Source organism: Mixophyes fleayi, unplaced genomic scaffold (genome assembly GCF_038048845.1).
Source record: "Mixophyes fleayi isolate aMixFle1 unplaced genomic scaffold, aMixFle1.hap1 Scaffold_156, whole genome shotgun sequence".
In the NCBI taxonomy this organism is placed as follows: domain Eukaryota; kingdom Metazoa; phylum Chordata; class Amphibia; order Anura; family Limnodynastidae; genus Mixophyes; species Mixophyes fleayi.
Window position 1 is genome coordinate 1 of NW_027445974.1, and position 67,500 is coordinate 67,500.

At 41.6% G+C, this 67,500-nt stretch overlaps 1 long non-coding RNA gene across 1 annotated transcript; it reads left to right on the forward strand.

The window, feature by feature from the left end:
- The first annotated feature begins 30,546 nt into the window (after window positions 1–30,546).
- Window positions 30,547–32,266, forward strand: LOC142115238 (uncharacterized). Its single transcript, XR_012682108.1, has 3 exons — window positions 30,547–30,958; window positions 31,380–31,652; window positions 32,164–32,266. It is a non-coding gene; the product is annotated as an uncharacterized LOC142115238 (long non-coding RNA).
- The last annotated feature ends 35,234 nt before the right edge of the window (window positions 32,267–67,500 follow it).

Sequence of the window (67,500 nt, forward strand, 5' to 3'; positions counted from 1 at the left end):
CAGTCCAGATACTATTTTTGGGTGTAATTCAGACCTGTTGAAGGTTTTCTATATATTATATTGTGGTGGCCAGTGGCCAGTCCTCTACGCAGTCCAGATACTATTTTTGGGTGTAATTCAGACCTTTTGAAGGTTTTCTATATATTTTATTGTGGTGTCCAGTGCCCACTACTCTACGCAGTCCAGATTCTACTTTTGGGTGTAATTCAGACCTGTTGAAGGTTTTCTATATATTTTATTGTGGTGCCCAGTGCCCACTACTCTACGCAGTCCATATACTATTTTTGGGTGTAATTCAGACCTGTTGAAGGTTTTCTATATATTATATTGTGGTGGCCAGTGGCCAGTCCTCTACGCAGTCCAGATACTATTTTTGGGTGTAATTCAGACCTGTTGAAGGTTTTCTATATATTTTTTATTGTAATGCCCAGTGCCCACTACTCTACGCAGTCCAGATACTATTTTTGGGTGTAATTCAGACCTGTTGAAGGTTTTCTATATATTTTTTATTGTGGTGCCCAGTGCCCACTACTCTACGCAGTCCAGATACTATTTTTGGGTGTAATTCAGACCTGTTGAAGGTTTTCTATTTATTTTTTATTGTGGTGCCCAGTGCCCACTACTCTACGCAGTCCAGATATTATTTTTGGGTGTAATTCAGACCTGTTGAACGTTTTCTATATATTTTTTTATTGTGGTGCCCAGTGCCTACTACTCTACGCAGTCCAGATACTATTTTTGGGTGTAATGCAGACCTTTTGAAGGTTTTCTATATATTTTATTGTGGTGCCCAGTACCCACTACTCTAAGCAGTCCAGATACTATTTTTGGGTGTAATGCAGACCTGTTGAAGGTTTTCTATATATTTTATTGTGGTGCCCAGTGCCCACTACTCTACGCAGTCCAGATACTACTTTTGGGTGTAATTCAGACCTGTTGAAGGTTTTCTATATATTTTATTGTGGTGCCCAGTGCCCACTACTCTAAGCAGTCCAGATACTATTTTTGGGTGTAATGCAGACCTGTTGAAGGTTTTCTATATATTTTATTGTGGTGCCCAGTGCCCACTACTCTACGCAGTCCAGATACTACTTTTGGGTGTAATTCAGACCTGTTGAAGGTTTTCTATATATTTTATTGTGGTGCCCAGTGCCCACTACTCTACGCAGTCCAGATACTATTTTTGGGTGTAATTCAGACCTGTTGAAGGTTTTCTATATATTATATTGTGGTGGCCAGTGGCCAGTCCTCTACGCAGTCCAGATACTATTTTTGGGTGTAATTCAGACCTGTTGAAGGTTTTCTATATATTTTTTATTGTGGTGCCCAGTGCCCACTACTCTACGCAGTCCAGATATTATTTTTGGGTGTAATTCAGACCTGTTGAACGTTTTCTATATATTTTTTTATTGTGGTGCCCAGTGCCCACTACTCTACGCAGTCCAGATACTATTTTTGGGTGTAATGTAGACCTTTTGAAGGTTTTCTATATATTTTATTGTGGTGTCCAGTGCCCACTACTCTACGCAGTCCAGATTCTACTTTTGGGTGTAATTCAGACCTGTTGAAGGTTTTCTATATATTATATTGTGGTGCCAATTGCCCACTACTCTACGCAGTCCAGATACTATTTTTGGGTGTAATTCAGACCTGTTGAAGGTTTTCTATATATTATATTGTGGTGGCCAGTGGCCAGTCCTCTACGCAGTCCAGATACTATTTTTGGGTGTAATTCAGACCTGTTGAAGGTTTTCTATATATTATATTGTGGTGGCCAGTGGCCAGTCCTCTACGCAGTCCAGATACTATTTTTGGGTGTAATTCAGACCTGTTGAAGGTTTTCTATATATTTTTTATTGTGGTGCCCAGTGCCCACTACTCTACGCAGTCCAGATACTATTTTTGGGTGTAATGCAGACCTGTTGAAGGTTTTCTATATATTTTATTGTGGTGCCCAGTGCCCACTACTCTACGCAGTCCAGATACTACTTTTGGGTGTAATTCAGACCTGTTGAAGGCTTTCTATATATTTTATTGTGGTGCCCAGTGCCCACTACTCTACGCAGTCCAGATACTATTTTTGGGTGTAATTCAGACCTGTTGAAGGTTTTCTATATATTATATTGTGGTGGCCAGTGGCCAGACCTCTACGCAGTCCAGATACTATTTTTGGGTGTAATTCAGACCTGTTGAAGGTTTTCTATATATTTTTTATTGTGGTGCCCAGTGCCCACTACTCTACGAAGTCCAGATACTATTTTTGGGTGTAATTCAGACCTGTTGAAGGTTTTCTATATATTTTTTATTGTGGTGCCCAGTGCCCACTACTCCACGCAGTCCAGATACTATTTTTGGGTGTAATGTAGACCTTTTGAAGGTTTTCTAAAAATGTTATTGTGGTGCCCAGTGCCCACTACTCTACGCAGTCCAGATACTACTTTTGGGTGTAATTCAGACCTGTTGAAGGTTTTCTATATATTTTTTATTGTGGTGCCCAGTGTCCACTACTCTACGCAGTCCAGATACTATTTTTGGGTGTAATGCAGACCTGTTGAAGGTTTTCTATATATTTTATTGTGGTGCCCAGTGCCCACTACTCTACGCAGTCCAGATACTATTTTTGGGTGTAATTCAGACCTGTTGAAGGTTTTCTATATATTATATTGTGGTGCCAATTGCCCACTACTCTACGCAGTCCAGATACTATTTTTGGGTGTAATTCAGACCTGTTGAAGGTTTTCTATATATTATATTGTGGTGGCCAGTGGCCAGTCCTCTACGCTGTCCAGATACTATTTTTGGGTGTAATTCAGACCTGTTGAAGGTTTTCTATTTATTTTTTATTGTGGTGCCCAGTGCCCACTACTCTACGCAGTCCAGATATTATTTTTGGGTGTAATTCAGACCTGTTGAACGTTTTCTATATATTTTTTTATTGTGGTGCCCAGTGCCTACTACTCTACGCAGTCCAGATACTATTTTTGGGTGTAATGCAGACCTTTTGAAGGTTTTCTATATATTTTATTGTGGTGCCCAGTGCCCACTACTCTAAGCAGTCTAGATACTATTTTTGGGTGTAATGCAGACCTGTTGAAGGTTTTCTATATATTTTATTGTGGTGCCCAGTGCCCACTACTCTACGCAGTCCAGATACTACTTTTGGGTGTAATTCAGACCTGTTGAAGGTTTTCTATATATTTTATTGTGGTGCCCAGTGCCCACTACTCTACGCAGTCCAGATACTATTTTTGGGTGTAATTCAGACCTGTTGAAGGTTTTCTATATATTATATTGTGGTGGCCAGTGGCCAGTCCTCTACGCAGTCCAGATACTATTTTTGGGTGTAATTCAGACCTGTTGAAGGTTTTCTATATATTTTTTATTGTGGTGCCCAGTGCCCACTACTCTACGCAGTCCAGATATTATTTTTGGGTGTAATTCAGACCTGTTGAACGTTTTCTATATATTTTTTTATTGTGGTGCCCAGTGCCCACTACTCTACGCAGTCCAGATACTATTTTTGGGTGTAATGCAGACCTTTTGAAGGTTTTCTATATATTTTATTGTGGTGTCCAGTGCCCACTACTCTACGCAGTCCAGATTCTACTTTTGGGTGTAATTCAGACCTGTTGAAAGTTTTCTATATATTTTATTGTGGTGCCCAGTGCCCACTACTCTACGCAGTCCAGATACTATTTTTGGGTGTAATTCAGACCTGTTGAAGGTTTTCTATATATTATATTGTGGTGGCCAGTGGCCAGTCCTCTACGCAGTCCAGATACTATTTTTGGGTGTAATTCAGACCTGTTGAAGGTTTTCTATATATTTTTTATTGTAATGCCCAGTGCCCACTACTCTACGCAGTCCAGATACTATTTTTGGGTGTAATTCAGACCTGTTGAAGGTTTTCTATATATTTTTTATTGTGGTGCCCAGTGCCCACTACTCTACGCAGTCCAGATACTATTTTTGGGTGTAATTCAGACCTGTTGAAGGTTTTCTATTTATTTTTTATTGTGGTGCCCAGTGCCCACTACTCTACGCAGTCCAGATATTATTTTTGGGTGTAATTCAGACCTGTTGAACGTTTTCTATATATTTTTTTATTGTGGTGCCCAGTGCCTACTACTCTACGCAGTCCAGATACTATTTTTGGGTGTAATGCAGACCTTTTGAAGGTTTTCTATATATTTTATTGTGGTGCCCAGTACCCACTACTCTAAGCAGTCCAGATACTATTTTTGGGTGTAATGCAGACCTGTTGAAGGTTTTCTATATATTTTATTGTGGTGCCCAGTGCCCACTACTCTACGCAGTCCAGATACTACTTTTGGGTGTAATTCAGACCTGTTGAAGGTTTTCTATATATTTTATTGTGGTGCCCAGTACCCACTACTCTAAGCAGTCCAGATACTATTTTTGGGTGTAATGCAGACCTGTTGAAGGTTTTCTATATATTTTATTGTGGTGCCCAGTGCCCACTACTCTACGCAGTCCAGATACTATTTTTGGGTGTAATTCAGACCTGTTGAAGGTTTTCTATATATTATATTGTGGTGGCCAGTGGCCAGTCCTCTACGCAGTCCAGATACTATTTTTGGGTGTAATTCAGACCTGTTGAAGGTTTTCTATATATTTTTTATTGTGGTGCCCAGTGCCCACTACTCTACGCAGTCCAGATATTATTTTTGGGTGTAATTCAGACCTGTTGAACGTTTTCTATATATTTTTTTATTGTGGTGCCCAGTGCCCACTACTCTACGCAGTCCAGATACTATTTTTGGGTGTAATGCAGACCTTTTGAAGGTTTTCTATATATTTTATTGTGGTGTCCAGTGCCCACTACTCTACGCAGTCCAGATACTATTTTTGGGTGTAATTCAGACCTGTTGAAGGTTTTCTATATATTATATTGTGGTGCCAATTGCCCACTACTCTACGCAGTCCAGATACTATTTTTGGGTGTAATTCAGACCTGTTGAAGGTTTTCTATATATTATATTGTGGTGGCCAGTGGCCAGTCCTCTACGCAGTCCAGATACTATTTTTGGGTGTAATTCAGACCTGTTGAAGGTTTTCTATATATTATATTGTGGTGGCCAGTGGCCAGTCCTCTACGCAGTCCAGATACTATTTTTGGGTGTAATTCAGACCTGTTGAAGGTTTTCTATATATTATATTGTGGTGCCAATTGCCCACTACTCTACGCAGTCCAGATACTATTTTTGGGTGTAATTCAGACCTGTTGAAGGTTTTCTATATATTATATTGTGGTGGCCAGTGGCCAGTCCTCTACGCAGTCCAGATACTATTTTTGGGTGTAATTCAGACTTGTTGAAGGTTTTCTATATATTTTTTATTGTGGTGCCCAGTGCCCACTATTCTACGCAGTCCAGATACTATTTTTGGGTGTAATGCAGACCCGTTGAAGGTTTTCTATATATTTTATTGTGGTGCCCAGTGCCCACTACTCTACGCAGTCCAGATACTATTTTTGGGTGTAATTCAGACCTGTTGAAGGTTTTCTATATATTATATTGTGGTGGCCAGTGGCCAGTCCTCTACGCAGTCCAGATACTATTTTTGGGTGTAATTCAGACCTGTTGAAGGTTTTCTATTTATTTTTTATTGTGGTGCCCAGTGCCCACTACTCTACGCAGTCCAGATATTATTTTTGGGTGTAATTCAGACCTGTTGAACGTTTTCTATATATTTTTTTATTGTGGTGCCCAGTGCCTACTACTCTACGCAGTCCAGATACTATTAATGGGTGTAATGCAGACCTTTTGAAGGTTTTCTATATATTTTATTGTGGTGCCCAGTGCCCACTACTCTAAGCAGTCTAGATACTATTTTTGGGTGTAATGCAGACCTGTTGAAGGTTTTCTATATATTTTATTGTGGTGCCCAGTGCCCACTACTCTACGCAGTCCAGATACTACTTTTGGGTGTAATTCAGGCCTGTTGAAGGTTTTCTATATATTTTATTGTGGTGCCCAGTGCCCACTACTCTACGCAGTCCAGATACTATTTTTGGGTGTAATTCAGACCTGTTGAAGGTTTTCTATATATTATATTGTGGTGGCCAGTGGCCAGTCCTCTACGCAGTCCAGATACTATTTTTGGGTGTAATTCAGACCTGTTGAAGGTTTTCTATATATTTTTTATTGTGGTGCCCAGTGCCCACTACTCTACGCAGTCCAGATATTATTTTTGGGTGTAATTCAGACCTGTTGAACGTTTTCTATATATTTTTTTATTGTGGTGCCCAGTGCCCACTACTCTACGCAGTCCAGATACTATTTTTGGGTGTAATGCAGACCTTTTGAAGGTTTTCTATATATTTTATTGTGGTGTCCAGTGCCCACTACTCTACGCAGTCCAGATTCTACTTTTGGGTGTAATTCAGACCTGTTGAAGGTTTTCTATATATTTTATTGTGGTGCCCAGTGCCCACTACTCTACGCAGTCCAGATACTATTTTTGGGTGTAATTCAGACCTGTTGAAGGTTTTCTATATATTATATTGTGGTGGCCAGTGGCCAGTCCTCTACGCAGTCCAGATACTATTTTTGGGTGTAATTCAGACCTGTTGAAGGTTTTCTATATATTTTTTATTGTAATGCCCAGTGCCCACTACTCTACGCAGTCCAGATACTATTTTTGGGTGTAATTCAGACCTGTTGAAGGTTTTCTATATATTTTTTATTGTGGTGCCCAGTGCCCACTACTCTACGCAGTCCAGATACTATTTTTGGGTGTAATTCAGACCTGTTGAAGGTTTTCTATTTATTTTTTATTGTGGTGCCCAGTGCCCACTACTCTACGCAGTCCAGATATTATTTTTGGGTGTAATTCAGACCTGTTGAACGTTTTCTATATATTTTTTTATTGTGGTGCCCAGTGCCTACTACTCTACGCAGTCCAGATACTATTTTTGGGTGTAATGCAGACCTTTTGAAGGTTTTCTATATATTTTATTGTGGTGCCCAGTACCCACTACTCTAAGCAGTCCAGATACTATTTTTGGGTGTAATGCAGACCTGTTGAAGGTTTTCTATATATTTTATTGTGGTGCCCAGTGCCCACTACTCTACGCAGTCCAGATACTACTTTTGGGTGTAATTCAGACCTGTTGAAGGTTTTCTATATATTTTATTGTGGTGCCCAGTACCCACTACTCTAAGAGTCCAGATACTATTTTTGGGTGTAATGCAGACCTGTTGAAGGTTTTCTATATATTTTATTGTGGTGCCCAGTGCCCACTACTCTACGCAGTCCAGATACTACTTTTGGGTGTAATTCAGACCTGTTGAAGGTTTTCTATATATTTTATTGTGGTGCCCAGTGCCCACTACTCTACGCAGTCCAGATACTATTTTTGGGTGTAATTCAGACCTGTTGAAGGTTTTCTATATATTATATTGTGGTGGCCAGTGGCCAGTCCTCTACGCAGTCCAGATACTATTTTTGGGTGTAATTCAGACCTGTTGAAGGTTTTCTATATATTTTTTATTGTGGTGCCCAGTGCCCACTACTCTACGCAGTCCAGATATTATTTTTGGGTGTAATTCAGACCTGTTGAACGTTTTCTATATATTTTTTTATTGTGGTGCCCAGTGCCCACTACTCTACGCAGTCCAGATACTATTTTTGGGTGTAATGCAGACCTTTTGAAGGTTTTCTATATATTTTATTGTGGTGTCCAGTGCCCACTACTCTACGCAGTCCAGATTCTACTTTTGGGTGTAATTCAGACCTGTTGAAGGTTTTCTATATATTATATTGTGGTGCCAATTGCCCACTACTCTACGCAGTCCAGATACTATTTTTGGGTGTAATTCAGACCTGTTGAAGGTTTTCTATATATTATATTGTGGTGGCCAGTGGCCAGTCCTCTACGCAGTCCAGATACTATTTTTGGGTGTAATTCAGACCTGTTGAAGGTTTTCTATATATTATATTGTGGTGGCCAGTGGCCAGTCCTCTACGCAGTCCAGATACTATTTTTGGGTGTAATTCAGACCTGTTGAAGGTTTTCTATATATTTTTTATTGTGGTGCCCAGTGCCCACTACTCTACGCAGTCCAGATACTATTTTTGGGTGTAATGCAGACCTGTTGAAGGTTTTCTATATATTTTATTGTGGTGCCCAGTGCCCACTACTCTACGCAGTCCAGATACTACTTTTGGGTGTAATTCAGACCTGTTGAAGGTTTTCTATATATTTTATTGTGGTGCCCAGTGCCCACTACTCTACGCAGTCCAGATACTATTTTTGGGTGTAATTCAGACCTGTTGAAGGTTTTCTATATATTATATTGTGGTGGCCAGTGGCCAGACCTCTACGCAGTCCAGATACTATTTTTGGGTGTAATTCAGACCTGTTGAAGGTTTTCTATATATTTTTTATTGTGGTGCCCAGTGCCCACTACTCTACGAAGTCCAGATACTATTTTTGGGTGTAATTCAGACCTGTTGAAGGTTTTCTATATATTTTTTATTGTGGTGCCCAGTGCCCACTACTCCACGCAGTCCAGATACTATTTTTGGGTGTAATGTAGACCTTTTGAAGGTTTTCTAAAAATGTTATTGTGGTGCCCAGTGCCCACTACTCTACGCAGTCCAGATACTACTTTTGGGTGTAATTCAGACCTGTTGAAGGTTTTCTATATATTTTTTATTGTGGTGCCCAGTGTCCACTACTCTACGCAGTCCAGATACTATTTTTGGGTGTAATGCAGACCTGTTGAAGGTTTTCTATATATTTTATTGAGGTGCCCAGTGCCCACTACTCTACGCAGTCCAGATACTATTTTTGGGTGTAATTCAGACCTGTTGAAGGTTTTCTATATATTATATTGTGGTGCCAATTGCCCACTACTCTACGCAGTCCAGATACTATTTTTGGGTGTAATTCAGACCTGTTGAAGGTTTTCTATATATTATATTGTGGTGGCCAGTGGCCAGTCCTCTACGCAGTCCAGATACTATTTTTGGGTGTAATTCAGACTTGTTGAAGGTTTTCTATATATTTTTTATTGTGGTGCCCAGTGCCCACTATTCTACGCAGTCCAGATACTATTTTTGGGTGTAATTCAGACCCGTTGAAGGTTTTCTATATATTTTATTGTGGTGCCCAGTGCCCACTACTCTACGCAGTCCAGATACTGTTTTTGGGTGTAATTCAGACCTGTTGAAGGTTTTCTATATATTATATTGTGGTGGCCAGTGGCCAGTCCTCTACGCAGTCCAAATACTATTTTTGGGTGTAATTCAGACCTGTTGAAGGTTTTCTATTTATTTTTTATTGTGGTGCCCAGTGCCCACTACTCTACGCAGTCCAGATATTATTTTTGGGTGTAATTCAGACCTGTTGAACGTTTTCTATATATTTTTTTATTGTGGTGCCCAGTGCCTACTACTCTACGCAGTCCAGATACTATTTTTGGGTGTAATGCAGACCTTTTGAAGGTTTTCTATTTATTTTATTGTGGTGCCCAGTGCCCACTACTCTAAGCAGTCTAGATACTATTTTTGGGTGTAATGCAGACCTGTTGAAGGTTTTCTATATATTTTATTGTGGTGCCCAGTGCCCACTACTCTACGCAGTCCAGATACTACTTTTGGGTGTAATTCAGACCTGTTGAAGGTTTTCTATATATTTTATTGTGGTGCCCAGTGCCCACTACTCTACGCAGTCCAGATACTATTTTTGGGTGTAATTCAGACCTGTTGAAGGTTTTCTATATATTATATTGTGGTGGCCAGTGGCCAGTCCTCTACGCAGTCCAGATACTATTTTTGGGTGTAATTCAGACCTGTTGAAGGTTTTCTATATATTTTTTATTGTGGTGCCCAGTGCCCACTACTCTACGCAGTCCAGATACTATTTTTGGGTGTAATGCAGACCTTTTGAAGGTTTTCTATATATTTTATTGTGGTGTCCAGTGCCCACTACTCTACGCAGTCCAGATTCTACTTTTGGGTGTAATTCAGACCTGTTGAAGGTTTTCTATATATTTGATTGTGGTGCCCAGTGCCCACTACTCTACGCAGTCCAGATACTATTTTTGGGTGTAATTCAGACCTGTTGAAGGTTTTCTATATATTATATTGTGGTGGCCAGTGGCCAGTCCTCTACGCAGTCCAGATACTATTTTTGGGTGTAATTCAGACCTGTTGAAGGTTTTCTATATATTTTTTATTGTAATGCCCAGTGCCCACTACTCTACGCAGTCCAGATACTATTTTTGGGTGTAATTCAGACCTGTTGAAGGTTTTCTATATATTTTATTGTGGTGCCCAGTGCCCACTACTCTACGCAGTCCAGATACTATTTTTGGGTGTAATTCAGACCTGTTGAAGGTTTTCTATTTATTTTTTATTGTGGTGCCCAGTGCCCACTACTCTACGCAGTCCATATATTATTTTTGGGTGTAATTCAGCTCTGTTGAACGTTTTCTATATATTTTTTTATTGTGGTGCCCAGTGCCTACTACTCTATGCAGTCCAGCTACTATTTTTGGGTGTAATGCAGACCTTTTGAAGGTTTTCTATATATTTTATTGTGGTGCCCAGTACCCACTACTCTAAGCAGTCCAGATACTATTTTTGGGTGTAATGCAGACCTGTTGAAGGTTTTCTATATATTTTATTGTGGTGCCCAGTGCCCACTACTCTACGCAGTCCAGATACTACTTTTGGGTGTAATTCAGACCTGTTGAAGGTTTTCTATATATTTTATTGTGGTGCCCAGTGCCCACTACTCTACGCAGTCCAGATACTATTTTTGGGTGTAATTCAGACCTGTTGAAGGTTTTCTATATATTATATTGTGGTGGCCAGTGGCCAGTCCTCTACGCAGTCCAGATACTATTTTTGGGTGTAATTCAGACCTGTTGAAGGTTTTCTATATATTTTTTATTGTGGTGCCCAGTGCCCACTACTCTACGCAGTCCAGATATTATTTTTGGGTGTAATTCAGACCTGTTGAACGTTTTCTATATATTTTTTTATTGTGGTGCCCAGTGCCCACTACTCTACGCAGTCCAGATACTATTTTTGGGTGTAATGCAGACCTTTTGAAGGTTTTCTATATATTTTATTGTGGTGTCCAGTGCCCACTACTCTACGCAGTCCAGATTCTACTTTTGGGTGTAATTCAGACCTGTTGAAGGTTTTCTATATATTTTATTGTGGTGCCCAGTGCCCACTACTCTACGCAGTCCAGATACTATTTTTGGGTGTAATTCAGACCTGTTGAAGGTTTTCTATATATTATATTGTGGTGGCCAGTGGCCAGTCCTCTACGCAGTCCAGATACTATTTTTGGGTGTAATTCAGACCTGTTGAAGGTTTTCTATATATTTTTTATTGTAATGCCCAGTGCCCACTACTCTACGCAGTCCAGATACTATTTTTGGGTGTAATTCAGACCTGTTGAAGGTTTTCTATATATTTTTTATTGTGGTGCCCAGTGCCCACTACTCTACGCAGTCCAGACACTATTTTTGGGTGTAATTCAGACCTGTTGAAGGTTTTCTATATATTTTATTGTGGTGCCCAGTGCCCACTACTCTACGCAGTCCAGATACTACTTTTGGGTGTAATTCAGACCTGTTGAAGGTTTTCTATATATTTTATTGTGGTGCCCAATGCCAACTACTCTACGCAGTCCAGATACTACTTTTGGGTGTAATTCAGACCTGTTAAAGGTTTTCTATATATTTTATTGTGGTGCCCAGTGCCCACTACTCTACGCAGTCCAGATACTATTTTTGGGTGTAATTCAGACCTGTTGAAGGTTTTCTATATATTATATTGTGGTGGCCAGTGGCCAGTCCTCTACGCAGTCCAGATACTATTTTTGGGTGTAATTCAGACCTGTTGAAGGTTTTCTATATATTTTTTATTGTGGTGCCCAGTGCCCACTACTCTACGCAGTCCAGATACTATTTTTGGGTGTAATGCAGACCTGTTGAAGGTTTTCTATATATTTTATTGTGGTGCCCAGTGCCCACTACTCTACGCAGTCCAGATACTACTTTTGGGTGTAATTCAGACCTGTTGAAGGTTTTCTATATATTTTATTGTGGTGCCCAGTGCCCACTACTCTACGCAGTCCAGATACAATTTTTGGGTGTAATTCAGACCTGTTGAAGGTTTTCTATATATTATATTGTGGTGCCAATTGCCCACTACTCTACGCAGTCCAGATACTATTTTTCGGTGTAATTCAGACCTGTTGAAGGTTTTCTATATATTATATTGTGGTGGCCAGTGGCCAGTCCTCTACGCAGTCCAGATACTATTTTTGGGTGTAATTCAGACTTGTTGAAGGTTTTCTATATATTTTTTATTGTGGTGCCCAGTGCCCACTATTCTACGCAGTCCAGATACTATTTTTGGGTGTAATGCAGACCCGTTGAAGGTTTTCTATATATTTTATTGTGGTGCCCAGTGCCCACTACTCTACGCAGTCCAGATACTATTTTTGGGTGTAATTCAGACCTGTTGAAGGTTTTCTATATATTATATTGTGGTGGCCAGTGGCCAGTCCTCTACGCAGTCCAGATACTATTTTTGGGTGTAATTCAGACCTGTTGAAGGTTTTCTATTTATTTTTTATTGTGGTGCCCAGTGCCCACTACTCTACGCAGTCCAGATATTATTTTTGGGTGTAATTCAGACCTGTTGAACGTTTTCTATATATTTTTTTATTGTGGTGCCCAGTGCCTACTACTCTACGCAGTCCAGATACTATTTTTGGGTGTAATGCAGACCTTTTGAAGGTTTTCTATATATTTTATTGTGGTGCCCAGTGCCCACTACTCTAAGCAGTCTAGATACTATTTTTGGGTGTAATGCAGACCTGTTGAAGGTTTTCTATATATTTTATTGTGGTGCCCAGTGCCCACTACTCTACGCAGTCCAGATACTACTTTTGGGTGTAATTCAGACCTGTTGAAGGTTTTCTATATATTTTATTGTGGTGCCCAGTGCCCACTACTCTACGCAGTCCAGATACTATTTTTGGGTGTAATTCAGACCTGTTGAAGGTTTTCTATATATTTTTTATTGTGGTGCCCAGAGCCCACTACTCTACGCAGTCCAGATATTATTTTTGGGTGTAATTCAGACCTGTTGAAGGTTTTCTATATATTATATTGTGGTGGCCAGTGGCCAGTCCTCTACGCAGTCCAGATACTATTTTTGGGTGTAATTCAGACCTGTTGAAGGTTTTCTATATATTTTTTATTGTGGTGCCCAGTGCCCACTACTCTACGCAGTCCAGATATTATTTTTGGGTGTAATTCAGACCTGTTGAACGTTTTCTATATATTTTTTTATTGTGGTGCCCAGTGCCCACTACTCTACGCAGTCCAGATACTATTTTTGGGTGTAATGCAGACCTTTTGAAGGTTTTCTATATATTTTATTGTGGTGTCCAGTGCCCACTACTCTACGCAGTCCAGATTCTACTTTTGGGTGTAATTCAGACCTGTTGAAGGTTTTCTATATATTTTATTGTGGTGCCCAGTGCCCACTACTCTACGCAGTCCAGATACTATTTTTGGGTGTAATTCAGACCTGTTGAAGGTTTTCTATATATTATATTGTGGTGGCCAGTGGCCAGTCCTCTACGCAGTCCAGATACTATTTTTGGGTGTAATTCAGACCAGTTGAAGGTTTTCTATATATTTTTTATTGTAATGCCCAGTGCCCACTACTCTACGCAGTCCAGATACTATTTTTGGGTGTAATGCAGACCTGTTGAAGGTTTTCTATATATTTTTTATTGTGGTGCCCAGTGCCCACTACTCTACGCAGTCCAGATACTATTTTTGGGTGTAATTCAGACCTGTTGAAGGTTTTCTATTTTTTTTTTATTGTGGTGCCCAGTGCCCACTACTCTACGCAGTCCAGATATTATTTTTGGGTGTAATTCAGCTCTGTTGAACGTTTTCTATATATTTTTTTATTGTGGTGCCCAGTGCCTACTACTCTACGCAGTCCAGATACTATTTTTGGGTGTAATGCAGACCTTTTGAAGGTTTTCTATATATTTTATTGTGGTGCCCAGTACCCACTACTCTAAGCAGTCCAGATACTATTTTTGGGTGTAATGCAGACCTGTTGAAGGTTTTCTATATATTTTATTGTGGTGCCCAGTGCCCACTACTCTACGCAGTCCAGATACTACTTTTGGGTGTAATTCAGACCTGTTGAAGGTTTTCTATATATTTTATTGTGGTGCCCAGTGCCCACTACTCTACGCAGTCCAGATACTATTTTTGGGTGTAATTCAGACCTGTTGAAGGTTTTCTATATATTATATTGTGGTGGCCAGTGGCCAGTCCTCTACGCAGTCCAGATACTATTTTTGGGTGTAATTCAGACCTGTTGAAGGTTTTCTATATATTTTTTATTGTGGTGCCCAGTGCCCACTACTCTACGCAGTCCAGATATTATTTTTGGGTGTAATTCAGACCTGTTGAACGTTTTCTATATATTTTTTTATTGTGGTGCCCAGTGCCCACTACTCTACGCAGTCCAGATACTATTTTTGGGTGTAATGCAGACCTTTTGAAGGTTTTCTATATATTTTATTGTGGTGTCCAGTGCCCACTACTCTACGCAGTCCAGATTCTACTTTTGGGTGTAATTCAGACCTGTGGAAGGTTTTCTATATATTTTATTGTGGTGCCCAGTGCCCACTACTCTACGCAGTCCAGATACTATTTTTGGGTGTAATTCAGACCTGTTGAAGGTTTTCTATATATTATATTGTGGTGGCCAGTGGCCAGTCCTCTACGCAGTCCAGATACTATTTTTGGGTGTAATTCAGACCTGTTGAAGGTTTTCTATATATTTTTTATTGTAATGCCCAGTGCCCACTACTCTACGCAGTCCAGATACTATTTTTGGGTGTAATTCAGACCTGTTGAAGGTTTTCTATATATTTTTTATTGTGGTGCCCAGTGCCCACTACTCTACGCAGTCCAGATACTATTTTTGGGTGTAATTCAGACTTGTTGAAGGTTTTCTATTTATTTTTTATTGTGGTGCCCAGTGCCCACTACTCTACGCAGTCCAGATATTATTTTTGGGTGTAATTCAGCTCTGTGGAACGTTTTCTATATATTTTTTTATTGTGGTGCCCAGTGCCTACTACTCTACGCAGTCCAGATACTATTTTTGGGTGTAATGCAGACCTTTTGAAGGTTTTCTATATATTTTATTGTGGTGCCCAGTACCCACTACTCTAAGCAGTCCAGATACTATTTTTGGGTGTAATGCAGACCTGTTGAAGGTTTTCTATATATTTTATTGTGGTGCCCAGTGCCCACTACTCTACGCAGTCCAGATACTACTTTTGGGTGTAATTCAGACCTGTTGAAGGTTTTCTATATATTTTATTGTGGTGCCCAGTGCCCACTACTCTACGCAGTCCAGATACTATTTTTGGGTGTAATTCAGACCTGTTGAAGGTTTTCTATATATTATATTGTGGTGGCCAGTGGCCAGTCCTCTACGCAGTCCAGATACTATTTTTGGGTGTAATTCAGACCTGTTGAAGGTTTTCTATATATTTTTTATTGTGGTGCCCAGTGCCCACTACTCTACGCAGTCCAGATATTATTTTTGGGTGTAATTCAGACCTGTTGAACGTTTTCTATATATTTTTTTTATTGTGGTGCCCAGTGCCCACTACTCTACGCAGTCCAGATACTATTTTTGGGTGTAATGCAGACCTTTTGAAGGTTTTCTATATATTTTATTGTGGTGTCCAGTGCCCACTACTCTACGCAGTCCAGATTCTACTTTTGGGTGTAATTCAGACCTGTTGAAGGTTTTCTATATATTTTATTGTGGTGCCCAGTGCCCACTACTCTACGCAGTCCAGATACTATTTTTGGGTGTAATTCAGACCTGTTGAAGGTTTTCTATATATTATATTGTGGTGGCCAGTGGCCAGTCCTCTACGCAGTCCAGATACTATTTTTGGGTGTAATTCAGACCTGTTGAAGGTTTTCTATATATTTTTTATTGTAATGCCCAGTGCCCACTACTCTACGCAGTCCAGATACTATTTTTGGGTGTAATTCAGACCTGTTGAAGGTTTTCTATATATTTTTTATTGTGGTGCCCAGTGCCCACTACTCTACGCAGTCCAGATACTATTTTTGGGTGTAATTCAGACCTGTTGAAGGTTTTCTATATATTTTATTGTGGTGCCCAGTGCCCACTACTCTACGCAGTCCAGATACTACTTTTGGGTGTAATTCAGACCTGTTGAAGGTTTTCTATATATTTCATTGTGGTGCCCAATGCCAACTACTCTACGCAGTCCAGATACTACTTTTGGGTGTAATTCAGACCTGTTAAAGGTTTTCTATATATTTTATTGTGGTGCCCAGTGCCCACTACTCTACGCAGTCCAGATACTATTTTTGGGTGTAATTCAGACCTGTTGAAGGTTTTCTATATATTATATTGTGGTGGCCAGTGGCCAGTCCTCTACGCAGTCCAGATACTATTTTTGGGTGTAATTCAGACCTGTTGAAGGTTTTCTATATATTTTTTATTGTGGTGCCCAGTGCCCACTACTCTAAGCAGTCCAGATACTATTTTTGGGTGTAATGCAGACCTGTTGAAGGTTTTCTATATATTTTATTGTGGTGCCCAGTGCCCACTACTCTACGCAGTCCAGATACTACTTTTGGGTGTAATTCAGACCTGTTGAAGGTTTTCTATATATTTTATTGTGGTGCCCAGTGCCCACTACTCTACGCAGTCCAGATACTATTTTTGGGTGTAATTCAGACCTGTTGAAGGTTTTCTATATATTATATTGTGGTGGCCAGTGGCCAGTCCTCTACGCAGTCCAGATACTATTTTTGGGTGTAATTCAGACCTGTTGAAGGTTTTCTATATATTTTTTATTGTGGTGCCCAGTGCCCACTACTCTAAGCAGTCCAGATACTATTTTTGGGTGTAATGCAGACCTGTTGAAGGTTTTCTATATATTTTATTGTGGTGCCCAGTGCCCACTACTCTACGCAGTCCAGATACTACTTTTGGGTGTAATTCAGACCTGTTGAAGGTTTTCTATATATTTTATTGTGGTGCCCAGTGCCCACTACTCTACGCAGTCCAGATACTATTTTTGGGTGTAATTCAGACCTGTTGAAGGTTTTCTATATATTATATTGTGGTGGCCAGTGGCCAGTCCTCTACGCAGTCCAGATACTATTTTTGGGTGTAATTCAGACCTGTTGAAAGTTTTCTATATATTTTTTATTGTGGTGCCCAGTGCCCACTACTCTACGCAGTCCAGATATTATTTTTGGGTGTAATTCAGACCTGTTGAACGTTTTCTATATATTTTTTTTATTGTGGTGCCCAGTGCCCACTACTCTACGCAGTCCAGATACTATTTTTGGGTGTAATGCAGACCTTTTGAAGGTTTTCTATATATTTTATTGTGGTGTCCAGTGCCCACTACTCTACGCAGTCCAGATTCTACTTTTGGGTGTAATTCAGACCTGTTGAAGGTTTTCTATATATTTTATTGTGGTGCCCAGTGCCCACTACTCTACGCAGTCCAGATACTATTTTTGGGTGTAATTCAGACCTGTTGAAGGTTTTCTATATATTATATTGTGGTGGCCAGTGGCCAGTCCTCTACGCAGTCCAGATACTATTTTTGGGTGTAATTCAGACCTGTTGAAGGTTTTCTATATATTTTTTATTGTAATGCCCAGTGCCCACTACTCTACGCAGTCCAGATACTATTTTTGGGTGTAATTCAGACCTGTTGAAGGTTTTCTATATATTTTTTATTGTGGTGCCCAGTGCCCACTACTCTACGCAGTCCAGATACTATTTTTGGGTGTAATTCAGACCTGTTGAAGGTTTTCTATATATTTTATTGTGGTGGCCAGTGCCCACTACTCTACGCAGTCCAGATACTACTTTTGGGTGTAATTCAGACCTGTTGAAGGTTTTCTATATATTTTATTGTGGTGCCCAATGCCAACTACTCTACGCAGTCCAGATACTACTTTTGGGTGTAATTCAGACCTGTTAAAGGTTTTCTATATATTTTATTGTGGTGCCCAGTGCCCACTACTCTACGCAGTCCAGATACTATTTTTGGGTGTAATTCAGACCTGTTGAAGGTTTTCTATATATTATATTGTGGTGGCCAGTGGCCAGTCCTCTACGCAGTCCAGATACTATTTTTGGGTGTAATTCAGACCTGTTGAAGGTTTTCTATATATTTTTTATTGTGGTGCCCAGTGCCCACTACTCTACGCAGTCCAGATACTATTTTTGGGTGTAATGCAGACCTGTTGAAGGTTTTCTATATATTTTATTGTGGTGCCCAGTGCCCACTACTCTACGCAGTCCAGATACTACTTTTGGGTGTAATTCAGACCTGTTGAAGGTTTTCTATATATTTTATTGTGGTGTCCAGTGCCCACTACTCTACGCAGTCCAGATTCTACTTTTGGGTGTAATTCAGACCTGTTGAAGGTTTTCTATATATTTTATTGTGGTGCCCAGTGCCCACTACTCTACGCAGTCCAGATACTATTTTTGGGTGTAATTCAGACCTGTTGAAGGTTTTCTATATATTATATTGTGGTGGCCAGTGGCCAGTCCTCTACGCAGTCCAGATACTATTTTTGGGTGTAATTCAGACCTGTTGAAGGTTTTCTATATATTTTTTATTGTAATGCCCAGTGCCCACTACTCTACGCAGTCCAGATACTATTTTTGGGTGTAATTCAGACCTGTTGAAGGTTTTCTATATATTTTTTATTGTGGTGCCCAGTGCCCACTACTCTACGCAGTCCAGACACTATTTTTGGGTGTAATTCAGACCTGTTGAAGGTTTTCTATATATTTTATTGTGGTGCCCAGTGCCCACTACTCTACGCAGTCCAGATACTACTTTTGGGTGTAATTCAGACCTGTTGAAGGTTTTCTATATATTTTATTGTGGTGCCCAATGCCAACTACTCTACGCAGTCCAGATACTACTTTTGGGTGTAATTCAGACCTGTTAAAGGTTTTCTATATATTTTATTGTGGTGCCCAGTGCCCACTACTCTACGCAGTCCAGATACTATTTTTGGGTGTAATTCAGACCTGTTGAAGGTTTTCTATATATTATATTGTGGTGGCCAGTGGCCAGTCCTCTACGCAGTCCAGATACTATTTTTGGGTGTAATTCAGACCTGTTGAAGGTTTTCTATATATTTTTTATTGTGGTGCCCAGTGCCCACTACTCTACGCAGTCCAGATACTATTTTTGGGTGTAATGCAGACCTGTTGAAGGTTTTCTATATATTTTATTGTGGTGCCCAGTGCCCACTACTCTACGCAGTCCAGATACTACTTTTGGGTGTAATTCAGACCTGTTGAAGGTTTTCTATATATTTTATTGTGGTGCCCAGTGCCCACTACTCTACGCAGTCCAGATACAATTTTTGGGTGTAATTCAGACCTGTTGAAGGTTTTCTATATATTATATTGTGGTGCCAATTGCCCACTACTCTACGCAGTCCAGATACTATTTTTCGGTGTAATTCAGACCTGTTGAAGGTTTTCTATATATTATATTGTGGTGGCCAGTGGCCAGTCCTCTACGCAGTCCAGATACTATTTTTGGGTGTAATTCAGACTTGTTGAAGGTTTTCTATATATTTTTTATTGTGGTGCCCAGTGCCCACTATTCTACGCAGTCCAGATACTATTTTTGGGTGTAATGCAGACCCGTTGAAGGTTTTCTATATATTTTATTGTGGTGCCCAGTGCCCACTACTCTACGCAGTCCAGATACTATTTTTGGGTGTAATTCAGACCTGTTGAAGGTTTTCTATATATTATATTGTGGTGGCCAGTGGCCAGTCCTCTACGCAGTCCAGATACTATTTTTGGGTGTAATTCAGACCTGTTGAAGGTTTTCTATTTATTTTTTATTGTGGTGCCCAGTGCCCACTACTCTACGCAGTCCAGATATTATTTTTGGGTGTAATTCAGACCTGTTGAACGTTTTCTATATATTTTTTTATTGTGGTGCCCAGTGCCTACTACTCTACGCAGTCCAGATACTATTTTTGGGTGTAATGCAGACCTTTTGAAGGTTTTCTATATATTTTATTGTGGTGCCCAGTGCCCACTACTCTAAGCAGTCTAGATACTATTTTTGGGTGTAATGCAGACCTGTTGAAGGTTTTCTATATATTTTATTGTGGTGCCCAGTGCCCACTACTCTACGCAGTCCAGATACTACTTTTGGGTGTAATTCAGACCTGTTGAAGGTTTTCTATATATTTTATTGTGGTGCCCAGTGCCCACTACTCTACGCAGTCCAGATACTATTTTTGGGTGTAATTCAGACCTGTTGAAGGTTTTCTATATATTTTTTATTGTGGTGCCCAGAGCCCACTACTCTACGCAGTCCAGATATTATTTTTGGGTGTAATTCAGACCTGTTGAAGGTTTTCTATATATTATATTGTGGTGGCCAGTGGCCAGTCCTCTACGCAGTCCAGATACTATTTTTGGGTGTAATTCAGACCTGTTGAAGGTTTTCTATATATTTTTTATTGTGGTGCCCAGTGCCCACTACTCTACGCAGTCCAGATATTATTTTTGGGTGTAATTCAGACCTGTTGAACGTTTTCTATATATTTTTTTATTGTGGTGCCCAGTGCCCACTACTCTACGCAGTCCAGATACTATTTTTGGGTGTAATGCAGACCTTTTGAAGGTTTTCTATATATTTTATTGTGGTGTCCAGTGCCCACTACTCTACGCAATCCAGATTCTACTTTTGGGTGTAATTCAGACCTGTTGAAGGTTTTCTATATATTTTATTGTGGTGCCCAGTGCCCACTACTCTACGCAGTCCAGATACTATTTTTGGGTGTAATTCAGACCTGTTGAAGGTTTTCTATATATTATATTGTGGTGGCCAGTGGCCAGTCCTCTACGCAGTCCAGATACTATTTTTGGGTGTAATTCAGACCTGTTGAAGGTTTTCTATATATTTTTTATTGTAATGCCCAGTGCCCACTACTCTACGCAGTCCAGATACTATTTTTGGGTGTAATGCAGACCTGTTGAAGGTTTTCTATATATTTTTTATTGTGGTGCCCAGTGCCCACTACTCTACGCAGTCCAGATACTATTTTTGGGTGTAATTCAGACCTGTTGAAGGTTTTCTATTTTTTTTTTATTGTGGTGCCCAGTGCCCACTACTCTACGCAGTCCAGATATTATTTTTGGGTGTAATTCAGCTCTGTTGAACGTTTTCTATATATTTTTTTATTGTGGTGCCCAGTGCCTACTACTCTACGCAGTCCAGATACTATTTTTGGGTGTAATGCAGACCTTTTGAAGGTTTTCTATATATTTTATTGTGGTGCCCAGTACCCACTACTCTAAGCAGTCCAGATACTATTTTTGGGTGTAATGCAGACCTGTTGAAGGTTTTCTATATATTTTATTGTGGTGCCCAGTGCCCACTACTCTACGCAGTCCAGATACTACTTTTGGGTGTAATTCAGACCTGTTGAAGGTTTTCTATATATTTTATTGTGGTGCCCAGTGCCCACTACTCTACGCAGTCCAGATACTATTTTTGGGTGTAATTCAGACCTGTTGAAGGTTTTCTATATATTATATTGTGGTGGCCAGTGGCCAGTCCTCTACGCAGTCCAGATACTATTTTTGGGTGTAATTCAGACCTGTTGAAGGTTTTCTATATATTTTTTATTGTGGTGCCCAGTGCCCACTACTCTACGCAGTCCAGATATTATTTTTGGGTGTAATTCAGACCTGTTGAACGTTTTCTATATATTTTTTTATTGTGGTGCCCAGTGCCCACTACTCTACGCAGTCCAGATACTATTTTTGGGTGTAATGCAGACCTTTTGAAGGTTTTCTATATATTTTATTGTGGTGTCCAGTGCCCACTACTCTACGCAGTCCAGATTCTACTTTTGGGTGTAATTCAGACCTGTTGAAGGTTTTCTATATATTTTATTGTGGTGCCCAGTGCCCACTACTCTACGCAGTCCAGATACTATTTTTGGGTGTAATTCAGACCTGTTGAAGGTTTTCTATATATTATATTGTGGTGGCCAGTGGCCAGTCCTCTACGCAGTCCAGATACTATTTTTGGGTGTAATTCAGACCTGTTGAAGGTTTTCTATATATTTTTTATTGTAATGCCCAGTGCCCACTACTCTACGCAGTCCAGATACTATTTTTGGGTGTAATTCAGACCTGTTGAAGGTTTTCTATATATTTTTTATTGTGGTGCCCAGTGCCCACTACTCTACGCAGTCCAGATACTATTTTTGGGTGTAATTCAGACTTGTTGAAGGTTTTCTATTTATTTTTTATTGTGGTGCCCAGTGCCCACTACTCTACGCAGTCCAGATATTATTTTTGGGTGTAATTCAGCTCTGTGGAACGTTTTCTATATATTTTTTTATTGTGGTGCCCAGTGCCTACTACTCTACGCAGTCCAGATACTATTTTTGGGTGTAATGCAGACCTTTTGAAGGTTTTCTATATATTTTATTGTGGTGCCCAGTACCCACTACTCTAAGCAGTCCAGATACTATTTTTGGGTGTAATGCAGACCTGTTGAAGGTTTTCTATATATTTTATTGTGGTGCCCAGTGCCCACTACTCTACGCAGTCCAGATACTACTTTTGGGTGTAATTCAGACCTGTTGAAGGTTTTCTATATATTTTATTGTGGTGCCCAGTGCCCACTACTCTACGCAGTCCAGATACTATTTTTGGGTGTAATTCAGACCTGTTGAAGGTTTTCTATATATTATATTGTGGTGGCCAGTGGCCAGTCCTCTACGCAGTCCAGATACTATTTTTGGGTGTAATTCAGACCTGTTGAAGGTTTTCTATATATTTTTTATTGTGGTGCCCAGTGCCCACTACTCTACGCAGTCCAGATATTATTTTTGGGTGTAATTCAGACCTGTTGAACGTTTTCTATATATTTTTTTTATTGTGGTGCCCAGTGCCCACTACTCTACGCAGTCCAGATACTATTTTTGGGTGTAATGCAGACCTTTTGAAGGTTTTCTATATATTTTATTGTGGTGTCCAGTGCCCACTACTCTACGCAGTCCAGATTCTACTTTTGGGTGTAATTCAGACCTGTTGAAGGTTTTCTATATATTTTATTGTGGTGCCCAGTGCCCACTACTCTACGCAGTCCAGATACTATTTTTGGGTGTAATTCAGACCTGTTGAAGGTTTTCTATATATTATATTGTGGTGACCAGTGGCCAGTCCTCTACGCAGTCCAGATACTATTTTTGGGTGTAATTCAGACCTGTTGAAGGTTTTCTATATATTTTTTATTGTAATGCCCAGTGCCCACTACTCTACACAGTCCAGATACTATTTTTGGGTGTAATTCAGACCTGTTGAAGGTTTTCTATATATTTTTTATTGTGGTGCCCAGTGCCCACTACTCTACGCAGTCCAGATACTATTTTTGGGTGTAATTCAGACCTGTTGAAGGTTTTCTATATATTTTATTGTGGTGCCCAGTGCCCACTACTCTACGCAGTCCAGATACTACTTTTGGGTGTAATTCAGACCTGTTGAAGGTTTTCTATATATTTCATTGTGGTGCCCAATGCCAACTACTCTACGCAGTCCAGATACTACTTTTGGGTGTAATTCAGACCTGTTAAAGGTTTTCTATATATTTTATTGTGGTGCCCAGTGCCCACTACTCTACGCAGTCCAGATACTATTTTTGGGTGTAATTCAGACCTGTTGAAGGTTTTCTATATATTATATTGTGGTGGCCAGTGGCCAGTCCTCTACGCAGTCCAGATACTATTTTTGGGTGTAATTCAGACCTGTTGAAGGTTTTCTATATATTTTTTATTGTGGTGCCCAGTGCCCACTACTCTAAGCAGTCCAGATACTATTTTTGGGTGTAATGCAGACCTGTTGAAGGTTTTCTATATATTTTATTGTGGTGCCCAGTGCCCACTACTCTACGCAGTCCAGATACTACTTTTGGGTGTAATTCAGACCTGTTGAAGGTTTTCTATATATTTTATTGTGGTGCCCAGTGCCCACTACTCTACGCAGTCCAGATACTATTTTTGGGTGTAATTCAGACCTGTTGAAGGTTTTCTATATATTATATTGTGGTGGCCAGTGGCCAGTCCTCTACGCAGTCCAGATACTATTTTTGGGTGTAATTCAGACCTGTTGAAGGTTTTCTATATATTTTTTATTGTGGTGCCCAGTGCCCACTACTCTACGCAGTCCAGATATTATTTTTGGGTGTAATTCAGACCTGTTGAACGTTTTCTATATATTTTTTTTATTGTGGTGCCCAGTGCCCACTACTCTACGCAGTCCAGATACTATTTTTGGGTGTAATGCAGACCTTTTGAAGGTTTTCTATATATTTTATTGTGGTGTCCAGTGCCCACTACTCTACGCAGTCCAGATTCTACTTTTGGGTGTAATTCAGACCTGTTGAAGGTTTTCTATATATTTTATTGTGGTGCCCAGTGCCCACTACTCTACGCAGTCCAGATACTATTTTTGGGTGTAATTCAGACCTGTTGAAGGTTTTCTATATATTATATTGTGGTGGCCAGTGGCCAGTCCTCTACGCAGTCCAGATACTATTTTTGGGTGTAATTCAGACCTGTTGAAGGTTTTCTATATATTTTTTATTGTAATGCCCAGTGCCCACTACTCTACGCAGTCCAGATACTATTTTTGGGTGTAATTCAGACCTGTTGAAGGTTTTCTATATATTTTTTATTGTGGTGCCCAGTGCCCACTACTCTACGCAGTCCAGATACTATTTTTGGGTGTAATTCAGACCTGTTGAAGGTTTTCTATATATTTTATTGTGGTGCCCAGTGCCCACTACTCTACGCAGTCCAGATACTACTTTTGGGTGTAATTCAGACCTGTTGAAGGTTTTCTATATATTTTATTGTGGTGCCCAATGCCAACTACTCTACGCAGTCCAGATACTACTTTTGGGTGTAATTCAGACCTGTTAAAGGTTTTCTATATATTTTATTGTGGTGCCCAGTGCCCACTACTCTACGCAGTCCAGATACTATTTTTGGGTGTAATTCAGACCTGTTGAAGGTTTTCTATATATTATATTGTGGTGGCCAGTGGCCAGTCCTCTACGCAGTCCAGATACTATTTTTGGGTGTAATTCAGACCTGTTGAAGGTTTTCTATATATTTTTTATTGTGGTGCCCAGTGCCCACTACTCTACGCAGTCCAGATACTATTTTTGGGTGTAATGCAGACCTGTTGAAGGTTTTCTATATATTTTATTGTGGTGCCCAGTGCCCACTACTCTACGCAGTCCAGATACTACTTTTGGGTGTAATTCAGACCTGTTGAAGGTTTTCTATATATTTTATTGTGGTGCCCAGTGCCCACTACTCTACGCAGTCCAGATACTATTTTTGGGTGTAATTCAGACCTGTTGAAGGTTTTCTATATATTATATTGTGGTGGCCAGTGGCCAGACCTCTACGCAGTCCAGATACTATTTTTGGGTGTAATTCAGACCTGTTGAAGGTTTTCTATATATTTTTTATTGTGGTGCCCAGTGCCCACTACTCCACGCAGTCCAGATACTATTTTTGGGTGTAATGTAGACCTTTTGAAGGTTTTCTAAAAATGTTATTGTGGTGCCCAGTGCCCACTACTCTACGCAGTCCAGATACTATTTTTGGGTGTAATTCAGACCTGTTGACGGTTTTCTATATATTTTATTGTGGTGCCCAGTGCCCACTCCTCTACGCAGTCCAGATACTATTTTTGGGTGTAATTCAGACCTGTTGACGGTTTTCTATATATTTTATTGTGGTGCCCAGTGCCCACTACTCTACGCAGTGTAGATACTATTTTTGGGTGTAATTCAGACCTGATTTACCCCAGTAAACAGCACTCCTAACCTGATCTTGTGTATGTATATATATATATTTGTGAGAAAGTACACCATTCACAGGAATCAGACACTTGTATGCTGAACCATTTAGCTGTTTATTAGCAGTTGCCAGGATGGTAAAACAGCTCCAATGCTGGTACAGCAATCATATCCAGTAACAGTACACGAAAATCCCCACCACCTACATCTGGTTAGAAATTACTTCCCTGTCTACTCGCCGGCCACTTACTGGCATCGGTGGTGCCACCCACACATACAGACAGTGTCTTTATCCTCCACCCCAAGCACTACAAACAAATCACAGCAAACCAATCACACCCATGTGGAACACCTGTGTGTGTGTGTGCTCAAAGAGGAAGCTAGGGAAAACTTAACCCTGTCTGCAGCCTGCTGCTGCAGACTAACTGTGTTCCTATCTGTATACACACATACACAGCATTAACACCACTTACCTATTATTGTGTAGGTCTCCCTCGTACCACCAAACTGCTCTGAACTCGAGGCATGGACTCCACAAGGCCGCTGAAAAGTACTAAAGGTGTCCTGTGCTATCTGGCACCAATACGTTAGCAGCAGATTCTGTAAGCTGTGAGGTGTGGCCTGCATGGCATAGAGTACTTTTTCCTGAACATCCCATAGTTGTTCATTTGGATTGAGAGCTGGAGAATTTCAACACCTTGAACTCTTTGCTTTGTCATGTTCCTCAAACCATTACTGAACAATGTTTTAAAATGACAGGGTGCATTATCCTGCTGAAAGAGGCCACTGCCATCAGGAAATAGCATTGCCATGAAGGGGTGTACTTGGTCTGCAACAATGTTTAGGTAGGGGATACATGTCAAAGTAACATCCACATAAATGCCAGGACCCAAGGTTTCCCACTAGATTATTGCCCAGAGCACCACACTGCCTATGCCATCCTGCCTTCTTCCCAAAGTGCTTCCTGGTACCATCTTTTCCCTAGGTAAACGATGCACATACACCCGCAGCCCTTTATGCAGCAAGCTGCAATGCACTGTGTGTTCTGTCACCTTTCTATCATAGTCAGCATTAAACTTTTAAGCAACTTGTGCTGCTACAGTAGCTCTTCTGTGAGATTGGATCAGATGAGATAACCTTCACCCCCTACGCGCTTTAATGCGCCTTGGTCGCCCATGACCCTGTTGTCAGTTCAGAGGTTTTCCTTACATGGACCACTTTTGGTACAAACTAACCATTGCATACAAGGAACACCCTACAAAACCTGCTCTTTTGCAGATGCTCTGATCCAGTCTTCTAACCATCACAATTTCCCCCTTGTCAAAGTCGCTCAGAAACTTATATTAGCCAATTTTTCCATCACATCAACTTCAATAACTGACTTTTCACTTTCTGCCTAATATATCCAACCCCTTGACTTGTGCTATTGTAATGAGAGAATCAATGTTATTCACCTTACTTGCCAGTGGTGTTACTGTTGTGGCTGACCAGTGTATATGGCCAAAAGTATGTGGACACCCAGGCATCACATCCAAACCATGGACATTACAATGGAGCCTCAATTACTATCAAATATTACGTCTGGTACATGCCATCACAAATCTCGTAATTCAAGTTTCTTTTTTTTTTTGTATTATAGAACAGAGATGATACATAACAGCATCCTATTTAATTAAAATAAACAACAAGGGTATATTACTACAGGCAACCAATGTAGAGACTGGCAGACTGGATCAGCAGAGAAAGAACGATTTGCAAGAAAAATCAATCTAGCCGCTGCGTGCAAAATGGATTGTAAGGCTGAATTGCTGGATTGAGTCTGATTCGGGAAAGACCAGTAAGGATGGAATTACAATAGTCAATGCAGGAGATGATGAGTGCCATCATCATTTCTTAATGGAGAAGCATTGGATGTAATAGCAGGCACAATGTCAGGCCTATATATAACTGGCATAAATAGCAGATGTGGATTTAGTGCTCAAACAAGGCTGTGACATTCCACAAGACTACCCCAGGTAAATATACTCTCTGGGGAACATGGGTCAAGTGTAGACAAAAGAGGATGGCCTGTGGTTTGAAGGAATGCAGTGTCTTTTTGGGTGGCTTTCTAATTTTAACATAATGGTCCAATTCTTGTGAGTTGGAGTTCTTGCTTTTCGGCATATTTGCAGGATCTTGTGCCCCAAAAGGTATTTTTGCTTTGTGGGCGACCCGCTGCTGTCGCTCTGGGTGCAGTGTATCTTTAGGATGAGCAATGACCATAGGTCGGGGAGCTGCTCTTTGGGGTGGATAATGCTTGAATGAAGTGCATCACCTGCCATCACCTGGTTGTCTGTAGTAATATACCCTTGTTGTTTATTTTAATTAAATAGGATGCTGTTATGTATCATCTCTGTTCTATAATACAAAAAAAAAAGAAACTTGAATTACGAGATTTGTTTACATGGATTCAGTGTAACAAATATTCGGGTGGTGCCGGATGAGACAATCCTGTAAATATAATGCCTTGCTCTAATGACAGGTGGATATCCAAGCCGTAATTTTAAATCCACCTCTGACCTCAAGACATTCCCTTTACTGGACGTCAGTAGACAGGTCAACAGTTAGTCTACAAGATCCAGACATTGATGAATACAAACCGACCACACCCCAGGAATGGGCCACTAATTGTATAAGTTTCAAAGAAACCCACCCAGCCCGTCCATACAAGACATAATAGGCACACGTCTCAAAACGAATCCAGCTCAAAACCAGTAGTAACTGCACCAGACATATGTCAGGAGTAATAGATGTGTATACTTACACCCCGCGATAGGATAGAGTTGCGGCTGGATGTGTTAGCAGTAATTTCTAAAGTCACATTACTCTACTTGTACACAATAGCATAATGTAATGAGAGAGAGAGAGAATCGTATATTGACAGTGTTGTTAATAAATGCGAGAGTCTAACTTTCCATATACAACATAAACCGCTCTACATCTGTTTGAATTGTCTTCCGTGCAGTAGTCTAAATGGAAATGTTAATTAAGTGATGTGAATAGAGGACCACGACTTGACATAATATAGCCCCAATGCTAATGATTTAAGGGGTATCAACTGGAGGGATCAATATGTGATCAGCCAATCAACAGAGGTGAGATAGGGCTGCTAATCACTGGAACAGAGTATTCCACAACTAATTATGTCACAGTTACGTGATCACGCCCTTATCGTAACTTGTCCCTCCTGTAAGGGGATAGTGTAACAATGAATACATATATGTTATATCTAGAACTGTAACTTGTGAGGCTTTAATAGATTTTGAACAGTAGATATGGAAATATGATCTCATTCTCCTAAATCATACTGTGATACAATGAAACTTACATCTGCTGCATCCCAGTGAAAGCCGTCCATACACACAGAACAATGTCTGTTAAAGTATAACTGCATCATATTTTTTTTAATATGCAAATAGTGTTGTTTTGTTTCATGCTACCAGGGATCGTTTCATGTCCGTCTAATCATTAACTGCTTTCTGAAGATTTATCAGGCTTCATAATCATTTTAATGTTTATTTTTTTACGGTTCACAAAATAAAACTGTTTTTTGTTTTCTTTTCTATGAAGCTGAATGTGTGTTCAGTGCTTGTTCTTTTTTAATGTTGCTGGGATGAAATACAGGGTGCACATTCATGAGGTGTCACAGAAATAGGTAGAACCGGATGGATCAACACTATCAAGTGATAATGTGGATAGATCAGAGCACATAGAAGGAAAGACAGATGGCCTTTTCAGTAAATGGGTGCAGGCAGTCCTCATTTGCTGCAAGTTACATTGACCAATAAGATATTAATGTTTATTAGACTGCTCAATCTAGACTTATAAAATGTGATTGGTTGCTGTGAGTTACAGCATATTGCTCTTTAAACCTTGTTTTTGGATAACCTTGTATATCATTCGTTAAGATGCATAAATGGCAATAAATTGCGTATTTTGCGCACAATTACTCTATGCCCAGGACTGGACCATATGCCAGAGAACGCAGCACCATGACAAAAACAAAATAATAAAAAAATAATAAAAAATAATAAAATAATAATAAAAAAAAGTGAATTATACATATTATGTCATAGCTAAACTGTTCCTTAGGAACATGTATTCTGTGTATTGTAAAAAAAAAATATAGCACCCACTATCCTATAAATGACTATGGCTATTAGAAGAGACATCCGCTTTTTGTAACTTTTATAAAAATCACTCGACCATTATATGGTTGCAGAACTCCTCAATTTCTCATACCCCATTAATTTACTATAGGGGGTATATAATTGCGCTACACAGGGGTCCCTCATCCATGTTGGTCCATTGGGGAACTGCAGGAGCGGCCCTGGAGCCAATCCCACTGGCAGTCTCATTGCATTGGCTGCCAGAGTGGCTTTTAATAGCGCCTCCTCCTTTTTATTGGTTAGTTCACAATGGGGCCCCGGCAGTGTGCATTGTACATGGTTTTTAGTAGTTTTCTTAAGGATTAAAAAGCCTGAAGAAAGAGAATCCCCATGGATTTAGGTGATTTATTCATTGTTAAAATAATAATTGGGGATTCTATATTTAAATAAAGTATTTTCTCACAGTTCCGTTCACAGGTTCATACCTATAGAGCACAAAATCACGTATTTCAGAAAAATACGCCCCAAAAGGTATTAACCACTCATGCTTCCTTTACACAGATCTTGCTACATTCTCCCATTTTCACACAGGAATTCTCCCCAGGGGGGGTTGATTTATCTCCTGGCTGCCATATCAAAGGTCATGGGCATAGTTTCTTGCAAACAGCGAGATGATAATGAATAACTTCTACAAACTAGCTATATCGAAGCTGTTTTTGAGCTATAAGAGAACAAAATGACTATAAGGCAACAAGATGGAGTCAGCTTAGCAAAATCACATTTCTCAAAGCTGGAACAAGCAGAGTTTTAAGAGGTAATTCAAAAAGTCTCAAATATTGAAGGGGTGATTCTAAAGTTAGTGCAGACTCTGAAGTAGTACTTTTATTATTTGTACCATACACATTCCCAGTTGGACCCACACTCCAACAAAAGTAGGTGCAGCCCCATTTTCCTGTGGATAGTGACCAAATGTTGATTGTAGGTATCTATCCATCTATGTCTGTGGTAGGTGGACAAATAGGTACATTTAAGCACTAAAAGAAAAGCCATTGTGCATCCACATAATTTGCACTTTTGGAAATGTTCCTTCTTGATACCTTTACAATTCAAAAGTTGGGGCTGTGTATGACACAAATGACGTTAGTATATATGGTGTGATTGACGCTATTTTCCTAGTTAGAGGAGGTCATAAATAAACAATGACTTACCTTTAATATGTGTTGTGTATTTGTCAGTTCCTCCACAGGTGGAGGTCTCAGATCAACAAGCAGACGGGGTCACAAAGCTTCACTGCTGGGTGTATGAGTTTTACCCCCGAGTTGTGGATGTGTGGTGGATGAAGAATGAGATGGAAAAGGTTCTCTCAGATGAGGTCAATCAGATCCTCCCCAATCCTGACGGCACCTATCAGACCAGAGTCACTGTGGAAGTGATACCCAGGGATGGGGACAGTTACTCCTGTCATGTGGATCACAGCAGCCTGGAGGAGATAATCCGTGTGAAATGGAGTGAGTATCAGCTAAGCAGTTAGGAAACTTAAAAAAAATGTGTATTTGAAGAAATCATACCCTACCTTTAAGCTGCAGTCATCCTTTGATTTTGCAAAATCTATTCAGTACATGTTTTTTTTTTCCTTTAAGCAGTGATTTGCATTTAGTACTCTATTAGTGCTTGTCCAAACATAGACAAAACCATGCACTTTATCCATGCTCTTAACAGAGTGTTAGACATGTGTTCTCAGAGCTTCCCTGCACCATAGTGTACGCTGTACTTACTGAGCGCGCCCATGGAATTACATTATAATGTACTAAGCGTTGATGTTTCTGGGCACCGCATGCAATTCCGGTAATGACGCCAGTCAGAAAGTGTGTATGTACACATACAATCCCTTTCATTATTATTTGGACTATCAGTATCGAAGTGCGGTGAACAAACTTTAATAATGACCGTTAAACACTTAAAATGAACAAGCCCTTATACTGCTCCTCTCTTAACTTACCTTATTCCTTCTCTTAATAGAATCCAAAACAAGCACAACACAGTCTTCCTTGCACATTGGGATTTATTTTACTGTTGCACTGATTGTAGCTATTGTGGTGGCAGTATGCAGAAAATAATATCAGGTGAGTACAGAATTTAGGTCAGGCTTTAGCCTCCCAAGGAATCCCTGTGCAAAATGTAGCGGCAACCGTTGAGCTTCCAGTATCTCCATCTCCTTCCCCAGTGCCATCTCAGGTGTCCATCGCTTCCACGCTACACCTGCCTACTCCTTCTAAATATGATGGAGATCCCAAAACCTGTAGGGGCTTTCTTAATCAATGCTCCGTTCATTTTGAACTTCAATCTCATAACTTCTCTATTCATCGTTCCAGAGTGGCCTATCTCATCTCTTTGTTTTCCGGACAGGCTCTCGCATGGGCTTCCCCTCTGTGGGAGAGAAATGACCCTTTGTTGCAAGATAGTGCCAAGTTTATTTCCACGTTTCGAAGTGTGTTTGACGAACCTGGTCGTGTTATCTCTGCAGCTTCCAGCATCCTCCAAGGATCTCGCACCGTAGCTCAGTATGTCATTCAATTTCGGATACTTGCCTCTGAACTTCAGTGGAACACTGAAGCCTTGATTGCCGCCTTCTGGCAGGGGCTTTCTGATAAGATTAAAGACGCACTGACCTCACAAGAACTACCCTCCTCCTTGGATGAGTTGATTTCTCTTTGTCATCGTGTAGACATGAGATTTCGTGAGAGGGATTCCGAGAAAGTAACTTCCTATAAAGCACCTCTTCGCTCAGTACCTCAAGTTCATCATGCTCCATCTCCAGTAGTACCTATGGAGGTAGGTCGCTCCAAATTAACATCAGAGGAGAAGGAACGAAGAGTAAAAAATGGACTCTGTATCTATTGTGCTGATTCTACTCACATGCTCAACTCATGTCCTAGGAAGTCGGGAAAGCCAGGCCCTAACCAGTTCTGGAGAGGTAAAGTTAGGGTCTCTGGAGTCCTCTCCATGTTCCACGAAAGTGAAAGTTTGTGCTTTTGATGTTACCGTTTCCTTTGCTACCAAATCCTTTGACACTCAAGCACTTATAGATTCTGGAGCTGCAGGAAATTTTATCTCTAGTTCCCTAGTGAATCAATGGTCCCTACCAGTGATTTCTTTAAAGGTACCCGTTACCGTTACTGCTATCGATGGATCACGTATAATTAATGGTCTCATTACTCAGAGTGCGTCTCCATTGACTCTTCAAATTGGAGCCTTACACCAGGAAAAAATGTCATTTCTAATTCTTCCTGTTACTACCAGTCCTATCGTACTAGGCCTTCCATGGCTTCAACTTCATTCCCCTCAGATTGACTGGAACACTCCTCAAGTCACGTCCTGGCGGTCTGAATGTCATCATCGTTGCCTTTCTCAAGTTGTTCCACTCAAGATACAGCAATCCTCCATTTCATCGTGTCCACCGGGTCTTCCTCCACAGTATGTTTCCTTTGCCGATGTATTCGATAAGCTTCAGTCTGAACACCTCCCTCCTCATCGTTCTTGGGACTGTCCGATTGATCTACAACCAGGCAAGACTCCTCCTAGGGGCCGTGTGTATCCACTTTCTTTACCTGAGTCTCAAGCTACATCTGAGTACATTAAGGAGAACCTCCAGCGAGGATTTATTCGACCTTCTTCCTCTCCCGCTGGAGCGGGATTCTTCTTCGTGAAAAAGAAGGATGGGTCATTATGTCCCTGTATAGATTTTCGTGGACTTAATGCCATTACCATCAAAAATCGGTATCCCATTCCGTTAATTACTGAGCTCTTCGATCGTATCAAGGGAGCCCGGATCTTTACCAAGCTGGATCTTGGAGGTGCCTATAATTTAATTCGGATCAGGTCCGGAGACGAATGGAAGACAGCTTTCAACACCAGAGATGGGCATTATGAGTACTTAGTTATGCCCTTCGGGTTGTGTAACGCTCCCGCTGTCTTCCAGGGTTTCGTGAATGAGATCTTCCGGGACCTGTTATATGTTTGTGTCGTCGTCTATCTGGACGACATATTAATTTTTTCTCAGGATCTGCCCTCTAATAGAATCTAGCAGAGTAAATATGAAATAGCTGGCAAACTTATGTATAAGTGGTGTAAAAGGTGTTTTGTCCATAGTAACCATTTCAGAGACCTGTGGAAGAGGCAACAACAGCAAATACACCACTGGAAGTCTGATGATATAAACATATTTGTGGGTCTCCAAAAACAGAACCAGAACTAGTGAGGCAGTCAATACACGAATAAGTAATGTCTGATACTTGCGTGTCCCACAGGCATTTACCAAAAGTTAGGGTAAACAAACCAGGAGGGACGGTCTTTGGAGCGAATACTAGAAGTGGAGGTCAGATCCTCCGAAAAAGGAGATTGGTCTCAATTTAACTGGAGCACAGGCTAGAACCCAACAGTTAGGATGATGCTTCCTGGACTCCGGATATCCCCAGTCTGGTTCAGTCGCTAACGAGCTTAACCAAAGATTTGGGGTCATACTGGTGTGGCAAGAGATTCTAGGTCATCAGAAGCTTGGACCCCCTTCCACAGTAAGAATGACATGCATAATATTATTCTTGTGAACCAACTCTATTACTGCGAAACACCATTGGTATGGAATGTCATTGTCCCTCAGAATTCTTGTGACCGATTGGACAGAACTGCATTTTGCTACCATGCCTGGGGAGAAGTCCGGGAACAACTGAAGGTCTTGAAGGATATTTGAGTCCTCGGCCTCATGCGCTGCTCATAGAATGCGCTCCTTTATGTGGAAAAAGTGTAATCACAAGAGAGTGTCTCTCAGCAGGGTATTGGGAGTGGTCTGCACTCTGGGTAGCCTGTGGATGCTAGCTATTAGTAAGTCCTGAGCAGAGGCTGCAGGTTGCAGGTTCTGGGAGAAGTCAGTGGCAAAAGATAGAAGAACAGCATTGGATACTTGGTCCAGAATTTCACATATCTTAATATTTTTTCGGCAGGATCTATCCTCTGAATCTGCTAGTTTGTCTTTCAGGATACCCACTTCAGACTCTAGTTGTTCATGGGATTTTATTAGTTCGTTGTGAGAGGCTACCATCTCCCACATTTTGATTTCTAGATGATCTGTCCTGCTTCCCAGTTCTATCACCTCAGAATGGATGGTCTTGAGGGAAGAGCACATGTCAGAGAGCAGGTTTGCTTTAAAGGTGGATAATAGATGTTGCAAAGATTTAAAGATGACCGGAGCATCTGGATCAATCTGTGATAAAGTGTCACCAGGAGAAGGGGAATTGAGCAGCACTAGATAAGAGAATGGGCCCCACCAGGATATTCATCTCCTTTAGATGACAAGGATGCAGAACCCAGCTTCTGAGGTTTGAAAAAGGGGAGCTGAGGAGCCGGTTTAGAAGGTTTAATCTTTTAAGGACCCATAGTTGCTATTGTGACCTGCTAGATACAATATAGTTAGAATCTCCGAAAGGGTCAGTTGAGCGGATCAATGTCAGCAGGGTATAAAGTTTGTCTCAAGAAGACATAGTTTTGTGTAATTTGGGAGTGTCACTTCTGGGCTGAATACCAATTGAGTATGTGGGTGGAGGCTAAAGCTACATTAAAGTGCAGAGAACAGAAGTTGCAAGGCTTATCAGTGTAGGGCTTGCTAAGAAAAAAGGTAGCTGGAGACTTGTGATAAAATTGCAGTATGCAGGTCACCCAGTGAGCTGGTAAGAAGAACACTGGTTATAATATTGGTTGTCCAACACTCGGGCTGTCAGTAGTGGCTGCATGCAGAGGTGGTTTAAAATACTGTATATATAACTTGTATTGTGCATGAACACTATGCAATTCTGAGCTCCGCCGGCGGCAGGTGATGTTACCGCTGCTGGCAAACTTCCTGCAGCCCACACTATTTAAAGGGGATTCTGGCACCATTAGGGTGCCAGAGTATAAGGTCCCCTATTCTCCAGGCGTTCCATGTGCATCCAGCAATCTTGGTCTGCCTTCCCGTTTCCTGACTTGGCTATTCCTGACTCCTCCTGCTATGCTCCTTTTGGCTTGGTGACTTTCTTCCAGTGTTTGACTTTGGCTTGCCTAACTATTCTTTTGGATCTCCATTTGGAACTGCACTGACCGCACGGCTAGACCTCAGCTTTCCTGACTTTTCAAATCCTTCTATTTACCTCTCTGTTTACCGTTCTGGAGAACCGCGACCTGCGTGCCTCCCGCTACTAAATCCACTGACAGCATGGCTTGCACCGTGCTTCCAGAACCCGGAACCCACATCAGAGGAACTTATGCAGATCGGTCATTCCCGCCTTACTCCAGAAGAGCGTGAGAGACGCTTCAAACAGAATCTTTGCCTCTACTGTAGAGAGCCAGGTCACCTGCATATCTCTTGTTCCAAGAGACCAATAAACGGTGTCTCCTAGTCGGTTTTTAGAAAACTGATCTAGAAGCTACTTCACTTGCTCCCTACTCTACACTTAATTCCAACTTCTTAATGACAGTCAAGTTGGATGCTTCTAGTGACCCTTTTGAGACATCGGCCTTTGTGGACTCTAGTGCTGTTCTTGCTTCACAACTCTGAATACCAATGCTACCCTTGCCACAACCACTTTCCTTGAAGACAGACGGTAAATGTGTCTCTAGCGGATCTATTATCAGGATTACCTCCACCATTAGGTTGTCGGTAGGTGTTTTGCATCAAAACTTGATTCATTTTCTGGTTCTGCCTAGGTCGATCAATTCTCTCATTCTAGGGCTACCTTGGTTACCTACTCATGCTCCCCAACTCAATTCGAATTTGGACCAAGTAATTTCTTGGGGTTCTCTCTGCCACAAGCAGTGCCTTATTTCTGTGACCCCAGCATCTAGCATCTGTGACCACCTGTCACAATCTCTCCTCAGATCCTGATATTCCACCCGGGGTATATTTACTAAACTGCGGGTTTGAAAAAGTGGAGATGTTGCCAATAGCAACCAATCAGATCCTAGTTATCATTCATTTAGTACATTATACAAAATGACAGCTAGAATCTAATTGGTTGCTATGGGCAACATCTCCACTTTTGCAAACTCGCTGTTTAGTAAATATACCCCATGGAGTCTAACGTGCCCCTGGTCTTCATCAGGGACCCTCGCAAGCAGGTTTGGATTTAGCGGCGGGAGGTACACAGGTCACGGTTCTCCAGAACGGTAAACAGAGAGGTAAACAGAAGGATTTGGATAGTAAGGGAAGCTGAGTTCTAGCAGTGCGGTCAGCGCAGTACCAAAGGGAGATCCAAAGGAATAGTCAGGCAAGCCGAAGTCAAACACTGGAAGGAAGTCACCAAGCCAAACGTAGTATCCGCAGGAGGAGTCAGGAAGAGCCAAGTCAGGAACCGGGAAGGCAGACCAAGATTGCTAGATGCACATAGAACGCCTGGAGAATAGGGAACCTAATACTATGGCACCCTAATGGAGCCCCCTTTAAATAGTGTGGGCTTCAGGAAGTTTACCGGCTGCAGTGATGTCACGTGGCACTGCCGGAGTTCAGAATAGCATCCCTTTACCTGGCAATGGGAAGCGCATGCGCCGTGGGACTGACCGGTCGGCCAGGCTTCACAAGTCTGGTTTCTTGGCGTCCAGACTGTCGGGGGCAGAGAAGGCTTCTGTCCCTGTGTGGAAAGAAAGACACAGGGATGGTGTCTGATAGTACCCTCTCCCCTACTCCAAAACTGGTAAAAATATTTGAAATTTTTTTTCAGCAGAAGAGGAGCATGAAGATCTTTTTGATCCACTCAGGCTCTTTCCTCAGGACCATATTGTTTCCAATGGACAAGGAATTGTTGCTGTCCTCGAGACATACAGGAATCCAGAATATGGCTGATCTCGAACTCTTCACCAACAGCAGTTAGAATAGAAAAAGGATCAGGAGGAAAATGAATATATTCGTTAAGAATTACTTGCTTGAGAAGTGAAATATGAAAGGTGTCATAGACCTTCAATGAAGGAGGCAGAAGAAGTTTGAAAGAAAGCCCAACGTAGTATCTTAGGACGTAAGTGCGGTTCCACAAACGAACACCCTGGAGGGGGCGTTTTGTGTAAAGTATCTGTCAGAGCAATGATCTTTGCACACTCGAAGATGGATTGAGGTTGAGAAGGTGGTAGAGAGTCATAATCATCAAAGAAACAAGACAAAGCATCAGCCCGAGGATTCTTGGAGCCTGCTCAAAAAGTGATAAGGTTAAAAAGAGCAAAGAAAGATGTCCGGTCCTGTTCCAGAGTTATAACACCTGTGTGGATCTTAGTGCTTTTGCTCTCCGCCATTCACCGCTTCACAGCATTACCTGTTCAGCTTATTCCACAGTCTAGACCTGTGACCTCACTGCAGAGTATCGCTCACCATCGGTCCTGTTCCAGAGTTATAACACCTGTGTGGATCTCAGTACTTCTGCTCACCGCAGTGCATCGCTTCACAGCTATATCTGTTTAGCTTATTCCACTGTTTAGATCTCTGACTGTACTTCCTGCTCAGCCTATCCTATTAGCGAGATTCGTGGCTATACTGCTGATCATCGCACAGCACCCGTCCTGTTCCGGGTATTCCATACACCTGAGGCTACATTCCATTCTGCTTTATAGTTATTTTGTGGTTCTCTGTATTATCTGTATTATCCCTAGAGGACCGCGACCTGCAGTTGAGAGCAGCTAAGACCATATTTCCTTGCGGACATCTCTGGTGAATACCTCTCCTCCGTTGGACTCCGCGCCTCTCTAGGGGTAGCTGTCACTCAAGCAGGGATCAAGACCATTCCACCTATCTAGCTTTTGTGACAGCTGCATCAGGAAGTTTAGTTCCTATCATCGTCTATTGCTTCACTGAAAGTGATGCAGACCAAGTATGTGGCAGTAGAGGAACTGATTAATACACTCCACCAGCCCATAGTTTCACAACGGCAATCTCCATTGGATTCTAGTAACACTGTTCCAGGGGAAAAGGGTGCTGGGTGGTGGAATGAACTGAATTGTACAGAGACTGTAGGCTCAGAACCTGGAGATTGGCCAGTTATTGCGAAGAAGGTTCTTGCCTCGTCTGAGCTGTGATAAATATGTGATCAGATGTTTTAGATGTGATGACTTAGGCCATATTGCTGTTAATTGTCCACTTACCTTTCAATCTATGCAATGTGCCCAGCTAGCCTGCCACATTGAACCAAACAACTGTGTAACATTTCTGTAGAAGGCAAGCAAGTAAAGGCTCTGCTTGATTCTGGTAGTATGGTTTCTCTAGTTAAAACTGAATTGGTAAACCCCTTTAAGCGTCAAGGGAAAACTGTTGGGGTAACATGTATACACTACTCAATATTTTGTTACCACTAAAGTGAACATACAAACACAGTGTGGTCACGTGATAGTCACTGTAGGATTAATTACTTGCGTCGAGTTTGATGTTATATTGGGGAGAAATTTTTCCCAATTCTGAAAGCTGTGGGAGACCCAATTGATTGCAAAAGTAAATAATCCAGACCCGCTTGAAAATGTTACTGACACTGTGGCAGTGGGAGTGTTCCACAAAGGTTTCTTTTTTTCAAACGTGATTGGATAGTCAGATATTGACAAAAGCAACAGTGAAGCGCAGGATGATGCGCCTCCTACTAAAGTAGGAGATGTTGTTGAACTTGTTGACTGTATGCCTGAATTTGATAGATATTTTTACCTCAGAACATTTAAAAGACTCTACTCTGGTAACGGCTAGTAGCCTGATAATACATCCTGATAATAAGTTGTCATACCCTTACCTGGTAATAAGTCAAGGGTTGCTCTATCAAATGTTCAAAAAAAAGGAGAAGATAACGGATGATAGTTCTTAAAACGCATAGAAGAGCGTTATTCGAATTGGTTCAACAGCAAAATATCCAGAGGTAGACAAAAAACTCAGATATAATTTTGTAGCAGTTTTTCTGGCAAGGGGTTTTTAAACATGTGTTTGACGACTAAGCATCCTGCTCTAAGTGTCAGTACCATGCGCCCTGGTGCTCCCTGGCCTCATTATAAAAAGTCTACTTGTCCCACTACCTGTTAATTTATACCCTCCAGGGAAAAGAAAGCCAGAACGGATTCCTGGTGGAAAGTTTAAAAGCCTGTGGAAATAAAGAATATAAAGAATAGCTGTCAGTAGCTACTCAGTGCTATTCCTTTGGGTCTGAAAGGAACCGTTGCTAATGTCCTTGCACCCATTCAATGGCATGAGTCTAAAAAGTTGCTCATAAAGAACAAAGTAACTACCACCAGCACAGGTGATCAACATTAAGGGTTTTTAAGCACAGAAAGGCCAATGAGGAGAGTCCGGCATAATTAGCAGCACAAGTGCAGGAAGCTGAATTTTCATGAGATTAGCTAGACAGCTAATGCTGCAGATCATCTGGCTAGTGGCTAACAGTGTGAAGTGAAAATATGCTGTTTGCCATTACCAGCTATACTTTAGACAGCGACTGCTACATCCTATCGGCAGCAAGACGCTGGCTACAATTGCCAGGCATTTGGCTTGATGGAGCACGGCGCCAGCTACAGGTATTAACATTAGTTATGTGAAATAAAACATAAATGCAATTTAATAACAAAATATTGGAATAAAAACTTAGGCATGTTGAGTAACCCTAGTATTTGAAAAGTGCTTCATATACCCCAGTATGATCTACAGATTGCCAGGATGGGAAGAAATATCTGACATGGACCTAATAGAGCACATCACTAAAATGGCATTAAAATGAGAGCAATTCTCTGCAGTGAAGCCACAGTCTTGACTGTGGAATAAACGGAACAGGTAATGCTTGAAGCGGTGAAGTGTGGTGAGCAAAAGCACTGAGATCCACACAGGTGTTATTACTCTGGAACAGGACCGAACATGAGCACTGCTCTGCAGTGAGGCCACAGATCTTGACTGTGGAATAAGCTGAACAGGTAATGCTGTGAAGCGTTGAACTGCGGAGAGCAAAAGCACTGAGATCCACACTCTGGAACAGGACCGATTTTGCAGCCAATGAATGAGCGGCCTAACTTGCTTAGACAGGAACAAAGGTAAGTATGAGCACACTCGGGAGTTAGTGGAGGTGCCTCCTATCAGGTAGGAGACCTGATGAACTGACACCCATAGAAAGGAGAAGGACCCTTATAAAGGGAACTCGCTGGTAATCCCACCAGAGTCGTGGGATCATCTTTCGCTGGCTATGTAGATTAAAATGAGGTACTTCTGGTATTTGATGCCGGTCTGCCAGGAATTATTATTATTATTATTTAGTATTAATTTTTATTTATAGGGCGCCACAAAGTATCCGTAGCGCCGTACAGGGACAAACAATGGCACAGTACAAGGTGAAACAGCACAGTACAAGTAACAGTAAGCACTATAACTCTGGAGGCTCAGGCACAGCATGAAAGAGAGGGAGGGAGGGGAAAAGTGAGTATAGGCAGGTAACTATTGCCCAAGAGGGTGGGCACAGATGACAGGTTGAGAGTCACTGAGGGGAGCGGAGAGAAGCGAGAGGAGGCAGAGGGACTGAGAGGCGATGAGCAGAGTAGCTGGAGAGCGCAGTTAAAAGTGATGGAAACAGAAGGTAGGAGAGCCCTGCTCAAAGGAGCGAACAATCTAAAGGGAGGGGAAGACAGACAGACACATGGATGAGACGGAGAGACGGGAGAAACGGAGACGGAGTCGAGGAAGGGGAAGAAGGGATGAGAAAGAGAGGTAGCTGACCGGTGGAAGTTTAGGCATGAGACTGAAAGGCTTTAAGGAAAAGGTGGGTTTTTAATGTTCCACTTCATGGAATTGTTCCAAAGTACTAGTGATTGTAGCCAATTTACTTTGGTCAGTGTGGACCCACTGCTTAGAGACAATTGTGTTGTAATCATCCATGTCACTATCATAAAAAAGTTTATCAACTATTTTCCGAAGTGCTTTTGTCACAATAATGAAACCTACAAGTTTTTGAGATTGAAGAACAAGCAAGGATTTGAGTTAGGTCTTTTGTAGTCCATTTTTAGTGGTAGAGCAGCAACCAGTGATTTTAAGTTTGGTTAAGTTTCGCAAACACTCACAGAACCCATACCTCTTGCAGCACCACGAATGCACCAAAGAGGTCGTAAGGAACAAAACGCTCTTTGAAAGCAAGATAAACCTCTTTCAAGTTTACTAGGAGCCTTTAATATAACTTCCTCATACTGAGAACAGGGAGAGAGAATATCATTCATTCGTGCCTGACAGACGTTTTCAAAATGTCGTCCATGCACAAAGATATATTTAATCCCTAAAAAGCTTGAGGCCGAGAGACCAGATTCCCTCTTTGCCGTACAATATGGTCATTTCTTAGTAAAGTCTTGCCTGCGGCTCACTTTAAGGCAACATCAACAACCTAATGGAACCTTTGAGCTGCAAAACATATCAAGCCTACTAGACCATTTGCATACAGTATATTTTGATTTTACACCGGCGTTCTACAAAATATACACGGTGGTTGTATTTATTGCTTTACTTTCTAGAATTTAAGAAATTAACCCCCTTCTTCCCCTGGGAAAATAACTATTTATAAATCCTAGACGTAAGACATCAAGTTGAATAGTTCTCTTAAGCTGTTTCCAAACATTCATCACTTCTAATGCAGTTTAATAGAATAACTCCAATGATATATCCCATCATAGGCCCTATATCGTTAAAAAGGAATCAAAGAGCGACGGACCCCAGGCATTTCTAGATAATGATTCTTTAGCGAGATGGCTTCTTGGAGTGGACAGGTCTTGGGATGATCTCTGCCCAAAGCACAGCATTATTTCAGGATGCTTGCTGTATTTCTCATTTCCCGTCAGCCACAGGACGCTGATAGTTTGTGATTATACCTTTCGTCCGAGCAAATAGAAAACTAAAATATTAATTTAATATGTGCAGCTCCCGACACTGCCAAGCTATTCACGGAGGCTCCGTTCTTAGAACCCTCCAAATTCTATTTATCACCGGTAATGGACACATTGCATGAGAGTAACAATCGAAAGAGGGGCTTCGGAAAAAAACAATATTAACGCCGTAGTCTCTCATTTCTCAGAAATACACTCAACTGCACGTAGAATGGGGCAGTTATTTATTTATTTTAAGAATATAAGATTACTGTTTTTAGATCATTCATGACTTAGATCTTTGACGTCTCCATCGATGGAAAAGGTTTGTCAAGTGTTTATATGTTTCTTGCCTGCAGAATGTTTAAGCTCCTAAAGCTGTTTTTATCACTTTAAAGAAGAAAAAAAGAAATTGATTTGTAGCTGCACATAATGGCTAAATAAAAATGTAAGGAAAAATGGTGTTAAAGATACGGTTAGTTATTAATATGATTTCCAATTTTATATGTTTCCATTTTTACTAGATGCATTATTCCAATGGTGAGCAATATTATATTTTTCAAGGTCCTTATGAGTGATCTGTATATTAAATTTGCTATTGTCTTATGTTTAAATAAATGTTCAAAAGGTCATTTAAAAAAAAAAATGTACATGATTTTTTATATTTTCATAGTTTTATTTTGGTTTCGGAGAATTTGCTGAATTACATCTCTTCCGATGAGTTAACCTAGTCGCTGACTACCAGATGGTTCATCATGCAGAGCAGACCTGAGCTAAGGGGAAACATAGGACCTAAGGTAATGAGACAGAAATCATCCTGAGAAGGAATTATCATTTTAGGATTTTGGAGAGTCATTAAGGGGAAGGGGGAAGGGGTAACCTGAATAAGTATGCTGATAATGATTTAATGAGGAGAAAGCATTGTGTAGTGGAGTACTCTATTGTGTGGTGGGTCTATAGAGTTTGACCATTCTGGCCCTTGATGATTTTTTTATTTATATTAAACAAGGGGAGAAAAAGGGGAGACATGAATATAATTTTAAAACCCCGCAAAAAACAAAACTTCCACTTTGGGTGGAATTTCGTAAATTAAACATTAACCCGGAAAAAATGACATACCCGGGGGCAGACGTTCCACCTAAAGTAGTGGGACCACCAGTGTTTAATGAGTTATTGTAATACCCTCCTCGCTCCGGCTGATACTATCCTTTCTAATACAGGTAGTATTAACCAGTGGGTGGAAATCCAAAACCAAAGTAAATATAATTCTGGATTAATTCCATTAACTACCAGTGTATGTAACGGTAATAGTATCAGTACTAATTGTAATTAATAACTCATGACTATCCATGTGTGTGTTATTATGCTTATTGTATTCATGTGTGTCATATCTGTAAGATGATTTCTGGCGCTACGGACTCTGTGCCGCTTTTTAAACGGTGATAATGAACGTGACATGAATGTAAAATTATTATTTTTCCTATTATGTAGCTTCCCTCACACAAGTAGTAAAATCAAACTTGCCTACTCTCCCGGAATTTCCGGGAGGCTCCTGAATTTCGGGAGGTCCTACTGGACTCTCAGAAGAGTAGGCAAATCTCCCGCATTCGCCGAAATTCATGGCATTGAATGGTGGGAGTGGGGCTTAATTGCGTCATTAAGCCCCACCCACGATATTCAATGCTGTGAATGTCACAATTTTATCGCGGGGCGGGGCTATGTTGACGTAACAACGTCACCATGCCCCTCCTACCCCCTGTCACATGACTTCTCATCTTGTCATATGACGAGGTAGGAGGGGTATGTTTTTTTTTAATATGAGAATTCCTTTATCCTATAACTAAATATGTTTATTTTAGAAATCATAGCTTATATTACTGCAGTTTTACATATATCTGTCCCTACTTATGTATAAATGTATAAATATTAAATATCTTCTTAATGCTTAAAGTATATATATATATATATATATATATATATATATATCTATCTACTATATAAATGCCTAGTGGCGTGTGTGGGAAAAAAAAAAACCAAGCTGCAGCGCCACCTGCTGGGCAGAGTTATACACTGACCTATATATTTCTTGAAGGAGAAGTGACAGTTGGGAGTGGTTGGTGGTTGCCGGGGGTGACAGTGGGGAGTTTTTAACACCTTAAGTAGCTTGATGAGGGATGTGGCGATGAAGATGAAGGATGAGGTGATGGAGAAAAATGATGAGGTGGTGACATGTGGACAAAACCATGTTAAAAAAGGGCGCTTGCGTCGGGAAGTAACGCTCTTCCCCTGAGGAGGCCTGAGCTAGGCCCAAATGCATGACAAGAACCTTTTTAACACCTTAAGTAGCTTGATTTGACTAGAATGAATGAGTATCATGCACGGGTTAACTTGTGTATATATATATATATATATATATATATAATGTAAGTGGCTGGAATGTGATAATGTGATAGTGTTACAATGAAGGCAGTAGGAGAAGTGGCGGTATGACATACCCTTACAGAACCTATTTTGTTTTTTAAGGACCATTTCCAGAAACTATCATTTCAGGGGATAAATCTTTAAAACCTGTGTCTGACTATTGGGAACAGTAGAAACTTCTGTGACACATTCTGCTGGACTGATCAATGCTCAGCTTACTGACAGTAGATAATGAAATCCCTGCCTTTGTCCCCTTATTTCTGCGATTGCCATCTGCTGTGTCTTATTGTGTTTACACGTCTACAAGACGCTCGCTGTAATATTTTGGGAGGCCTGAGAGACAGATTTCGAAGTCGGTGCCTCAAGAAACTGAACTTTATAGGCCCCGGTGCTTGGGACAGTCTGTCGCAAGTTATTTATTATTTGTCATGAACATAAACCGAAATCAATAAGAGAGAGTAGCTGATAAATAACAACAACGGCTGAGGGGGAAGAGTTTAACACGTTGTTATGCAGTAAACACTGAAAATGTGTGATCTGAAACAGAGACTAGGCTTCATGTTCATCAATAGCATCATCCTATGTCTATCAATAATGTCATATGCAATCTCCTTCAGCTTACGTTAATATACACACATCTAATAATGTCACCAGTTCTTTTCATCAACACTTGTGGGCGGGCTATTGTCTGCTCGTTCTTCCCAGTCTCTCAATACTCAGATTTAACAGTGATCGGCTTGTAAAGCATTGGGAGACTTCAGACTAAGGGACCTAGGTGTCCTACTTTTTCCCCTAGTGACCTCCCACCCATAGTTCGGGTACCTCAAGAATATTTAGTGGAAAGAGAACTTATCCTACTTGATATAATCACTGAGGCACGCGTGAGCACGCCCAGCACTTTGTTTGGTCTAAAACCTTACCCTCCCAAGAATGATAATCATTCTCAAGGATGCCTGCTCGAGTCCGGATATTACTGGACTGGCATTGCTGGGTGTATCTTTTTTTTTTTTTTTTTTTTTAACTATGGGGTCGCCGTACTTACGGACGTAATGCTACTCAGACAATAGCCCCTCGCACTTTCTCCAAGCTCCAAGGTTTCCAAATTTTCCTTTACCCCTGAATTGAATAGAGTAATTGGCCGGACTGATTATGCTACTAACTTCTTCCTCCCTAATACCTCCTTATCATTACCTGAACCAGTCTCTGTCACCTGCTAATAATCAAAAGAATTAACCGTCCTGAGAAGAGAGAGAAATGAGAGAACACAAAAGAGGAAAAAACTACAACTTCATGCTGGACAACAGTCTTAGCCTTTGGCTCAGGTGCTACTAACTGCATTCGAGGCCTTCCAGTACAGACTCATGAGTGCCCTTGGACCCTTCTCTGAGTGTTGGCCCCTCTGCAGTGGGTGGTATGGGCACCAGTGTGTCTCTGCTACCCTTAAAGCCGTGAGGCTGGTAGCCTACACCTGGTACCTGTCTGGCAAATAACCTAAGCTTAAGAAATTTCTGCTCCACAACTTACTCTCCCGATCCAACATCCTGACTTTCAGGAAACAGTGTTTTGGACGTTCTTGGTTACTGTCTCACTATTTACCTTATCTCAAGGTCTAACCTAGCCTCCCAGTTACAATCTCATCTCACGAGGGGTCAAGAACATTTCAAGAAACTGACAGGTTAGGAGTCTGCCCAGGGGTGATCTCTTGGTAGCGGGAAAGGACTAGTGGCACTTCAATCAAGTTCCAACTCTTATTCTATTCAATTCATTCTACCGAGTACCACTACTTTATGTTCATACTGGTTTATGGCTAATTGAAAGTATGTGATTTGTTACCACTACTCATACATTATACATCTATTATCAATAACATGAATACCCCTATCATCTATTATAACTCTAGGACTATCACATTGAATAACAAAAGCTTTGAGTATGATACAGTAATACATTAGACACATTTCAATACACCTCTACCTAGACATATTTCATTGGTACACCTGTGTATACTTGAGGATCCTGCATGGTGGTAATTGGATGACGTGTATTTGTTTTACCTGGAGGAAAACCCATCAGCAGGAGGGATATGGGATGGCTCTATTGGTCTACCTTGTCCATCTCTCCAGAGTCCACCAGACTCCTCACCACATCTCTTCACCTTCCAGACAGTTTATCCCTCGGGTAACACAAATCTTCCTATATTAACCAATATGTGTATGCGTGCATGTGTGTGTGTGTTCACCTTTTTAAAACTAAAACAATACAACGAAAAACAAAACAAAACATAGATTTGTTAGCTGTCACATAAAACCCTGCTGTCTATTTGACAGCTATGTTCTCCCTGGTGTGACAGCCATGTATGGTTGTGCGTGTAAGTGTGGACCTTACTAGCAGCTACTTCCGTTGGTAACTGTGTCCCTGTATAAAGTCCTCTATGTAGTGTCCTAATCATGTGCCGGTATTGCTATAAAACGATTTCTCAGTCACCTCAACATCGCCCTCTAGACTAGAAAAATGCTAAAGACCAATGTATATCAATCGATTTTCCCTCTGCCAACTCACATGTCATTCTCAGTACCTCATATTCAGCTACTTGACTAAGTGGGAAAGGCAAAGAGGTCTCTTTCTATAACACTTTCTTCAAATATAACAGTATCCAGTACATGCCTGTCTAACAGTGAAAATTATACAACATGAAAATTCTACATTTTCTAGGGTTTCACATTATGTCGTATCTTGTGGTAAAAATCCTACTCCAATGTTCTACACAGAGATGCATATCTGTATGCCTATCCTCTAGCAATCTCCTGTCTCCACCATTTGTGCATCCATAAAAAGGCACATTTTTGTACAGGAGGCACGAACCAAAACAACAAAAAAACAAAAAACAAAACAGATATGCAATCTATAAAACATGAATCGTATTTCCACAACAGAACCTTTCTGCTTAAAAATCAGCAGTTTCTATACACATGAAAACAAAACCCCTGACTGTTTCTGTAACTTATGTCAATCTAGTGTGTGTATCTCTGAATTTGTCTTATGTAAAAAACATAAAAATATGTTTTAGCCCCATTGTTGAGACTGTCTGATTTTATCTCTACCAGAGCAGAGAGAGAGAGGGAGAGGTAGAGAGAGAGAGAGAGAGAGAGAGAGGGAGAGAGAGAGAGAGAGAGAGAGAGCGGGAGAGAGAGGGAGAGGTGGAGAGAGAGAGAGAGAGAGGTAGAGAGGTAGAGAGAGAGGGAGAGAGAGGGAGCAGGAGACTAGCGTTTGTGTAAAGAATGAGAAATAGGAAAGCAATGAATGATGGGAATACAAAGGTTTGAATACGAACATACATGTAGAAAGGGAGATTTTTTTTTACAACAAAATGACAGCTGGATTGGACTCTGACTCTATGGGGAAATGGCTGTATTCATTCCACTGTTCCCCTTAGCTATTTGCTAACTATGACCCCTCCCCATACTTGACTAGGGGTTCTTAACAGTGCAATACAGTGTCGTCCGTCATTTGTTCATTAAGAACTCGGTATCTCATTGACTACATACCTTTTCAACGGACTTTTCTAACTTATAATAGAGAAATGTAAAAATGTACTCTTAGTGACTCATATTTTCTCTGAAATACATAAAACGATATTTTGGAGCAAAGTATGTACATACTTCATTGTTGGATAATGATTCTCAGCCAAACAAATTATCATGAGTCGCTGCAGCCTAAAACAAAAGAGTGTTCCAATTGTCTATTGTTAATTAGTCTTTCAAGAGTAATTCTTCTATTTCTCTATCTCACCCCTTTTAAACACTTGTCTATACTTATTTTGTGTCCCCTTTATCTGTGAAAAGAAAAACAAGATAGTTATCTTAAAACAGCAAACAAAACAAACATTTCTATTCTTTGCCGTCGGCTAGTGATTTAGGAAAACAAACATGTGACAACATAAAACGAACAAACAAAATCAACAAAGATTACTTTAAAAAAAATAAGTTTCTTTCTACATTTTGCACCTTAATGCTCACCACAGATTAACTCTAGAGTCGGCTATATTTCTCCCCCAGGAATTGGCTGCTATGAGGTGCACAGGAAACTGTTGAGAAGTCTCCGAGACTTGTGTGCGCCGTCTCTGTGGGTGTCTATGTGATTCCCCCTTAGATGGGCCAAGTCCCTTTGCTTCCGCTCTTGTCATTGTACAGTCCTGTGCTTGGTGTCCTATTTTAGTGCATCTAAAACACTTTCTCAACTCATGTTGTTTCTCTTCTTTTTTTCAATCTCTTGCGAAATGGCCTTCTTCGTTACACTAAAAACACCTGCTTTTTCTATGTTTCTTATTATGTGGGTTGTATGCTGGTGGTCGTGTGTGCAGTCCCTCTAGTGCTGGGATACTTACTATCAATACCCTAACACTTAGTGTCTCTTTCTGTTTATTTATACTTTTATCATGTTCTATAGCTGACTCCCTGAGAGCACTTACAGTGGTTCCTTTCCAGTATGGTAATGAAGTTTGCACCCTTCTTTTCAAGTTTTCCCTGAGGCCATCCATTAGAACTTTAACAGCAACCTCTCTGTAATATAGATTATCTTTTATGTCTGGTACCCCAGTACATTTGCCCATTGCTATCAAAGCTCTGCAAAAATAGTCTGCTGCATTTTCACTATCTTTTTGCTGGATACTAAAAATTTTACTCCAGTCCACTATCACTGGGAAATATGTGGCCAACTGTGTGATTATATGTCTAATATTGTCCTGATTATCATCCTCGGTTAAGGATTCATCCTCCTCCAACATACAATCCTTAATGAACTTTTGTATATCAGTATTGAGAGGAAGACAGGTCTTCAATAATACTCGCCAATCTTTATTAGTTGGCTCATACACATTACCATAATATCTAATAAACTGCTGACATTTGGTCAAATCTTTCCTAGGATCAGGGAAATCAGACAAAATTGAAAATGTTTCAGACCTAGTGCATGGATCATGCTTTGCTACATGTTTTAAGGGAACATCACTATTCCTGTCTGCTTTCCCATTGGGAACTGCTGCTGTGCAGATTGGATGTAAGTCTACCAAATCACTGAAACTAGTTGCTGAAATTGCTGCTGCAGTACAATGGATGTCTCCCCCTGTGTTAACCTTTTCATTATTCTCACCACTTTCAGCAGCTGCCCCTGCTGGTGGGACCGTTCCTCTTCTTTGTCCTGAAACATTACCTTTAACGTTACTTAAAACAACATACAAGTTACTAGTTACAGTTTTTACAGTTTTGGTATTGGCTGTACTTCCCGCCCCGACCGAATTTATCGGGGGCGTGTTTGCGCTCAGTTCGCCACGCTTTGCAACGCACACTTCCGGAATGCTTGTTTCTGGTACGCTTACTTCCGCTGAACACGTGTTTTTCCTTACACTCACTTCCGCTGTGCGTTCGCTGCCCTGCCACGTGTTACCTTCCATTTGCCACGATTTTAAACAATGATTATGTGCATTTCTCACTTTCTTTGACTTAATCAACCGTACTTTATCTTTTACGGTATTTAGCACCTCTGCATTAAAACTCCCTGTTGTTGGGAAAGGCCTATCACATTCTTTGGTCATTTCGACCCACGTGTCACAATACACAGTTGCGTATGCACCATATTTTGCACACATGAGAAACCTCGCTGACTCAATAAGACCTTCCTTAGGCAGTAAACTGGCAATCTCTAGCGTATGCCTAGCACCCATGTTGCACAATATACTTTCTACCCGGAACACAGACACACCGCAATGCTCTGTTCCTTCCGGCCAAATGTGAAATACAGACACACCGCAATGCTCTGTTCTTTCCACCAAATAATTTCAACTCTGTTGCTATACTCATCGCTAGAGATCTATAATGCTCGGTGAACGTATTTCCTGTTAGCCGCGTTCACTCGCTTTTCTCGGCCTTGGCGAGGGTCCCTAATACAGAAATATCACTGTGGGCCCCAAGGGCTATCAGCTCCTCGATACCCTGGCTCAACCACAAAAATCTGCTGAGTTTATTATCGCTGGGAGCGCAAAGTCGATACAATCAACCTGCCTTTCCAGTATAATTCCTCCTAGCTGCTTCACCAATTCGCACTAACGGTGCGACCGGATCGCACTGCCTACCAATACTAATTATTAGCAAACCTTGCGATCTATTGGTAGCGCTTTTGCGAAAACTTCGTTTTCGCATTCGGTATACCTGCCCTGTATACCGTCCTTCAGTTGGGCAATCCGCCTCGTCAGACAGCAACTGAGCACCTCAACAATAAAACAGTGTATCTACGTTACAACATCACACACTATACACCTTTTCTGCGAATGAAAATCAAAAGTTCCCAACAACAGTAATAATGTCTCAGAGGCTTTCACAAGTAATTATACTATGCATGTATAATAACTATCAAAACAATTGTTCAACCACGTGGCAAATCTACCGGAAGTTTGCGTACGCACAGCAGGAAGTACACATACGCACAGCAATGCAATACACTTTAAACCATTAAAACGACAATAAAAATAAACATTTTTCTTTCTTGTCCCTAGATTCTAATTAGCGTTCCTTCAGTCTATGCAACAACGGACATTCGGTTTCGCAACACACAGTGAACCACAGGTATTAGACGTATTACGTTCTTTCCTGCTTTATACGACGCGTCCGTCCATCCACCCTTTGTTGAGGAACCGAATATCGTAAGCGTTGCATACCTGCCGGTAACGTAATTCCTAACTCATGAGCCCCCATATTATTAAAGTAATTCTATCGTTTTAAAATAAGCATTGCCCAATCAATTGTATGTGTGTCCAAAGCACAAAGTGATTTATTTTTAACAGATGTAAATAGTCAACAATTCAATACATTATTATATCATGATAAAGTACAGTACAGCACAGCCAATACCAAAAGATAAGTACATACCAAAATGCAATCGCTTGCGCACGCTGCGCACCCACCGGACCCGATGGACAATATTCTGTATAGAATATTGTGTCAGAGTTGACTGAGGCCCCAGTGAGATGCAGCTAATATATATACAGTCAGTGTTTCATTGTGAACAATAGAGATGACGTAGATTGTTTCTATAGGTCCAGACGTTGGGTGGGTCCACGCCAGACAGGTAATAGGTTGATTCAATCTAAGGAATCCAAAGGTGGGGGTCTTCTCTCCAGGGGGTCTGCTCCTTTTCATAGCCAGTATCATACAAAGGTTTTACTCTCTAATATCAATAACTAAAGTATGCAATATGCGATCTCTTCGCCGACTGCACCGGACAGCTGCTGATGATTAGGGCTTCAATATGATATCAGGCATGACACCTTTCCTATTACCTAAACCTTTAATAACACTACAATGTACATATAATCAACATATACACATATATATATATATATATGTATATATATATATATATATAGACTAATAATAAACCGAATACTATCTGCTCCTGAATTGCAGTGTAACAGAACCAATATGAAATTATATAAATAACTAACTGTTGTAATGCGAGTGTGTGCGTGCGTATTTTACCGTGCGAACGCACCACGTCACGTAACACGTGGCGTACGCTTCGCAATACGCACGGCAAACCAATATTAAACCAATATACTTTCGTTCATCCAATTATACGACTTCAACATAGTCTATCCAATTGCATTATATCATATTCAGTAGTTATTTGGTCGCACCCCTTATATCTCTAATCAGAGGAAACTTGACAAGAGTATAATACAGGGTCAACTACCAGTAATCTGTACGATGGAAAAATCTTTCTTCCTTAGGAGACAGTACCTCCAAGAATTTAATTTCCATCAACAAATACCAATGGCAGTGGCTTGGGGACTGGATTCAGAAACCCCCAATGCTTGACCAAAGTGGCAGAAATAAAGTTCTTTGCTGACCCAGAACTGGGAAAGACAGGGGACTCAATTACCCCCTTAGGTGTATTAAATCGCAGATTTGTTTGTCAGGGATATAAGATAATACGCCGAGCGAGATCTCCCCAGAATCTCCTAGGATTTGGAGTATCCCGGCTTCTTAGGGCATGGTTTTACTAAACGATCAGGAGATGCACAGTAGACACAGGTTGTGTTTAAATTGCCTTTCTTTTTCTTCAGTTGTCAAATGAGTGCACGAACTGCATGGTCTCATTGGGCTGTGTCATAAGTGTTTGAAACCGAAGTGCAAGTTGGACAGTGGTACAGAGTTTGCTTCTTTTCTATAGTTCTCTCTCAAAACTGAATATTCACTTTGTTGCATAGGAATGTTAAATAGTCTAATTTAGATGGCAGTTCACTGGAGATCAGTTCTTCTTTAAATTTATGAGACAAGCCTTGCCAAAAAAAATTGCCACTAATGTTTCATTATTTCACCTTCATTCAGAGGCAGACATGCAAAAGTGGATAACATATTGGGGCCCACAGTCTGTGACCTTTGGTGAAACGTGAGGAAGGAAGTGGCAGATAATACCCTGCGCGGCTCATCAAAAATTGTGCAAAAGATCTTTATGAAAACGGCGGCATTGTGCAGCATCCGATCATTATGTTCCCACAGAAGTGGAACCCAAGCCGAGGTTTGACCAGACAGTAGTGAAATGATGAAGCCTTTTCCGAAAAAAAAATAATTCAGCCTATAATTAAAAATGGGTGGCACGCTGGTTCGAGAATCCACTACAGGCTTTGGTATCACCATCATACATAGGAAGATTTGAAATCCTTAGATGAGATGGTTGGCTGCTTGTTATGGTAACAATGGGTGTGCGGGTGAAGCTGGGAGCACCCCTGTGGTAGTCTGAAAGGATTCCAGGTGACGGGAGAGCCCATCAAGACATTATTTGGACTTGGTTAACTGGTTTCTCAATTCTTCCAATAAGATGTTGCAGTCAGTCACAACGCATAGGCCAGGCCTGGCCAACCTATGGCTCTCCAGGTGTTGTGAAACTACAAGTCCCAGCATACCCTGCCAGTTGCTGGCTGGCTCTCTACTGGCAAAGCATGCTGGGTCTTGTAATTTCACAACAGCTGGAGAGTCACATGTTGCTCAGGCCTGGCGTAGGTGTTCGAGCCTTCTCCATGGCTAGAGTATACTATCAGGGCCGGGTTTGGGGACACAGCCAGAGGTATTCACCAGAACCTGCCGCAAAGCAGGATGGATTTGGCTGTATGTAGTAACCAGGACATTAATTATGGTGCTACCAAGTTTTGTAACCACCTATGAAGAAGTGCTTATTGCTTTTGCATTCAGCATAGGGCTCACTTTGAATCCGCTCCTGCCTCTCAGCCAGCAGGCCCCAAAGTGGTGATTCTTGTAGTTACCAACACTAACCACTGTAAAATATGGTGAATAGGGAAATAGAGCTTCCAACCAAACGTATCTACAGGGACCAGGGGATAAATGTATCAAACTGAGAGTTTTCTGGCGGGTTTGGAAAAAAAAAGATGTTGCCTATAGCAACCAGAGTCTAGCTTTCATTTTGTAGAATGTACTAAATAAATGATAGCTAGAATCTGATTGGTTTTTCAAACCCGCCGTAAAACTCTCGGTTTGATACATTTACCCCCAGAAGTAAGTGAGGGATCAATGATCCCCTGGGTCCAGCGCTCATAATATGGAACAGAACAGACCTAAAATTGTGCAACTTATTTTGCCACTATTCTTTACTATGTGCATAGTTAGGGTGATGACACACAGGAGCACTAGAAAATTACATCGTTCATTACAGAAGTGGTGACTGCTTAAACTGAAGTGGGGAACCTAATCTTGCTATTTACCCTCACCCTCACAGTTCAGGGAGAAGGGTGGTACATGCTCGTGGTCTCCCAATTTTACCAGAAACCAGCCAAGGCTGTCTAGCACTGACCTTTTTTAATTATTTGTTCATTTTATTTATTTGTTACCATTTTTCTTATTATTGTCTGTACTTAACACAGATACATTTTTGGCCAGACATAACTGAACTTTGTTTGGTATTGTCAAGAATATTATTACGGAATAATTTGATGCATTTTCCCCATTGTTATTCTGTGAGCAATAAAGTTTATTTAAAAACATAGTGCAGATGTACTGTAACCCACAGCAACCAATGTTTGTAAGTGTATCTGCTCATTGCGCACAGTGCAGGCAGCCATTTTTTTTCCTTGCCTATATTTTCCTTAATTGATTTTCATACTTGCCTATGTTACGGGAACGTCGGAGAAACTGACACATTTTCAGGAGTTCTCTCAGACTCCCGAGAGAGGACCATACTTCTGGTTCCCGCCTCTCCTCTTGTAAAAATGGTGGGGTCTTGATCACGGCCCCGCCACATTTGCGCGGTGACTTGATTGCATCATCACGACCCCCTGCACTTGTTCTTTGGACCTCCCCGCCAGTGGTCTCATGCCAGCCTGAGTACAGCGAAAAATGCAAGGAAGAAAACAAAGAAAGACACCAGTCTTATTCTAATTATGTTACCGTATAGATTGATGGAAACGCAAAAATCGTTCGCCAAAATATTCAACTTATTCCACTTTCACCATTTTCCACATTATGCCAGAGGAATTTGGTGTTAAGTGTTTCCAGTCCTAGATACTCAGCAGTACAGACCTCACTATTGTGTAAAAAAAAGAAATAATTAATAAAATAATCATTTTTTTCAACACAAGTGTTCTCATAGAGTAGAGAAAAAAATAAGCCAGTGCTCAGTATATACCATATTATATATGGTACCAGCTGCATGGCAATCTAAATGCCCACATGTGGTCAGCGCTTATCAGGGGCAGGCTGGGCTTGGAGGCAGGGAGGCACGGGGCCGCCTGCATTATTTTTCTTTTAAAATGTTCCTAATAGGCTACTGAGTCGAGGTTCCCCCCCGGGCTAAAATCTGCCAGCCCTCCCCTGGCGCCTATCCTTAACACTACATATCTGTGTGTATCTAGCAATATGAAAACATGAGGTATTGGTTCATATTTTGATCAAAACTTTAAGCCTGCATCCCAGCATCAAGGACACCTCATTATATGCAGGTCCTACACTCAGCTATATGCTTCAAGCATCATTAAAATGCAGTTCAAATCAGATGCACTCACCTCCCAGGTATAGGGTCTTACATCTAACAAGCGCTGGCTTGTGAGCCACACCCAAGGAGCCTTAAATAGGCTGGATGGACAACTGCTAAGACAACATAAGGCAGTATTTTGAGACATAAACAGAAAAAATAAACCCGCGCTCGGTATATTCCATATTATATAATATGGTACCAGTTGCATGGCAACAAGCCCGCACTCAGTATGTCCCATATTATATATGGTACCAGCTGCATATAAATACCTGGTACCATATATAATATGGGATATACCTAGCCATTAAATGTTTGGGCATGCTGGCGCTTCTAGTACTACAAATGCCAGCATACCTACGGCTTCCAGGACATGCTGCCACTTGTTGAAACATAGGTGTCTGCATCATCATCATCATCACCATTTATTAATATAGCGCCACTAATTCCGCAGCGCTGTACAGAGAACTCACTCACATCAGTCCTTGCCCCATTGGAGCTTACAGTCTAAATTCCCTAACACACAGACATGGACACAGAGACACAGACACACACACACACAAGGGTCAATTTGTTAGCAGCCAATTAACCTACCAGTATGTTTTTGGAGTGTGGAAGGAAACCGGAGCACCCGGAGAAAACCCACGCAAACACAGGGAGAACATAGAAACTCCTCACAGATAAGGCCATGGTCGGGAATTGAACTCATGACCCCAGTGCTGTAAGGCAGAAGTGCTATCCACTACGCCACCGTGCATGCCCTGCAACCCAGGCATCACAATGTTAATAATACATACCCAGTTTTAAAAATAATGTATTTTAAACAGAAACACCCCTACAACACCCTCTCTTACCCTCTTTATTGCCCATTTAGATCCAATTGGGCATCCTTGGCGTCCTCTTCTGTTATATGATTTTTTCGTTTTGCTTTGTCAAAACCGGGATTTATAAGACAACGTATGACCAGCTCACTGTGGGCGTCGTAGCGAATGAGCTCTTAGCGGCTATGCGGCCATATTTATACCCGGGGGATTTCCCTTGCTTTACACAAGATACACTGCCACATGGGGGAAATATTTAACAAAGACAAGTTTTCTATTAACTGGCATCCAATTATATAGAAATTAGAAATTAGTACGTTGGTACTAATATGAGTGAATGAACATTCTCTGTACATTGCTGTGTGATATGTTCGTGCTCTATAAACAGTAATATGTTCTAGTCGTTACTTTCTTACATAAGTGATCATGTTTCACTGATCTCTAATACAAGGTCTATGTGGGTGTCCTTGCATTACAATTATAACAATTACTAAACTAAACAGTGAGTATAACTCATTATTGTTTTAAAAGCATTAGCAATGAATAATTAACATGTCTATTAGGTGTTCATGAGAAGTGTTTCCCCTCTCATTAATATTTATTGATATTTCATAATGTGAAAGACTGATGAGGACTGTAAAAGGTAGATGCTTTAACCATTGAGGACACGTCGTCACGTTTCCTACGGCAGAACATAAATCCTGCGGGACTGAGGGATTGCGGAAGGAGGCTGGGGCTATCCACAAGGGATAATCAAGGCTTGTTACTTCACTATGATTTGCTCTGGGTTGTACACAGGCTCTATCCATGAGAGATCGGCTCTATTGCAGCCATGACAGGTGTAATACACCAGCAAAATGCCTGCATCAAGAAACTGCAGGACTTTCAATTAGAGATGCTCAGGCTCGGTTCCTCGAGAAACGAACATACCCGAACTTAGCATATCCGAGTACCGAGCCGGCTTGGTACTTTCACGCTTTTTCAGAATCAAAAACGAAGCAAAACGTCATTGTTACGTCGTCGGATTTCACGAGTTTTGAAATCTATAAATACTGCCCTCCACGGCGATCTAGCGCCATTTCAAAGAGGGACACAGAAGGGGTAGCACAGTAGAGCTGTTGGGCAGCAACATAGATAGAATTGAAAGAGGAAGGGGTAGTAGTGTTCATCAAAGTCTACAGTGACATTCAGGAGAGCTCCATTGCTAATTGCCATTGCTGAAATACAAATTCTAGGGCTGGCAGGCTTTTCTTCTGACTTTGTGGCCTGTGAAGTGGTCAAAATTGACTGCAAATGACTTGAAATTAGTGATATTGAGGTTAATAATAATGTAGGATCAAAAAAAGAGCAAAATTATGTGCTTTTAGCAATTTGTCTAAATAAATACAGATCCAAAACCAAAACACACGAGGGCGGTTTTGCCAAACCAAAACCAAAACTCAAAGCTAATCCAGATCTAAAACCAAAACCACTTCACGGGGGTCAGTGAGCATCTCTACTTTCAATAACTCCCAGGCTGTATTATAGCATGGAATAAGACCACGAGAGAGACTGAATTCAGCGTCACGTGTCTACGAATCAGTCAATGGAGACACCACGAAGCAATGTTCCGGCTTTTCCTTGCGGCTCCATAGAAGTGTGCAGAAAAATTAACGGAGATTCCTAACTGTAATAGCCGGTAATGTGCACAGCCGGTTCTTGAGGCCTTCTATGACCTGTTAGGGAAGTAGGGAGATGTGACAACCTGATGCGTTTACTGTTGCTACCTGGTACAGCGTACAGGGCATCTAACTGAAGCCCCATCTAACTGAAGAGAGTGTGAGAGAGAATAAATATATATATCATTATATATATATATATATATATTATAGGGGATGGGAAAAAATATTCAGCTGAGGTTTACTGAACTTTTAATGAATGTATATAGTAATTTTCACCTAGGTTAAAGTGATAATTTGTGCTTTGCGTAAAACTTTTTAGTGTTTAAAGGTCATGATCACATCTCTTGTATCCTGATAAGTGGGTGGCTCAAACATACCTATGACTTAATCATTCTGCTGGAAATGGAAAGTAAAAGTGCACCCATTTCTCCACTTACCTAATGGGTTTGTGTATTAGTATATTGTACAGTCGAAGATTAGTTATTAAACCTCACATAAACCACACATTTATAAAATGGTGAAAAATTACTAAATGTGTTTCTAATTGGTTCTTCTCATTAAAGGCCAACTAGAAAACTAGAATAACAGGTTCTTAACATGCATTGTTTTTGGACAAAATGTTGCATTTCAAATTCACAACTAAGTTTTCCAAAGGCTTCAACATCTACAGTATTTCAAAGTATTGTCAGAGTCCTCACTTATCATGTGTCTATCTAGCTACAGTCATTTACATAGTTTGATTAGCAATGATCAAACATTCCAGACAAGCAAACAAACAAAGATTATTTTCTGTAAGTGAAGTGACCAGTGGACTGATAAAATGTATATTTTTGTGTAAATAAAGCCCTTCTATTTTGTAAACAAGCACTTCACAGACTACTAAAGCACTGCAGGAGCTTTGTGCTGAGGATATCTACCTCATAGGTAAATCATGTTAATGGTCATTTTAAAGTACTGGCTAAGCCAGTGGTTCCCAAACTTTTGCAGTTTGCGGCACCCTTAGAGTCTCCAAATTTTTTCAAAGCACCCCTCCAAAATAATTACTGAGCAGTCCTGTTTTAGAAGTAGTTGGGTCAAAAAATTGTAATAAGTATTTAGATCAGGACAGAAATACTTATTTAGTTGTATGCAAAAATGCCCCTCTGCATCCAGGCACACTGCCCCCTCTGCATCCAGGCACACTGCCCCCTCTGCAACCAGGCACACTGCTCCCTCTGCAACCAGGCACACCCGCCACCTCTGCAACCAGGCACACCGCCCCCTCTCACTTTGCCCCCTCTGCCCTCTGACACACTGTCCCCTCCTCTGCCCTCTCTCACGCTGTCACCCTCCTCTGCCCTCTGTCACGCTGTTCCCCTCCTCTGCCCTCTCTCACGCTGTCACCCTCCTCTGCCCTCTCTCACGCTGTCACCCTCCTCTGCCCTCTGTTACGCTGTTCCCCTCCTCTGCCCTCTGTCCCCCTCCTCTGCTCTCTGTCACGCTGTCCCCCTCCTCTGCCCTCTGTCCCCTCCTCTGCCCTCTGTCTCCCTCCTCTGCCCTCTGTCACGCTGTCCCCCTCCTCTGCCCTCTGTCCCCCTCCTCTGCTCTCTGTCACGCTGTCCCTGTCCTCTGTCCCCCTCCTCTGCCCTCTGTCTCCCTCCTCTGCCCTCTGTCACGCTGTCCCCATCCTCTGCTCTCTGTCCCACTCCTCTGCTCTCTGTCACGCTGTCCCCCTCCTCTGCCCTCTGTCCCCCTCCTCTGCCCTCTGTCTCCCTCCTCTGCCCTCTGTCACGCTGTCCCCCTCCTCTGCCCTCTGTCATGCTGTCCCCATCCTCTGCCCTCTGTCCCACTCCTCTGCTCTCTGTCACGCTGCCTTGGCAGCAGTAACCTGTTCTGGTGCTCAGCGACCATAATCACATGTGTCATGAGAAATGCAATGTACAAAAGACTTAAAAAATGCTATAACTCATGGACATTTGCTAGGTTGGCATCTAGACTGGGGCAGGCCACCCTGCATCCTAAGTCTGGAATCCTTTGGAGCTGTGCCTGTAACTTGCTGTGTTGCTCTCCATCTGAGTTCTCTGCATTTCCAAAACCATTGAAGATCCACATTGCAGACTATCTGGAAGTAAGACTGTTCACTCTTCCAGAGGAACCTCAAGCTACAGAGCTGGTCCATATGTGACAATACAACTAGTCGAAGTAGGGGTGTATACGGTGATATGCCAAACAACCACTTCTTCTACTACCTTGATTGTAAAACTATCAAACTTCATTCACTTATTTTCCCATTACATGTTCCATAACACCACTTCTAAAATTCCATACTGCCACTTGTACATTTCAAAATCGACGCTGGGCTGAAAATTAGCCAATGCTGCTTGTAGAACTCCAGGGATCTTACTAACCTTGAGTTATTATTACCTTACAGAAAGGACCACTAGCCTAAAATATAAGTGGATACAAGAGAAAAGGGCATTTTGTAACAGTCACAAATGTTTAGGTAAACATTCCCAAAGCATGACAGGGATTAAAATGTTTAAAAAAGATAGAGCCTCTTCATTTATATACATTATCATACAGAAGATGATGGTAGCAGAAAATCTATCATCGATTACCAACAGTGTAGAAACTGAAGGCAGAGCATTTTCTCATTCGAAAACCTATGACATCACTGAGGAGATACAAAGGGTGCAGCAAACCCCTTAATCATATCTAACCTTTAAGTCAGTACTAGAAGATCTTACATCATCATCATTATCATCATCATCATCATCATCATTCTAAAGACACCACAAAATTTGCTGCGCCAGACAGTGAGTACTAGAAATCATACAGGATTAAGGCATACATAGAAACAAAACAAGGACATACAAGGTTTTTATTAATATTATATTTTATTTATGATGCGCTGACATATTACACAGTGCTGTACTTTGAGGGGGTCATAACACAAGCAAATTACACACAATTATGTGAAACAGAAGGTAAAGGTGGCCCTGCTCAAATGAGCTTACAATCTAAGAGATATGGGGAACACTTGATACATAAGGTATTGAAATAAGAGTTGTAGCTGCTGGTCATGAAAGTGTGCTTGGCTATTGTAAGGCAGTCACACAAATAATGAAGCAGTCATTGGCGACAGGCATTTGTGTAAAGCTACCAAGGTTGCATCACTCTTGGAATGAGGAGAAACAGCAAAAGGTGGAGACAAGAAATATGAAACAGTCACTTTAGAACTTTTAAAACAGTCAGCTGATGTCAACCATAACTGTCACTATTTATCCCAATTGAACCTCCTTCCTCTTCTGGTTCTAAAAAAAAAAGAAGGCTTTTGCTTTCTTGCTGCTCAGGTACTATTGTAATTATCCACCAGCTTAGTGTATCTATCTGCCTGGTGTATTTCTTGACTATCATTATCACTACTGGAAAAAGAGCCAGCACTGTTGTTCCTGATGATGTTTAGCTGCAGTTGCTGTCTCCAAGGCGGCAGTAAAGATCACCAAAGGAGGAATACAGATGGCAACAACATGAACAGTTCAGCTCACTGGGTCCAGCAGCTGAACTGAGATGGTATTCAGTTGATCTTCTAAACAACCTTGTCCTTGGTGTGAGGACACTCCTTTGCACTACCATATCATTTCTCACGGCTATCACAAATTTGTAAGTGTTTTACATTTGTGGGAAGATGATTATGTGGGAGGTAGAGCACAGAGCTGCTCTACAGTGCAGCCATCTCTAACTGCCATCTGCATATCAGGTTGATGGAAAAGATACATGCATGAGACAGAGGGTAAAGTGAACACCATTACAGTGTAGATGGAGAGGCTAATGCTGACACAATAGGAGCTAGAGGGACAGTATGATAGCTGTGGAATACTTTATAGTGTTTTGAAAGAGCGCTACAATTATTGAAGGTTGAGGGAGAGATTGGTCAAGCGTCATAGGGAGTTAGATAATAGGGGAGCATCTCAGAAGTCTTGGAAGTAGGAGCGAGTTGTGGTAATCATAGAGGATATGAGATGCAAGTCATATTCAGATCTAAGGGGGTGCAAGGAAGAGTATTTTATGATGAGATTAGATCTATATGATTGGGAAGTCTAGACGAGGGCTTTGAAGGTGAGGGTTAGTAGCTTGAATTGGATTCTGGAAGTTATGGGGAACCAGTATAGAGATTTGTAGAGAGGTGCAGTGGATGTGGAATTGTAAAAGAGGAAGATCAGTCTCACCAGGCATTTAGGATAAATAGGAAAGTGTATATATGGGTGAGGGGAAGGCCAGATAGGAGGAGGTTGCAGAGTCAAGGCAGAAAATAATAAGAATGGTTAAGCCATTTAGTAACATCCTAAATGCGAAAATAAGATATTTTGGCAATGTTTTGAAGGAGGAGACAACATGGCTTTGCAAGAGACTGGACATGTGGAGTAAAGTCAAGGTCAGCATCAAGGATGACATCAAGGCAGGTGGGGCTGGGAAAAGCTTGATCCTGTGAACGGTGAGGGAGACTAGAAGGGGGTAGTGAAACTGGGAGGAGGGAAGATGATGAGCTCAGTTTCGGTTATGTTGAGTTTTAAGTAGAGCTGGGGCATCAAAATGGAGATGGCACAGAGGCAGTTGGATGCATGGAATAAAACAGGGGGAGACGTCAGTCGAGGAGAGTTAGTTTAGAGTGTCGTATGTATAGATGTTATTGTGGAGGCTGAAGGAATGTATTAGTTCACCAAGAAGCATAAACAGGGAAGAGGGCTGAGAATAAGGATTGAGGGACCTGACAGATATTGGGAGTGGAGGGGAAGATATGCCAGAAGTAATGACACTGAAAGAGCATTCAGAAAAGGTGAATTTGGAGAGCACAGTGACAGAAAGTCCAAGAGAGTGAAGGGTGTGCAGTAGAAGAGGATGGTCGACTGTATCAAAAGCAGCATAGAAGTCAAGGAGGAGTATGGAGAAGTAATCCTTCGACTTAACTGTGAGCAGAAAATTGGTCACTTAATGAGGGCAGTTTTGGTGGAATGTAAATGGTGGATCAAGGAGGAGATGAGAGGAGAGAAAGTGAGTTAAGCAGTTGTACATAAGCCTTAAGTACATAAACAATTTGGAAGCAAAATTGAGAAGAGAAATTGGTTAGTAGCTGGAGAGAGAGATGGTTTCTTGAGGACATGAGAGATTATGGCATGTTTCTCTTCCACCACACCATATCTGGGTCTCTCCCCACTACTCCTCACCAGGACCCCTTGAGCTACACTGTCTTGCCTACACATAATTGATCTACTGTTTATGGACTCATCCTCCAGCCATTTTCTTAAAGACTACTTACATTGCTGGTATCATACTTCACCTGGACTCTCATTTCCTGCACCTGGACTCTCATTCGCTGCACCTGGACTCTCATGCCCTGTTTCTGGACTCACATTCCCGGCACCTGGATTCATCTGAACTCAGATCCCGGTTTTAAATTCCAGCACCTGGAATCACCTGAACTCCTGCTCACTACATCACTACCTATATTCACTCTCTCCTGTGGACACTCATCACCCAGACTTATCTGCTCCGGTGAACACTTTCCATTGCAATTCTGCCTGGTTTTGCACTCACTAATATGTCTGTATGTATATTACCCATTGGTGCACTATAAGAAACTGTTTGCAGTTTACAACTCTTTACCCTTGGTTGCACTGTATATTAACCTTATTGCACTATTGCATTATTGCTCTGTATATTTCTGTTTGCTGAGAGCTTGCATTCTCTCTAGTCACTGTGTACCACATCTCTATTCTCTTCTCATTACTTTTGTTACCTCACTGCATACTGTTTGGTCTACATCCTGTGTATTGCATTATGCACTGTGCTCAGTCATTTTTCTGTGCCTCCCTTGTACCCTCTCGCCACTTACTCGTCCCCTCCCCCCTTCTCCCCTCTGTGGTGCCACTCCATGATCTTCCCCTAAGCGCCAAACTCCCTCTTTGTAGAATAACTACCCATCTCTCTCTCCCTCTCTCACTTTAGCCTCAGCCTTTTCTCCTTTCTCACCCCCCTTTTCTCTCTTTCTATCCCCTCCCTTTATTCACACCATGCCTCCTTGCTCACGTCCAATACCCATTCTCTCCAACAGCCCCAGTCTGCGGCCTAAACCCCGCTCACCCCCACGCACCTGTAACCTTACCAATCTTATTCACCTTTCCCCACTTTCTGCTCTCCCATTCTCTTGTGCACTTTGGAAGGCCAGATCCATTTGTAATAAACTGCCCTCTGTCCACGATCTCTTCATCTCCAATTCTCTCAACCTCCTTGCCATTACCGAAACCTGGCTCTCCTCCTCTGATACAGTTTCCCTTGCTGCTCTCTCCTATGGGGGCCTTTCCTTCACCCACACAACGTCAGGCCTGGGGACCGCCCTGGGGGAGGTGTATGCTTCCTCGTTTCCTCCACGTGCACCTTCCGTGTCATCCCCTTGAGCACGCTCTCACTTTCTCCTCCTTTGAGGTCCCCTCCATCCGCCTCTTCACTCATTCTCATCTCCGTGTCGCAACCATTAATCAGCCCCGCAGCCCTACATCCCAATTCCTTGATAACTTTGCAACCTGGCTCTCCCACTACCTCTCATCTGACCTCCCCTTCATCATCCTGGGCGACTTCAATATCCTATTGATAACCCATCTGACCCAGGTTTCATCAAACTTCTTGCTCTTTCCTTTTCTCTCGGCCTATCACAATGGACTTCCTTCCCCACCCACCATCTTGGCCACTCTTTTGAGCTTGTCTTCTCCCACCGCTGCTCCCACTCTGACTTCACCATATCTCCATTCATTCTCCCTCCCTTCATCACCCCACCTTTCCCCTCTCCAAAACACTCTCTCACTCGGCGCAATCTTAACACTCTTGACCCTGCAGTCTTTTCCTCCTCCTTTGAAACTCTTCTCTCCCCCTTAGTCAATCTCACCTGTCTCAACTTGGCCCTCTACAACCTCGCCCTGTCTTCTGCCCTTAGCTCTGCTCGTCCTGCCACTGCTGTTTCCCTCAGTTGTTCTAACCCTTAACCCTGGCACTCTAAATTCAAATGCTACCTCAAACTTTGTTCACGCAGCGCAGAACACCACTGAAGAAAATCTCGTTCCCTGGTGGATTTTCTCCACATCAAGTTCATCCTCTCTTCCTACAGCTCTGCCCTTTCCCTAGCCAAACAGTCTTACTTTAAATCTCTCATTATTTCCCAGTCTTCCAACCCCCACCGCCTCTTTGCTACTTTGAATTCCCTTCTTTCCCCTTCTGCTCCTCTCCTTCCACCCTCCATCTCCGCCTTCGACTTTGCTACGTTCTTCTCCTCCAAAATCGATGTTATCCGAACCGAAATCTCATCCTCCAACATCCCTCATTCCCATCCTGCCTCAACCCCCCTGCTGCCCTCAAACCATCTTTCTATATTCTCCTTCTGCCCTACCTCCAGTGAGGAAGTCCATTCCTTACCTCTGTCTTCTCCCCCTCCACATGCCCCCTTGATCCTATCCCCTCTGACCTCCTCAGATTCCTCTCTCCCATTGCCTGCTCCCACCTGGCTCAACTCTTCAATTTATCACTCTCATTTGGTGCCTTCCCTTCTTTCTTCAAAAATGCTCTAGTCTCGCCCATTCTTAAGAAACTGAATCTCGATTCCACCTCCCTATCTAATTACCACCCCATCTCTCCTCCCCTTCGCCTCTAAAATATTTGAACGGTTAGTCTACAGCCGTCTCACCAACTGCTTCTCTCACAACTCCCTCCTTGATCCTCTTCAATCCGGTTTCTGCCCACTCCACTCCACCAAAACTCAGAGCCGTAACTAGGCATGTGCGGGCGGTGCCGTCGCCCAGGGCGCAGCAGCCACCCACTACCTGGCTCTGTATCTACAGCCTTTTACTTCCTGTTAGTGGAACGCACATGCATTCCACTGCGGACGTTAAAGGGAGAAGAAGAATCTCACTCAGTGAATCAACTGTTAATTCCACACCAATAGCCTAATGCTGATTGGCTGACCAGTCCTGTCCTTCCCAGCAAGTCATCGTCATCGTTATTAGTCTGTGCTTTGGACATACAGAACTGGGTGTTTTATGTAATGAGAGCAGTGTCAGAGTGCGTTCCCTCCCTCCCTCTCTCTCTCTCTCTCTCTCTCTCTCTCTCTTCAATAAAGATACCGTATTGAAAAACAAAGTGCGTACAAAATGTCTAGGAGGCATCTAAAGCACACATTAGTTTACATGCCTTTTTACCCATTATCACAGCTCTGCCACACCCCACATTAGTGTGACGACACCCACTTGGCAAATATCACTCCCACTTAGATGGGGGGCGCCGGTGCCCTGTGTCGCCCAGGGCACTAAAATGTTTAGGTACGGCACTGTCGAAACTGCCCTAGCTAAAGTCACTAATGACCTCTTAACTGCCAAATCCAAAGGCCACTACTCCTTGCTCCTTTGACCTTTCCGACACTGTCCTCGCTTGGTTTGATTCCTATCTCTCTGACTGTGTCTTCTCTGTCTCTATCTCTGGCTCCTCCTCCGCCTTCTCCCCCCATCCTGTAGGAGTCCATCAGGGCTCCGTCCTTG